Source organism: Haliotis rubra, unplaced genomic scaffold (genome assembly GCF_003918875.1).
Source record: "Haliotis rubra isolate DU_JTF1 unplaced genomic scaffold, ASM391887v1 Scf653, whole genome shotgun sequence".
Taxonomy (NCBI): domain Eukaryota; kingdom Metazoa; phylum Mollusca; class Gastropoda; order Lepetellida; family Haliotidae; genus Haliotis; species Haliotis rubra.
The window spans coordinates 427,354-496,882 of NW_025767361.1; the positions used below are offsets into that span (position 1 = coordinate 427,354).

The 69,529-nt window shown below is 39.8% G+C and overlaps 1 protein-coding gene across 1 annotated transcript; it reads left to right on the forward strand.

The window, feature by feature from the left end:
• The first annotated feature begins 8,750 nt into the window (after nucleotides 1-8,750).
• LOC124257242 (LIM/homeobox protein Lhx3-like) lies at nucleotides 8,751-43,994 on the forward strand. The gene is made up of 5 exons (XM_046691255.1): nucleotides 8,751-9,114; nucleotides 27,411-27,585; nucleotides 40,457-40,668; nucleotides 41,148-41,471; nucleotides 41,874-43,994. Exons 1-5 carry the CDS (start codon nucleotides 9,000-9,002, stop codon nucleotides 42,218-42,220), a joined length of 1,173 nt encoding a protein of 390 aa, XP_046547211.1. The 5' UTR covers nucleotides 8,751-8,999; the 3' UTR covers nucleotides 42,221-43,994.
• Nucleotides 43,995-69,529: the final 25,535 nt, after the last annotated feature.

Consider the following 69,529-nt stretch of genomic DNA (forward strand, 5'->3'; position numbering starts at 1 on the left):
TACTACTAATACTCCACTGCTACTGCTACTGCTACTGCTATTGCTACCCACTACTGCTACTACTACTATCACTACTCACTACTACTCCTGCTGCTCGCTACTACTACTACTACCACCAATTACTACTACTACTACTACTTAACTACTACATTGCTATTACTACTAATACTACTACTACTACATACTACTGCCACTACTCACTACTACTACTACTACCGCCACTGCAATACTGCTACCACTGCTCACTGCTTCTACTACTTATTACTCACCACTACTACTAAGCTTCCACTACTACTACTCACCCTGCTACTCTCACTACTACTACTACCACTGCTACTACTCTACTACTACTACACTACCACTACACTACCACCACCATACTACTACTACCTACTACTACTACTGGCTACTACCACTACTACTCACTACTGCCCACTACCACTACTACTATCAGCATTGCACTGCCACTGCTGCTACTGCACTACTACTACTACTACTACCACCACTACACCTATTACTTCTACTACTGCTTCACTACTACCACTAGCTACTGGCTGCTACTACACCACTACTACTACCACCACTACTTACTACTACTCACTGCTACTGCTACTTCACTACCACTGCCACTACTACTACTAGCTTCTACCACTACTACTCACTACTACTGCTACTGCTACTGGCTACTACTACTCACACTACTTTCCACTACCACTACTCACTGACCACCACCACTATCACTACTCACCACACCATACCACTACTCCACCACTCACCACCACTACTACACTCACCACTCACTGGCACACCACCACTCACTCACTACTTCACTACTACCACCACTACTACAACCACCACCACTTCTACTCCTGCCACCACCACCACCACACACTACTACACCACCACTGCACCACCACCACCACCACTACTACTACTACTCACCACTGCCCCACCACCACCACCACCACTACCACCACTGCTGCACTGCTACCACTACCACTTACCACCACCACTACTTCACACTACTACTACTCACCACTACACACCACCACCACTCACCACTGCCACCACCACTGCCACTACACCACCACCACCTACTCACCACCACTACCACTGCCACCACCACTCTACACCACCACTGCCACCACCACACTTACTACCACCACCACTACTGCTACCACCACCACCACTTACTCACCACCACCACCACCACTCACACTCACCACTCACCATTGCTACCACCACTCTACTCACCACCACCACTACCACTCACTCCCACTCACCACTACCACCACCACTCCACCACTACTACTCCCACCACTGCTACCACCACCACCACCACCACTCACCACTCACTACCTACTACCACCACCACTTCTACTACCACCACCACTTCTACTTCACTACTCACTGCCACTCACCACTACTACCACTCACCACTACTACTACTACCACCACTACCACCACCACCACTACCACTACTTTACTACTACCACCACACTACCACCACCACTACTCACTGCATCACTACCACTACCTCACCACTACCACTACCACCACCACCACCACCACTACTACTATTACCACCACCACTACTACCACCACCGCCACCACCACTCACCACCCACTGCTACCACACCACTTCACTACCACCACTCACTCACCACCACTTCACCACTACACCACCACCACCACTACCACTACCACCACCACCACTACCACCTACCACCACCACTTACCACCACCACCACCACCACACCACTACTTACTACTACTTCTACTACTACTTCTACCACTACCACCACTCACTGCCACTACTACCACCACCACCACTACTACCACCACTACCACTACTACTACTACTACTACCACTACTACTACTACTACTACCACTACTACTACTCACTACCACTACTACTACTACTACTACTACTACTACTACTACTACTACTACCACTACTACTACTGCTGCTACTGCTATTATATTATTGCCATTACAACAACTACCACCACTATTACAACCACGTCAACTACCGCCACATCAACCACGGTCAGCATCAGATGGTGTCACAATACAATTGCATCTATATGGGAACAATCACCAAGATGTAATCACCAGTAACGATAGAGAACACCAGCAATCAAAACCTTCCATCAACCCGATTATTCCTTCACGTCAGAGGAAAGACTACACCAGCTTTAGCCGCCGAAGAGGTTGGCTCAGCATTCGGAAACGATCGACACGAAAACGCCCTCGCAGCACATCCGAATGCTCCGTAATACCCCATCTCGCCCGGACCGTCGAAGACTCGCCGATCCATACTGCAATGGAAAGCCCAAACCATTTTTACCTCCCGACTGTCATCCTGGAAGATTTATCTCATTGATTTTCTCCCGACTCTAAGACTTCGGACAGGACTGTATGTAAACGCGCGACCTACACTCGGCGGATAATGTTGTTTACTTCGTCGAAGATGAAACCGACAACATGTTCGGCGGCCATTTTGAAATCGACAAGGTTTAATATCGTAAATTTTCTCCGTTGATAAAGTTGTAAGTTCAGCGTTAGCTTGGAATGGGCCTTGCCCTGCAACGTGACCTCTCCTCTTGGACGAATAGGAATTAAGTGAATGTAAGGTGATCACCGAGGCTGTTAAACATAGAAAGTAAATCGATGGTTGGGTGGGTCCGATGGGACGTGAAGTAAGTGTAATATAGTAATCGATTGTTGGCAAGGAGAGTTTTTCTTCTAGCCGCACAGTGCAATATAATTATTGCCATTCAACTTCATATAAAAATGGTCGCCTAGCAATTGCAGTGCAGATAACGGTTCACGGCAATGTTCTGGCATCATTACTATCGGGACACCTAGATTCTGATTGACATAATTTACTCGTCCCGGAATCGAACCAGGGCTTGACGAGATGAATAAACTCTACCTCTACCCTACTGGAAAGGGGTGGTCCTTGAACTTGAAGTTAAACATGTGAAGATCCGGGTTGGAATTGGTCTTCAGTAACCCATGCTTGTCGTAAGAGGCGACTAACGGGATCGGGTGGTCAGGCTCGCTGACTTGGTTGACACATATCGTCGTATCCCAATTGTGTAGATCGATGTCCATGCTGTTGATGACTGAATTGTCTGGTCCAGACTCGAATACTTACAGACTGCCGCCATATAGCTGGAATATTGCTGAGTGCGGCGTTAAACAACAACCAACCAACTGAAGTTGATTTCATGCCTGCCCCAAGGAAGAAGGTTACTTATCTTACTCTACTTACTCATTGTTTTACGCTGGTCTTAATGTTTTGGAAAGGAACGTGGTCATCTGGTCATCAAGGCAAACACTCTACCCGTAAGACTAGCCTACATTTCGATCTAATTATACCTAAATCCTCCAGAAGTGCTGTATTCCTAACCATTTACACTTAATGCTTATATTGAAATACTAGACCATGTTAATTAAAGGCGGACTCAGTTCCTGTCAGTCGGCAGTCCCAGACAATTCCATTTGGCTACTTTAAAACCACATTGTACCTGATTAAGTTTGCATATTATTGTCTATGCAATTGTAGCCGTATTGCATATTATAATGTCACAGGCACAAAATTTCAGTTTTAAATGGCACCAGTTACTCTTAATACAAAACCCAGAACATGTGGATGATAAATTTGTTTGTCATCCAACTGAACAATATTCCAGATATATAACGAAAATAACAGAATAAATATAAATAATAAATAAATAATTTCTGAAAATAACAGTATGTGGACAAGAATATACCAAGTCGGCGAGCCTGACCTCCCGATCCCGTCATAAGTCAAACACGGTTTGCTCAAGACCAATTGCAGTCGGAACCTTCTCGAGACGGAGAATCAGTTATGAATATAATGTTAGGAGCGCGCTCCACTATCGGTGTTAGTGGTGGGGTTTACCAATGCTCTATCATAGTATGTCGCAGTGCCAAGATGGCTCTGTTGAACGGAGCCCAGATCGAGGAACTGTTCAGTTCTGTGCCACACAAACCACAGGTCGGGCGAGCAATCTATTTTCGTTTTGATGATGTGATGGCGTATGTTTACATGGACCTAATATAAAGCGGACGTGGGTCTGAGATCACTTGTACAGTCATGGTCCAGGTTCAACTGAAATGATATTTTGGAATTTCCCCTTTATTTCAATCATTTTTCTTCAAGAACCTTTTTCATATTTGTAGATAGAATATGGCGCCATTACCCTTATCGATATTCTATCTGGGTACAATGCGTGAGGCTCATTTCTGGTTTCCCCCGCAGTGATAGTGCTGGATTATTGCTAAATGGGGCGTAAAACCGCACTCACTCACTCTAGTTTATTAAACACTTTAAAAGGATTAATAACATTTTAATGTTTTGTATCAGATGGCTTGTGGTTATGTCCAGCGCCATCTTTAATACTATATTTTAAATGTAAATTTATATAATATTCAATTTTGTTTTTTAAACCACTTTTTAAGCAAGGACTCCACAAGGGTTTAGGTGTGGAGAAGTGTCCTGAAATGTGCCGTTATTTTGCGAGAAGGGTAATGTGTTATCATTTGTTATTTAGGGTATTTCCTTCACTTCTATCCTCTTAGAGGGCGGTGGGGTAGCCTAGCGGTTAAAGCGTTGGCTCGTCACGCCGAAAACCCGGGTTCGATTCCCCACATGGGCACAATGTGTGAAGCCCATTTCTGGTATCCCCCGCCGTGATGTTGCTGGAATATTGCTAAAAGCGGCGTAAAACTAAACTCTGTCAGTCAGTCTTACAGTAGATAGTTGGATCACTGATGACTACGGTTATTTAGCAGCCGTCGCCATAGTTTTCAGTTAGATGTCCCGAATATACAGACGCTTTCCTCCATCTTGCCCGCTCCTATCCCAACCTATTTACACCCAATCCTAACACACACATAAAACACACACATGCACGCACGCACACACACATATGAACGCACGCACACACAGACACACATATACACACCAAAACAATGCACACACACACACATAAAAACACATACACCCCCACCCCCCAAAACAATCCCCCAAAACATAAAAAAACAAATGCAAAAACAAACAAAACACAAACAAACACACTCATAGACACACACACTCACAAACGCAAACGGATACGCACACGTGCACAAACGTATACTCACTCAAACAAACACACATACGATTACACAATGCCATTTAGAAAGTCGTCAAATGTAACATATGTTATATTTGGGATAACACTTTCTTAGTAATTACAGATTCTTGTACACACCCTCAAAGTCAGGCACCTAATCGCCAGCACACATACATAAACACACAAAGACACGCTCACACTAACACAAACAAACACACAAACACAAGCCACATTGTCACTCTGTTAATGCCAGGGGCGGTGGTGTACTCCAGCACTTAAAGCACTCGTTTGTTACACCCTGCATCTATTTCCCTCATGGGTACATCGTATAAATACCTCTTCGGTGCCCTCAACCCTGATACTGCCAACAAGCGGCATAAAACCATTTTCACTCCCTCGAACTGCTTACCCTGTTGTTGGCCAATATACATGTCTCCAGATTTGGAATAGATAATAAGAAAACTATTCAAAATACAACAGAATCCAAAACCTTGAAAAAACGCAAATAGAAAACAAGACACCCCTCCCCAAAAACCTCCAGATGGAAACCAAAACAAACTTCCAAAGAAAGAAAACATAAAAAACAAAACAAAAACAAAACAAACACAGCACAAACAAAATACACGTAACTCAAAATAACCCAGCAACTGAACAAAAGTTGTCACATGAATTCTATGTTTTCTTGTACGTGTAGTATGTTGGTTCCTATTCACAGTGCGCAACTGTAACCACGGTTTGTGTATGTGGATTATATTTCTCATAGTAATCATTATAAAAGTCGTTCATAGACGATATATCCAAATGAAACGGCCGTGTCATTTAATCAGCGATGTTCGGATGGACATGTGAGATGATATACGCAGCTTCAGCATCAGGGGAATCCTGCTAGGACGTGATGGCTGCTAGGGTGGGGTGGGGGTAGGGGTGATGGCTGCTAGGCTGTTCTTTGTTATTGTTGTTAGCAAAATGCACGAGATCTCATGACAACCAAGTGGTTGATACCATGAGCAGCTGTCCAGGCCATCGGGGTGTGATGACTGACAATGTAGAAAGTCAGTGAGCTTGACCCTCCGATCCTTTCACTCGTGGATCACTCACGCATGGCTTATGTAAACAAACAAACAACTCATTGCCTTGGACGCCTTGCGTGTGTTAATGTATCTCTTTTATTCATTATCAGTGGAGCGACTAACGGTAAATCAGTTTATATTCAGGCAATTTAGTTTTTAATGGAAATAATGTATTTGTCGATAAAGATATAGATCTGCAATACATGGCCGCGCTGAGGACAATATTCTTTTTTATATAATCTTTATATGATTTAGAGCTACATTGCTAAAATAATGCATTTGATATGGGTTTTTTTTATAAAATGCTACAGAATGCAATATTTCCAATGTTTAGGGACAACTTGCAAACAGTCGAGTCTGGACCAAACAAACCGGTGATTGATATTATGACCAAGGTCTCACACCGTAAGGGTACGATGACGTGCAGTCAACCAAGTCATGGAGACTAAACAATTGTTCCATTTAGTGACTCCCGACAAAATAGTTCACGGCGGACCTGTGATAATCCTTAATCCTTTTGGGGCGTATCATAATCCTAAATCCCACGATACACCTGCAGTCTGATCAATTTAGTCGCCTAATTCAGCAAACGTAGGCTACTCGGGACCTGTTCTTTACGCTGAAACATTACGGGGATATTTGGTACCAGTGTAATAGCAAAATGGCTATAGTAATGATCGTCACTCATTGTCGCTCTTGCTATCAACCATTCGTTTTCTTACAGACCCGAAATTTTACAGGTCGCTGCATTCAGTCGACCAGTGCAACACCCATCACCGCTCACACAAAAGTTTGTAGCTGTTTATGATAAAAAATAATCTTTTCCAAAACTAATGTAATCTCGTTTTGTCAAACGTCATTTGATATATTGCGTGAGACAGCGTGTCCCAGTTTTAGAAATATAATGCTTATGAAGGCTTTGTTTTTATCAGTAGTCCGCTTGTAACGAACTACGAATTACTCGATAGATACATTCTGAAACAGAAACAGAAATTATAAATTCGTGGTAAGCCTCTCTGTACACCATTAGTTGAATATATGTATAACGCATAATATTATGCTATTAAAACAAATATTGTTATTATATTAAGTAGGATCTGAAAATTATAATTGCATGATATATATTTCGAAAACGTCTGTTACTGCACATAGAATTACAAGCAATTTTAAAGGAAATCCAAAATGAAAAATGCACCACTTAATCATTTCGATTTGATATTTATAGGTTGATTATCCAACACAGTATAGAGGGACACAGACTGTCCCTGTGAACACAAACTTCCGAAATACTCCTATTAAACATTGCCTAAAAGAAGTGGTGATCGTGAAAATAGCGAATATAACATCAACAATAACAATAATATGCTCGAAAATAATATTCATAACAACATCGACGACGACGATGATGATGATTATGATGATGATGATGATGATGATGATGATCCTCAAACAAATATTTTTCAGCTCACACTTTCAATGTGCAGTCTAATGTATACTCATGCCAATAATGGTTGTCACCCCCTTCACTTTTTTTATTGGAGAGGGGTGTGGGTGTGTGGGGTTGGGGTGGGGAGGGTTTTGACAACCATTATTGGCATGAGTATATATCACCGAAGTGTAATTAAATATCTGCTAAATTCCATTTATCGACGTTATCAAACAAGGCCTTTTGTCTTATGCAAATTTATGATAAAATCGTCACATTTAATAGCTGAAACTAGTAATGTTCTCCCCACCACCCAACATATGGCATAGAAATCCGTCCCCTTTAAACTGTTTTAGAGCTGTTTTGCTACTTCTTTGTTGTTTATGTCGGGTTTCTCTCGTAAAAATCCGACCGCTGCTAATACAAAAGTCGATTTCTGACATAACGGTTTATATCATTTACTTCTGGAAACAAAGGCAGCCTGTTATGTCCTCAGAACATATAGTCGTGGATCGCTGCTCAAAATCTGTCCTAAATCTGTCCAAACGTATCCGCAGCACGCGAGTACTTTATGAAACAGCTATTGGGAACGAAGGGTCGGTGAAGCGCGTCGGATAAAATGATAGCGATTTGAGTTGTTTGGTTTCACATGAGTAGCTCTTCCCTGCACGGTTTGTTTACACTCAAATCCCGTACCTGGGAGGTTTAGAAGTGAAGAGATTCTGTCGCTGGATGTGTCCGCGAATGTTGACCATCAAACAGCCTCGCGATCAAGGGTAATTAAAGGACATTTGTATGCTGGTGCAACCCTGTTGACGCATCGAATACACCCAGGCGCATCACTCTTACTTTCTTTGATAGTCGCTGAAAATATTTGTGTAGCAAACACGCTATCAAATTTAGACAACTTCCGACAAAACTGTTCGTTGACAATGTACACAGACACTTCTGCGGTGTCGTCTGCTGGAAACCCGGGTAGTGTCGTCTGCTCGAGAACACGACCGGTTCTGACGTCTGCCGGGCACGTGCGCGGCTCGCGAATTGCGCGCAAGGAGGGGCCTCAGCTTGCATTGAAATAGCTTTGACGGACTGGTGACATTAGCAGTTGAATGTTTTCCCCGCAAGGAGGTGTGTTTAGGGGAAGCAAAGCTATTGTTAGCCGGCGAAGATCGATCGCAGGGTCATGAATATTAATTAATTGGGTCACGTGACACGCCAGAGCAAGATATCCCAACCGGTTGGATGAAGCGAGTATGACATAGGCTATTAAGAATTGAGTTAGCTTCCAAATACCAAAATTCTTGACTACCGACCTCGAAAAGTCGACCATCGTGGAGAATTCAGTGTTCACAGAAATGGCACATACGGATCTAAGTCCACAGCATACTCGAATTCATTCGTGCAGCCCATCTTTGAGTCCTCCACCATCGACACTCGCGGACATGATCAGTCGAAACAAGTTTCTAGAAGGTAAACTTTTAGTCTTTAGCTCATACATGTCACAAACAGTTATACACTATTATGAAAATTTGCATTACAGAACGAGAGCTAAATTAATTGATTCTGAGAGCGCAGTTCGTTTTTGGCTGTGTGCTAGCGTCGGGCTATTAGCTTGATTGTTCCGATGTAATTACTTTGGAGTGCAAACAGTCGAATAATATTTTGTATTAAAAGTTCATGAGCCAGGAAGATTTGATTTGCGCATTCCCCGACCTCATTTATTTTACTGATTTGATCTAGGGACCGAAATTCAATATTACGCTCGGCCATGTCGCAAATAACAGGATCGCCCCTCAATCTAGTTCCATAAATTTGAAGATAACTTCGATTGTGTTTGATTATTTTGGTCGTTGCCAAATTAATAGGAGGACTTTAAGTATATGTAAGCAGACTAATAGTCACCGGGGATGCTTGTTTCAATTCGGGGAATGTCCCAATTCCATCAGTCGTTATTTTGAAACTGGGGAGAACAGTTTGGATCGGGAGGACATTCCACATTTGGAGTACCTAACCTGGCGCGAACTTTAGTAAGTTCTTAACTTTCAACACTTGTCATCATGTTTACATGCTTCAGACCTCGTTCAACCTCGTTTCTGGTGATAATATTTTCGTCCTTTCACTGTCAGTTATAATTATTTGAGAGTTCATTTTTGTTTTCAATCATTCTCACTTAGTGTTGGGAACTGAAATATTCATTCATATTGAATGAGAACTATACGAGATTGTTCTATCTTGGATACTTAGTTAATAGGACTGTATTAGATCCGTGCATACTGTGCGACTTAATGGTGTCTAGTTTATAATGCGTTGTGTATATACATATATAGGCCATATTCTCGTATTGTCTAAAACTGTATGAATTTCACATACGAAATGACGATACAGCTCTGTAGTGATAATAGTTGAACTACGGAGTCAACATTTTTGTTTCACCGTAGTATACTTATATAATGACGACATTTCTTTTGACTTGATATCTCGTTCCAGAATTAATCGTAGCTCTGTAAACAGTCATAAAACAGCCCATTAACTCTTTAATTTGACCCTGAAGGACATGACGATGTCTCTAATAGTTGCGGAGAAGTCGCCTTAAATTAATCTGATATGAAAACAACTCGATGATACGACGAAACGTACTTTTATTTGATAGGTTATTAAAAAAGTGATATTGAACATAAAATTACAACCCATTTTAAACGACGAAAGATTCTGATGGTATGCCCGAAGGGCGTTCTAGATCACATCAAAGGGAATCCGTTTAACTTTGGTATTTAACTTAAGAACCATTACATTCCGTAAAATCTCATAAATTGGTTCTGTAAAAGTTACAATTAATATTTCCTCATACCGTTCTAAGATTGAATTGAACACATGTTTTCATTTGTCATATATATGATGATTTAAAAGTATTTTTTCACAAGCTTTATTGTGTGTGCCCTGTAGTATATGAATAAAATATCATAATAACTAAATAAAAATATGTGTTTTAGTTTCTTGTAAAGATCTTTATAGTGAGCTTACTATTAAGGCAATTTATGAATATACTTCGCGTAAAATAGATATGAAATGTTTGTCTTGATATTTATTATTAATGTAACTATTGCAGTTTGATATGAATCATAATTGCATTGAATAACGTGGATTAGGTAGTTAAACACTACGAGAATACATGTTGAACATTTCCAAAGGATCCGCTACATATTTTTCTGAAATACGATGGCGTTAAAGACTCCCTCCGATAATACGAATACTATAATTTACATTCTCTTCAAAGTTTATCATAACAATTTATCTGTTATCTTTTTCATCCGCTATGAGACAATTAGAAGTTAAATACTCGTCTGAAATTGTTTTACTTTTCGCAATACATTTTAATATTTGACACAACACATAAATTCTTATTTACATTTTCTTATGTAATATAGCCGATTGAAAGTAAAGTAATTCCTGATAAAAATAATTAGGTGTTTGAGTTAGCTGTGATGATTGAATACGGGAAAATATTTTCCATTGAAATCCGTCATTACGTACCTTTCCTGCTCGTTCAGCATCTATACAGCGGAAATAACCTCTATTTCATTGATATATTTCACACACTTCATTGCCACTAAATCAAACTTAACTGAGCATCATAGAATATAATGATACATGTCATATTCATCAGATATTCAGGTGTAAATAGTTGGTTTCTGAAAAATGTTTGGATTCTGTTCAAGGTGAGATCTGAGATCAAAATACAAAAACGGCGTAATTCCATTTGAAACTTACACGGAGTTCGTTTCGTATCTCAACAATAAATATATAGTTTGTAGAAATACAACAATACAATTTAACTACATATTGGATATAAAAGCACACAAAGTGTTCAAGTTTTAGATTTTACATGTAAGAATATTCACTTTAATATGACCTCCGTGATCACGAAATGGCGAAATTGACGCGTAATGAACTCTAAAATCGACTTGCACTCTAGACTGACAGGGACAATGGTCTGGCACCACCTGCGAAATATACACATGTATATTACACCAACCTGCGCTTAAACTAAGAAGAATAACAGGGATTTGTTAACGGTATATTTCAAAGGCAGTCGTATCACTTTCCCTATGGGCTGTAATTTCGTTTCATAATCGGATAAGGTCGAGCCGCGCAGTACGGTTAACATAACAGGTGTACGGGCGTGTTGTCAGTCGGACGATATGGGATATTGTTTCTTTTGAAGATACCGCCAGGTAGACGCTTCCCCGTGCTCGCTCCCCCTCCCAAACAAACCCCTACCCTAGCTACACCTGCTGTGTCCAGCGAGGCGTGCGACGCCCCAGGTTCAGCACGTGCCACATGTTCTCTGTAGCTTTCGTTTTATTGGAACAGTTACGTAAATTACATTTATGGCTATCTTGTTGCCTATTCTTCTTTTATGGGTTTGAAATTTTATGGTTTTGACATACGTCAATTTCAGCAAGGACATGTTTACTGTAATTGTTTTCCTTTATCACGGCTTGGTTTGTGGAGTAGATAACATTTTGGCAATTAATCGGTATCAATTCGAAGAACGAATCCTTTCGAGTTAATTAAGATAGGAAATTGATGAGGTTTTGAAATATTTTTGCAAGATGGCTCTAACCCGCGTTTATAGGCTCTATAAAATATTTTCACCATTTTAGTGAGATATCTGTTTACTACTTACATTGGGAAAAGTGTACTATAAAAGTAGAAATATAAACCAGAGTGGAGCGGGTTCCAACTGGTGAAAGATAACAGTAAATGAAATTTAGCATTTTTAATTGTGCACTTTACAGATATTTACTGTTAGAATTATTTATTTTGTTGTAGTTATACGATTTGTTTGTTTGTTGTTTCACGGCGTAGGCAGCAATATTCCAGCTGTATGGTAGTTGAAGAAATCTTCCCGTGTCATGATACTGCCAGACACGCCTTGATAGGAACTGTTAGACATCTCTTTCTCCAAGAGAAGACTACGGTGCTGGTAAATGTAATATTTTTAGAAATATGGTGAAAGACGGGAGACAGCTATGAGGACTTTTCCGAAATCGGATCTGTAAAGAATTGTTATGAAGAACGGATCAGCAAAAACAACACTACGGTTGCCATGGAAACAAACCTTAAAAGCTCAGCAGAGTAAAGAAACCGTACAAAAATCGGAACTGGTAGGGAAACGAAAGCCAGAGCGACTGCTTGCCTATTGTCTTTAACCGACGTTTAGCCGTAGAATCCTATAAGAGGATTCCGACCAGCGATTAGCCCACAATATTAGCGGATTTTAACTGCTCGAATCTTCCTCAAATCGCTTGATGACTTCTAAGTGAAGTAATAGGATTTGAGGGAGAGGGGTTTTGACAGGCTACGTCAGTCTATCGTTTCTAATTTCGCCCTAAATCGTATCAATGCCACAGTGAAAAAGCTACGATACAGACGAATGAGAGTTGGACATGAGGACGAATCGATGCGCTGTTGAATTGGCCTGGAGGGTTGGTTTTAAAGGCATTGCCACCTAGAGAAATATTACAATAAATGTTTTGAAAAGAGTTCTGCGTAGAAGGGTTTTAGAGGTTTTAAATTGAGGATGTCGCGTTTTGGGCGAAATAGTGGTGTTTCTTTACAAAAGCCTTTTTGAAAGCTCGTTTTAGAATATTCTTTTTCTGATTGTGTGTTCTCGGTCGGTCGCGAAAATTGCTTTATGCTATGTGTTGAAATAAGATTTACAGTGAATAAACACTTATGCAACGTATATATGAGACTAGACATTTGTTTGTAGAAAATCAGATCGCTCTACTTGTTACCGGTAATAGTTCCTGAAAAATCAGATCGATCTGCTGGGTACCGATAAATATAATGTTTCATTTTCATTATGAATATCAAATTGTCAATAATAATGGCTCTTTGCAAGTCGTGTCAATATTGTCTGATTTGATCATCTTGAACACTCCTGAAATACAAGGTTTCAAGAGAGGCATTTCTGTTGGGTTTTAGAATAATGTAACATATTTGGTTGAAACCCACAGATGGCGATCACGTGTTTCTATGAATATGAAGAAAATTTTTATTTTCCCCATTCATTAATCGTCCCTATTTCTCGTCTTTCCGACACCCTTTAACCTCTACAGCACGGAATTCACGCAATGAAGACACACGTAAAGCACGTGCCGCACGTGCAACTAGCAATCCATTTGATCATTGTGAATGGAAAAGCTATTTCTCAAGCCGCGGCTTTGGGGAGAAGCACGCGGCTGGGAATATCTCCTGGTCCATTCCAATGTTCGATTTGACTTTTGTAGTTCCTGGAAATGTATGAGTTTAAGGTCGGGGACGACAACTTTACAATGGCAGGTGTCACGTGATATATGCGCGTGCGTCGTCGGCGCGTGCCGGATGCACGGACTCGCTCGAGCGATTCCAGCGCATCTGTCGTCCGATATATTGCTGGGAGGGCTACACGCAATATTTCTATCTATATTTTCGACCACCTGGCTTGTTTTTCACCTGGTGTGGATTTCATTATGTCAGGAAGCTGTCAATCATAAGGGCATAGTTCACTGTCGCAGGATGTACGAAGCATTAACTGCCACACCGTGTTGTAAATTCTCGGAAATGCAAAACTTCAACACCGTTTTGTATGATAATTGCTTTCGGAAAACTTGATAGCAAATTGCTAATGGATTTGTTGAAGAAAACCGCAGTCAACCATTATAATTAACGAGTCATCGTCGCATACCTCAGAATATATTTACATATTTATCACCTTGCGAAAACTCACTTTTCATAGAAAACCGATCGTGCTCTGATGATAATATTCCGTGTGTAAACTTGATGTCTATCTCAACTGCAATGTAGTGATATTTCAATTAATTTCCATGACAAAGAAGAAGGTGCGTCACCTCAAAACAACCACACAAAACAACACCTGTACAATTTACAATACTGAAATCGATACTATCTTGAAATTGACACAGTGCCAATAGCAGTGTCAATCAATTGAAGATGGGAATTGAAAGAAAATTACCAAATAAATTTAGGATAAAGACCAAGTGGCAGAATTTCTGCAAATGCAATTTTTGCGAGGCGAAGCTCTGACAAATAGAATGCAAAAGAAACCCGTTTCATGTAGTATGTGATACCTTGAAACGTTTCTGATACCGCACAAACACCAACTTTATAAAGAGCGGGTGTATAAACTTTTATTTGGTCCTTTAAAATCCAGATTGGTATTTATCCAACACGTTTTTACACTGTTGTTTTTTCAGAACAATTCAAAGGGTCATCTTTGATAACCTGCTGACAACATTTATCACACGAAGGCTACATGCAGTGTTAAAGTTTTGAACAGGTGTTTCTCACACTTGATTGGATCGCGACACGTATTTGCAGTTGCTGCTTGTATATTGCACCCGATAGCATCAGTGTCAATATCAACGTGTTACAGACCTAAGTGTTAATTGCATGTTTGTATCAAGGTTAACGTTCCCGTGCCGTTATAGCTTAGACACGACCCGTCAAAATGCTAAGATATTTTCATAGGTCCATACATCCATTATTCTTTTCGGGGAGATAAATTATTCATAAATGATATTTAGAAAATGATAAACATTCTTCATTTCATCACCTTGTTTATTTCACTTATATGCCGCGCTTGTAATGTCGTTTTCATCAACAATATTCTTTATTGATAATACTGATAAGACTATAGGCTTGTAGTACATGATCGTCGGTGTGTTACGAACAAATTCGTTACATTATTACATTTCTTAATTCAATGCGTGGAATATCTACATAGATAAAAAAAACATTTATGAAAACATTAAAACCTACTCAATGTAAACAGAATGGTTTTGATGTACGAACCTTTCTTTTAATAAGTATGATCGATGTTGCAATACTTAAATGCAATATTTAAGGGTCTGTTCAGCACTATATTTAAATAAGAAATGATAAATGGAGATACTACATTCAAGACATTATCGATACAATTTAATCGCTTACGTGGCATGTCTCTTATCAGTTCACTCAAGGATAGCTGTATATGATAGTTGACGTTTCTCAGATCTACATTTAATAAAACACGGTTTATATACGTTATAGCGTCACAATCAAATGGGCGCTCTTACAGGAAACGACACGCGTGACAGTGTGACACAGTGTGATGTATTCAAGCATGTTTTAAGGGAACATATCCCAGTTCCTGCGATTGTATTACATTCGGTAAAAAGACAAATTCTTCAACTCGACAAAGTACTAATTTAACAGATTATAATTTTCCTACATATTCCCAACTTAGAGAAAAAGGGTCAGAAGCAAGACGAAATTACATTTCAATGATTTTGAAAATTCCCTTTCTAAGTAGAATGATTTCTCCAAGGGACATGACGAAAACAGCGCGTACATTTGTAATAAGATTGCGACAAAAACCATTGCTGTGATTTGGAATATATTTCATTACCGGTGATTAGGTAATAAAGTACCTCCTAACAAGCAGTACCAGGGGACCAATTTTCTCCCGCGAGTTGTGTCCATATTGTTAATCTGACCAAATAAACTAACCGTATTAGAAGGATTTGGCGACTGTAGGGTGATCGTCGGCTAGATCGGTCTGAATGACGGTGGAATATTATGCTTAGTGTGTTTGTCAGTGGTTTTCGTTTCTGATATTCATAATCTTTTGCAGAAATATACGTTGCCCGTATTTAATTAATATAATGTTACATGAATACAATTAATTTTGGAATGGAAACATCATATTAATCTCTTGATTATTCCACCGGAATACACAGATTTGTATGATTTCTCCTACTTAAATCAAACTTGGTTAATATATGTGTATATTATGTTCTTTCAAATTTTGCATAATGATCTATATTTTTGTGAGTTAAATTTGTAAAGATGAAATCTCTGCTTAGAATCAGCTGCCATAAACAATGGTGTGACGTCATCACAAGTTTCTCATTAATAAGAACATTGAATTCAATGAGACCTCATTAATCCGGACAGTACAGAAAACGAAGTCTGGACAAGCAAGGTTACAATGTTCATATTCCTGTTCTTCAGTCTTAACTGTATAGCTGCATCTATGAGGATATATTGTTTTTTGAGATTATTGGTTGTGGACGTTCATCATAATGTTTTCATAACAATAATAATTATGTTGATTGCAACGATTAAGGTGATATTGACAACATATTATTTGCAATGCAGATCATTATTACAACACTGTACATTAAACAAGGGGAGTGTGTTTGTTTGTTGTTTAACACCTAACTCGACAATAGTCCAGCTTAAGGAGGATGGCTGCAAGTAGTCTAACCTGAACCAAACAATCCAGTGATTAACATCATGAACGTCGATCAACCAAGACAACAAACCAGACAACCCGATCCCGTTAGACGCCTCTTTGACAATCATGTTGCGGAAACTGTTCTGATCAGATCTGCGTATGGAAGACAATGACAGTGCCACCAGCATATGTCTGCAGTTTGTCTGCGATGCGACCAAATGGATCGAGTGGTCTCGCGGGTTCACCCGTTTCATTGTCTGGACGTTGGTCATAATATCAACCTCTAGTCTGTGGGGACCGTGCTCCCAAAGCGACCTTAGCACTAAGACAGTCATATGATCATCTTAACGATCAGATCACTTTATGGAACTCCAGACTGAATTAGCTATGACCCCTTTCACATCTTGAATATTGTTTGACGTTGGGGTAGCCTCGTGGTTAAAGCGTTCGCTCGTGACGCTGAAGACCCGGGTTCGATTCCCTACATGGGTACAATGAGTGAAACCCATTTCTGGTGTCCCCCGCTGTGATACTGCTGGAATATGCTAAAAGAGGCGTAAAACTAAACTCACTCACTCACTCTTGACTATTGTAGGTAAACAACAACCGGGGGTTGCATATTCCGATATGATAATGATGATGATAAACATGTTAAGTGAATAATTTTTTTAATCGTCATATTAAGTGATATTAAAACATAGATAAGAATGCGATGAGATATAAACAAGTTTGGGACATAACAAACAACCCATGGCTTCACAAACAAATACGGTTTCTGCTGTAGAAATGTTGTCGATTGCAGTCCAACTCGGAACTGTGCCATCCGAAATGTACACTATGTTATGTTTATCAGTAAACACTGGTGTTGATGGATAGGTGACGTCCGACTTTTGTCATTCTCGTTCGATGAGTCAGTCAGTTTTTGTTTACAACGTCATTGATATTAATATTTAAAATCCAATTCCACTGATAGAGTCTACCTTGAGTTGCAGGCACTGTGAGGAGCTTGTTAATAGACACAGGCGAAAGTGACTGAGAGAGCTGTTTATTAGATTAATTAAAATTACTAGTTCACTGCCAATTGCACCCTTGCTTGCAAATGTGACGTACTTAATTTGATATGATAATTACTTTCTCAACTTGTTCAAGTTTTCATTTAGAACATCCCCGATCAGTGAATTTGAGGTGTGTGTCCTTGAGAATGAGGGGGATTATATTTAAATTTGTCGACAAATTTTCCACTTCACAACTTGAGTTCATTCGTCAATCTGAGTTTAATGAAATATGTTAATAATTTATACCAGTTCGGGTGAAAAAACGAGGCACAGGGAATGGTAAAAGCGATTCCTATTTCAGGAACAGTTTCAACTTTCTAATGACTTTAGCTGGTGGGAAGTTGGGTTGTGAGTTCTTGCGACCACGGGATCTACAACATATGAACAACGGTCAAAATGTCTGGTAAACATGTATAATGAATTCTTAACAATATCAGGCCGAAGACCCGGGTTCGAATCCCTACATGGGTACAATGAGTGATGCCCATTTCTGGTGTCCCCCGCCGTGATATTGCTGGAATATTGCTAAAAGCGGCGTAAAACCAAACTCAGTCAGTCAGTCAGTCTTAACAATAACATTTAAACTTATTTACAACAATGATTTTAAGTGGTGAAATGTGTCAAAAGGTTTTCAGTTCTTCTTTACCCGTAAAGTTGATACCTACAGACACAGTGGTTACTATGCTTCGTGACCCGCAACCCGCACCCCCACCCCTCCACCCCCACCCCACCTCACCCCTACACACACAAATGCATCGCTTCTACCCCCTGTATAAAAAAAATCACAAATGTGTATTAGTATTCGATTGATCTATCCTCTAAACTTGAAGTTGAATTACTGAGGCGTATCGACGTGACGATCATGTAATTATAACATTTCGAATATTTGGAGGCGTGGTCTAAAGAATCGTTATAAAGGAAAACGGGAAGCAAGATTTATTGAAAAAAATATTTTCTATGGCACCTGATTTAGAAAATACATGGATTATACGGGACTAGCGGGAACTGTTTAAACTGAGTTGATTAAAGGAGTTCGTTGTTTAGACTCCTATAATCACTCTTTAATTCTAACACCATACTGATCCAGGATATTGAGCATATGGGCGGGTAATACAGGTGTTTGAGTCCTTGTCGTTGTCAATTGCATGTCCCGTTAGTAATTAAATATTCTACAATATCTCATTAGGTCAGATCAAAGGGGAAAGGGAAGCGCCGCATCTCTCCTCCGATTTCAATGAAGCGAGACAGTTGCCACGGCCCTTCAAACAAAGATGGCCCCTTTCCTGGTCCACGTGACCTAACCTGACCAATTGCAACACCCATTTAGGCTAACTTCGCCGACAGATGGCGCTAAACTGGTTCGGCGTAATGGAGGACGTGGTATCTTCGTATCAGCTTTAATTGATAATACTTTCCCCAGCGCAACAGAAAGAGCACTCCGCGGGGGTCATATATGAAATGCAAGGGAACACTGGGTGGACGGGTTACGCTCCGGAGGGATGAAAATAGCACAGAAGTTTTCATCTCGAGCGCAGCGATGCGTACGCACGCGGAGACCCCAACCGAGCATGCACGAAAGAGACACACCTGGTTCAGGTACAGCAAATTGACTGGGGTAGTATAATTTGTAAAACCACGCAGGGGGTCAGGTGTCAATTTGGACTGGGATAAACGGATGGGCTTTGCCCACGGGGTGTAGCCAAGCGTTGCCTGTTTGAATATTGATGCTGATAATTGATGTAGATATCATTATGCATTATAGATTTCCAGTTTTCTGATAATGTTTTCGTTACCTATTGGCGGTGCCTTTGATGGCGTGATTAAACATCTGTTCTTCCACCTGAGATGGACATTGGGCTGATAACGGTAAATTCGAAGGCAATTAAACACGTGTTCCCAGATTTTATCACCACGAATTCTCGGTTCGCTGTGCTGTAGTGTTGATTAAGTATCAATTTCGACCTTCGAGCACTACAATTTGATATGTAAGGGTAACAAAAATATTGTTATATGTATATTTATTATATTTATACCACTCAACGGATGATATGAATACTATCAGCAGTTCTTTCGTGAGCGTTGTCAGATTCACTGGTCGTATAGCAATAGACGTTATAGTGTGGTAGTTGTTGTTGCCTGGCCTGGTCCTCGGCGTTAAGAGGATGGAACAAGGACTGGCCGGCTCGTAGTCAGTATACCTTGAGCAACGATGTGAGAGATCTAGGGATATACAACTTCTTTAATATTTATTAAAGAAGGATATTGTATATCCATCTAACTCTCCTCGTTGTCCATCACACCAACTTCTAAATGCCACTCAAAGAAGTCAATATGCCTTGTCTGTGTGAGGTATCTATGTTTATCTGGTATCTCAGTAGATTAGCGATTAGCGCTACAGGATAAACACACGCGCACGCGCGCGCACGCACACACACACACACACACACGCGACATGCACTCTCTGTAACTGTACATTAAAGAACGGTTATACCGAACTGTTCACTGGCACTGATCCAAGCCACTTGCAGGTATATCAGTCGAGAGTCATGACGAAGAAAAATTACTGGTCCCTTTGATTTCGTTACAGCCATTGTTTACTGGATTCTGTATTTTTTGTTACAGCGCTGTAACTATTGTTTTTAATGCTTAATCCAGGTGGTACAAACGAACTCAACAAATCAATGCGAGTCCTCCTCAAGTAACACATTTATCATGGTCAGAACAGCGCTGTAACATTTAAAACGGACACAAAATATACATTTCCGACGTAAAACACCACACACGTTATCTTTCAAACTACGAGCCGTCGACCCGGAGCCTTATCCACTCACTGTTAGTCCTGCAAAACAAATGCTGTTATTTAATCCTCCAAAAAGTTATCTCATAGAAATAATTAAAAACTTGTAATAATGATCATGTTTCGTTAATGCAGCCAATGTTGGATCGTATGTCACCATAAAATCCGATCCATAGTTTTCTCGATGACGCAATTTTCTTCAGAAAACGTTTTTCGTCCGTTCTTTTTCGTCGATAAAGTTTATAACACATCATATGAAATCGGCTGTCTTGTTTGACAAAGGCTCCCTGTTTGTGAATAATTGTCTTTTGACAATCAACCTATGCGTGATTTATAGGTATTTATGGGATAAAATGATTTACACCAAATGCAACTTGCACCGTTAAAATAGATGTTGTTGTCGATGTGTGCTAAATAATATCGATAAAACATTTCCATTTTCACATGAAATCTCTGCAAAGAGCCAACAGCGCGATTCCGAGGATTATATAAGCATGGGTTTATGACTTACTGTTTAATAGTGATGATACCGGGTGTTCACGACAATGTGACAGTACCCCGTCCCATCGGTGGTACCCGTCACAAATGCATGCAAAGGCAAATCAATAAGTAACCTAACAAAACACGCACATTAGGTATGCGTAAGTGAATACAGATAAGTTCCCCGTCGTGATATTGCTGGAATATTGTTACAAGCGGCGTAAAATAAAACTCTAATATCGAGAATTGCATTAGACAGAATGTTTGTCATCGTTGCTTTTTTGCAAATTAGTAAACTTGTTTCAAAATAAGTCTTGCAAGATATACGATACTTACGTTTTGAAATTCATTGCACGTGTTTGAAATTCGTTTAAACATCACCCAGCAAATCTCAACCAGGAAGGTTCTGTTTTAATTAGCATAAATCACAAATATCTCGTTTCACATTACGCTCAACAGATGGCGCCCGACTGTCATCTTGTGCGCATGCTCGTCAGTGGCGTTATGACGTTCGCGCGTATAGCTTCAAGCTACGTTTCGTTATTGGAGGGTAGCAATTTGAATAGCCATATGTATACAGTTGAGCGATTTGTTTCTTTTAGACGCAACGTATTGTGCTGTTCTATATTGCCCCCGGTTGTAATTAGCATGTAGTTATCAATCAATCAATGGTTATTGCGTGTAAGTAGCACTTTGGCGACCGCTGCGATATCGAATGCATTTCACAATCTGGTGACGAAACGAGGACAATTGTTCAAGCTATGTTCCATGTGTGGTTTAATTTGTGTTTGGTACAATAACACGAGCACATGAGACCTTTGAATACAATATCTTTCTTCCTCTGTTGAATATTTTAAAGCAAGTTCTTGAAATTACAACAGTGTTTGTTTTTGTTAAGCTTTTGAAAAAATATTATGTTTTTACATTGTTTTCGTGTTATGTTAGCAATTCTGATTTTATAACCGACAAGGTTAAGATGCACTTTTATCTGCTGTTATAATACGTGCCGCATCATCTCTGCTATATAATGGCTTCAACAAAAGCGTCATGTCTACATGAGCACTACAATAGTAACAGATGGGACAACTGTACCTCATTTACTGTTAAATAACCTATCGTGATTCTTTAGGAATTAGAGAAAAACGAACTTGCCGGATAAAAAATATGAAAATATATTTGATCTGTATTTAAGTATTTGATACCTTTTAACGTTAATACTGGTGTGTGCCGCTATAAAACTATTAAAAATGTTGAAAGCAGCTTCACCAATGCACGAACAAAGACAATGCGGCAATCTGCGCCTATAACACCACAACGAGAGGGATAAAGACGAGCCCCAAATCAGCCCCTTTTAACTAGTCAGTGTGAAGACAATTCGACAGTTTTATCACGCCCACATCCGACCCCGACATTTTCTGTTTAATGTAACGGTTTCTCTGATCCCCGAAGGAACCCTGTGTGATCCCAGCCCCTCAAATGCGAAACTTGTCCCTTTTCAACAGTAGTTCCGTGTAACAGTTCGCGGAGGCTCCGGGGACCTGGTTACAGATCGTGTTACACCAACGCCGACCCCCTTTCGGGGCCCCCGGCTCTCCGTGTTAACAAAGTGGGGTATCAGTTTCAAGTCTACTCGATTCCTTCCTTGATAATCACAGAGCAAACGAGAATTTTTTTGGAAAAAGATTATAGCTGACGGTAATTACGCCCTCTCCCCACCTGACGAAACAATTTCTCACCATATGTCGGGCTACAAAAATGGCTGAAATTTGCGTTTACGGAGCTAGTGATGTTGCCAAGCCAGAGTCTTTAAACGGAAGTCTCGGGTTTTGTTGATTTTAGCTTAAACGGCTTAAACAGAACAAGGATCAAAACTCATATCGTATGCGCTCTTTCTGCAAAATATCTATAATATACGTCGCAACGCAGTCAGTTGCCGATGAAATAACTCTATGAATTGTTAAAGCATTTTTTAACATCCTCCAGGACGCAATCAGTGGGACTTCGTTTATCTATAGTCTGATTGCAGTGAAAACGTACCGATGAATTTCACCTTAAACACAAAAGTAAATCAAATTATGTGAAATTAAGATTGCGAATCCTCATAATTTTACCTTGCCAAATGAACATTTCAATCTCAGAATTTTATTCAACTTAGGATAAAAGTTGTTTAACAAACGATCATAGATTCAAATTGCTATTATTTGTATTACAAGGGGGTAAGCGCAGTAGATGAAACACCATTTCGCTTTAATCGATTTACTTTTTATTTAGAGTGAAATTCATCGGTACGTTTTCACTGCAAACAGACTATAACTTTGGTTTCATAGGCAATCGGATTTCAGAGTTTCCATCTGGGGAACCTGGAGCCCGTTTCAAAGAGATCGTAGCGCTAACCTGATCGTAACTCCCATACTTTAGCATAGACTTACGACAGTCGTAGCGCTACGATCGCTTTGTGAAACGGGACCCTGGAATTTAAACAGATGTTATTTTTGTTCAACTGGGTAGCACCAAATCCTCGACGTCTTTGGATGCGACTTCAACTACTTCTCGGATTTCGGATTAACGCCTTGAAACACACCTTGAAACACATTAACATTTTTTTTCTGTAAATTTTCCTGTTCCAGTTTTTTTGTAACACGGTTCAGATATTGTAAAATTGAGGTAGCTAATTGTTTAGCGAAGCCCAAGACGAACCTCACCTCCAGAAAACTTATGATATTTGTTTTCCGTCAGTTAGATCAATGCGGGCAAGTTGAGAGTTATTTTAGAAGAATTTATTGCCAAGTAAACCGTTATGTCGGTACATGTCAGCCTATTTAACCCTATCATTCGAATGGTTATTGGTATAGGCAAGTTTAAGCTCATGAAGTACCAATGAAAAACAGTTATAAATGATGTTATATACTTCCGTGTGTACGTGGATATGTTAATCCAATAACAATTCCAATTATTGTTCGTGGGTAATGGTCCACTTGGAAAACCCATGTACATAGATCACTTTAATGGTTGGAATTCGAGAGTTTGATCGACATAACCGATGCAAAAGCTATGAATGTAGAGGGTTCGAGAAGATCTTCTCATATGTTAGCTGTCGTTGCATTGTTTAAACATGTTTCGATGTTGGGAATTTAGAACACCAAGACATGGATTTCTATTACCAACGGGCCGCTGTTGTCTCGTTAGCGGGTTGTTTGACTCGGTTTCTTCTGCAAATATGAGACGCGTATAACAATTGATTTTCTTTACACGTTGTTAAGAATCGTTGAGATGTATTTTATTGTTTAAAGAACAACTTTATGAGGTATCTAACCGCCGATTTTGAAACAATGACACTTTTTGATCACTTTACAAAGCGCCATTTTTGAGACCGTTTGAATAACAAAGGGAGACAATTCTTTTGTATCCACGAAACGTCAAATGTTAGTCGTAGTTTCAGAAGGAATATAAGCTTTCATTGATTTATAATGACTTTGATAAGAAATGTATTGCTGAGCCTCACATTAGGTATTACAGCTTATAAACGTAAAAATGTAGTTTTGACTTATGTATATATATATTACGCTATCGCATTTCATATATCATCAACACAAAGAGCCCTCCTCCATCAAGGTTATTGGCTTGCAAATAGCCTTTAGGTCTAACGAGATTCAGGGAAATCAGACATTAAAAGTGCGTCAAAGAAATCTATAGTCTTTATTTCACTCTCTTCTAAATCACGTCCTGCTTTCTAGTCCTGCTTTTTGGATGTCCCAACAAGAGTACATGGTAAATCTAAGCTTGAAATATCGCCAGACTAAAAACGCCAATATTTATTTATGAGATTTCAGTCTATCCTTGAGAACAAGAGCGCCGGCAATTCCCTAATTACATAGATAGTGAATATACTGCCGGGTGAAGTCACTTCTTCGTCGCTGTTTAGAGTACAGCCCAAACTACTGCACAGTCTGTTCCTGGGAGATACAGCTGGACCGGCCCACGTCTGATCCGGGATAGGATCTTCCAGTAAAACCCGGATCCAGGGAATGAAATTCTAGAATCCCTCTCTTGTTTGGTTTCTTGGCCCAGAGACGTCGGGGAGACGACTGGCTTGAGTTTGGCCGCTTGTGGCACTTCTGGGTCTCCCCCAAAACCCACAGCTCTCTCTTGTATTGACAGTTACAACCCAAACGTGGGGCTGGGATCCATGCTAAGGCACGTAGCTTGAAAACTGGCTCTTGCGCTGGTTTCATGGGCACGTCTGCCGCACTACCCCGCGCACGTTTAGCACGGGAACACCGCACGCGTTCGAGACGGAGTATTACCTTAATTGGCTTCACCGCATTTGGTTGAGGCGCTAATTAAATTTATTTTGATGCAGGGATGTTGTGCCAGTCTCTCGGCACCATCTCACCCCAAAGCCTAATTAAATTAGTCCCCAAATCTCCAGTTTAATTCATTTAATGCCGAACGGCAGCCGATCGCTCTACTGTCGTCTGCTACCATGCCTGTCCGCCATTTTGCCGCTTGGGTTGCTTTCCAGCACCACCCAAGGAGCTTCGAGCAGAAGTTGACTCGCTTTATTTGATTTTGGCCTTCAGAAGTGATTTCTCGGCGGATGAAGGGTACTAAAATGTTTTGAGGTGCTTTTGTTTTGAAGGTTATGGTCAGCCATGCGTTTATTAGGACTGCACGAGAATAAAGGAAACAATATCTGTCGGTCTGGTCTCGAGTGCTTTTGACAAAGATTGAAGAGGATTTCCTTTTCTTGCAGCATCTGTGAATGTTTTGTTTCAGATCCCAACTTCTATATCTGACACACGCACGCACGCACGCACGCACGCACGCACACACACACACATGCAATACTAGTTGCTGATCGGAAATACGTTTAGATAAGTTGGTTATGTTCAGTGCTGCTTTGAATAGTATTTCAGTCAGGTAACATGCGGTTAATTCACTGGATCGGGAGAGTTTCTGGAACAACCTGTGAAGTCATTTAGGTTGGCACACAGCTTTCCTTTGAAATTGCACTTACAAAATAAATATGGTCAGCTTCATTGTTTTCATTCATATTACATGTAAGTTCAATCAGACGTCTCCGAACGAAAGGTTAACGGAACTATTGAGACTACACGCTATACAGTTGACTCGGGGTCTTGCTCGTGATGATGTACAAAACTGTGTTCATTTGACCTTGTTTAAGGCTACAGCTGTAGTATGGCAGCATGCTGAGTTTGGGCCAGACAATCTCGTGACTGACGCCCAAGTCAGTCAACACATCTGGGATATGATGACGTAACTAAACCAAGTCAGCAACTGTGACCACCAGATCCCGTTAGTCGCATCTTGCGACATGCAGGGTTTTCGCAAAATCTATTGTTATCCTGATTTCTACGGGTGTATACAGAATGTTATGTTCTGCCGTCATATAGATGGAAGCTAACAGGACCATATTGCTCTTCTTCTGTAACTAATAACAAATGAAGATCAATGAAGTACATTTCTGAGGCTCTTGTCTGGACCGGTGTGTCATAAAGTGAAGTCCCAAAGAGACCCACATTTGGCACGTGACATATCATATATTTGAACTGACCATGTGTGTTAATGCTTCATTACAAAGCATTGGCACCACACTAGAAAATACTCCCAGACACTATTAATGGTTATATTTATTGTGGTCCATTTTAAAACGATATCAATTTCATACACATTCATTGGCTCCCCATAAATGTCAGTTTCGAGACGATATTATAATGGCATAGCATGAAATGGTCGCCAGAGACGTACTGTAATTCGTTGTCCGTATACCTCAGCCGTTATGTACATTTCAAATATAGCAATGTACATTTCAATATAGCGACGTTCATTTCAAATATAGTGATGTTCATTTCAAATATAGTGATGTACATTTCAAATATAGTGATGTACATTTCAAATATAGTGATGTTCATTTCAGATGTAAAGGTTGTATGTTAACGTGTCATATTTCACCTTCTACAGCATTGTATTTTCATCTTTTTATTGTCAATTTCATACAGGACGTGTGTTTTTTGCTTAAACTGGCAACGTTTCATGTTGTAACTCGTCTATGAATGAAATATTTCGTATAATAGTGTATATTTCACAAATGGCGATGTCTATTTCAAGTGTCCCTTCTCTATTTCAGCTGCTATTCCCAAGTGTGCCGGGTGTGGAGAGCAGATACTGGACAGGTTTATACTCAAAGTGCTCGACCGATCCTGGCATTCAAAGTGTCTAAAATGTGCAGATTGCCAGGCACAACTATCCGATAAATGTTTTTCAAAAGGAGATAAAGTGTACTGCAAAGACGATTTTTTCAAGTAAGTATACAAACATTATATCCATACTCCCAGAGCAGCGAGTAATGATGGTCACTGACGAAGGCATGTTTTAAGTTATATATACAATCAGCAAACACCTCACAGAAGCGATAACAATGATTAGACTGAATACGTCTAAAATCTTGCACACATTTCACAGACAAGACACAATCGAGCAGATCAAGACTGTTCCCGTCTGTATCTTGAACATCACGTTCAGGGCATTAAAATGATTTCATAGAATTCCCAGTTCTCCCCTGAGTTTTAGCCAAACTCCCATCGACATCTGCACCGCATGAAACTGTTTTTAAAATACAATCTCCTCACGTACCCTCTCTCCTGCAATCCCCCTGCAACTGATATTGGCACGCTCTGCAAACATGGACCTACAACTGAGGATAGCCAAATTTGAATTTCACGGAATCGGACTCGGTTCTTGAATTGGAACCATCTGTGCAGGAAAATGTGCAGGAAACGTTCGATGGAAACTGTATACAGAAAGTGACAGGCTTACTTAAACTTTGAAACGGTGATCGGTTTTTATGCTCCAAAATGAAGAAGTATGAATCTTTCGTAAGGAATGTATACCAGAATGTGGTATGTTTGTAAATTAAATTTTATGTAAACAAACAAAATAATTTACGTCACATCAAACTACGTCAACGCTGCACGCTTACTGATGTTTATTTATTTATAGTTCATCTATTTATATTTCTTGCTGTAAGGACCCTGAAACGGATTAATTTGACAACTAATAATTCCCAAATTGTTATGCGTTGTCTTTAATAAATATGGTAAATATGTGAAACATACTACATATTCCGTAGTAGTGAAATTATATTTGTCTATGACTGTTATTAAGTGGCAGCACATTGTATCATTGAAATTGACAATGAATTGTACGAGTAATAAAGTAATTACTGTGTTTCAGGTAGCAAGCTTTTAACGTTATGAGCGAACTCGATTGTAAGGATAAACTTTAAAGGCTCTACGTTATTTATTTATGTTCTTCTGTTTACAATCCACCTGCAGTTGACAAGTATTTCCTGCAGTTCGCTGAACAATGGATGATAGCTATTAACTATATCACTGACAAAAACATCTCCAACGATTAAAAAAAGTAAATTGCTTTACAATCTAACGACAATGGCCGACTGAATTATTCAACGGACGGGGATACGTTCTTAGCAGTTGGTCGGGGCTTAAAAACTGCACGTTATAGTCGAGTGATTTTCTAGTTTGGCACTGTGTTAGTATAGTTATATTTGAAGAGGACAATGCTATGGGCTCAAAACACCTGCAGTATGATGGACACATGAAATGTATTTGTTAATTATTAATGTTTTTCTGTCCCTACACGCTAAAAAGCTGATTGTCTTTTTTCACAAGAGGCGCACTTCCTTAGACAATAATCACCGACATACTAAAGGTAAAAAATAACGTTTTGAATCATTAATGTTTTAAGTGCTTCGTCGTTGATTACAGTTTGTTGAAAATCTGAAGTAGGGTGCTAAGAATAAGAGAATTGATTTCAAAAGAAGCAAAGTGGAGGATCTGTTTACTTGTTAAAAATTGATATGTGTTGAGAATATGAGACTAAATCGTTGAAAAGTGTTTGATGGGGTTGAGTGTGGTTGGATGAGAACAAGGTCGGCCCACTTGGTGAGGGGTGGTCAAGTGGTGCTTAAAACATATGATCCACAGCCAGTGATTTCGAAATCATGATTATAATTACAGGAATATCATTATTGTTATTCTGTTTTTGAGCGATTTGTGTTATAAAGACACATGGATTCAGTTCAGTTCTAAGCAAGTCGAGGTCGTAGTGAGTGAGTGTGTTTAGTTTTACGCCGCACTCAGCAATATTGCAGCTATACGGCGGCGGTCTGTAAATAATTGGGCCAGACAATCCAGTGATAAACAGCATGGGCATCGATCTGCGTAATTGGGAACCGATGACATGTGTCAATTAAGTCAGCGATCCTGACCACCCGATCCCGTTAGTCGTCTCTTACGACAAGCATGGGTTACTGAAGGTTCATTCTAACCCGGGCCTTCATGGGTAGTCGAGGTCGTAAGTCGATGTCGTAGTATGAAAGTTACGATCTTCTTAGCGTGCGAACAAGAAGCTGTAAAACAATGAAGCAACTCTCACTTGCTAGTTCCTCAGTGAGTGAGTGAGCGAGTGAGTATAATTTTACGCCGCTTTTAGCAATATTCCAGCAATATCACGGCGGGGGACACCAGAAATGGGCTTCACACATTGTACCCTTGTGATGAATCGAACCGGGGTCGTGGGCGTGACGAGCGGACGCTTTAACCATTAGGCTACCCCACTGCTGCTGAGCGTAAATGGTAAAATAGCGGTGAAAATTATAAGAATAGATCACTGGTGGTCAGTGCTGACACCAGGTGCTCATGGAAGGGTTAAACATAAGTTTTTGTTGCCTAACGTTGAACACCAACGCCCCAACACACGATAGCCGTGCCTCCATCAGATTATCCGGTGACAGCCAGTTTCTTACCTGCCAGTCACGTGACAGAGAGTCTGGACCAGACGATCCAGTGACACAATAGCTCAAAACGATTTGTTAACTGATGAATTACGTTTCCAACTCACTAAGTAAGTTTATCTAACTGGCTCATATTGTTTTCTGACTAACACACTTGGGGCCTTGTTGCATATTTCAAACACGTGAACGTCTAAGACCATAATCGGATAAACGAGAAAAGGACGCATGTTTATTTCAGTCCACACCTTGTCAATTTCACCTCCATAATTGATAAAACACATGTACACTGCTGACTATTTAAGTATGTGGCTGTCGGGTGTGTATCAGCCTATCACGTACTCTGAAGGGATCTTGTCTCGCGAAACCCTGTCGGCCTGTTTCAGTTACCCTCAATTTACATGCGTTTTATTCATTGTCCCATATGCAATAACTTGAGACGATGACCATAGGTATAATCAGGGAGACTATATGTTGTAGATTATCCCTGGTATAATCAATAAAAGACAGAACTCTAAAGGACGGTGGTCATTTAGCATTTGCTGCAGTTCGTAGACGTAGGTTTAACTCTGTAATCATATCATCGTCTTACTATTTCAGGAATCAATTACGGAAACATTATTGCAGCGATAGAATTAGCGTTAATATGAGTCTGCTATTTATATCATACCCGGTGCAGAAAACACATTCCGGGACGTATTCGGAATAAATGGAACCAAAAAATATACACCCAAGTTTAAAGCAGCTGAAATGAAAGAAATAAAAGAATATTCGATGGTGATTGATTTATTTGGGTATCCTAATCGATGGTGATTGATTTATTTGGGTATCCTAATCGATGGTGATTGATTTATTTGGGTATCCTGATCGATAATACACGTACACCAGACACTAGTGAGTGAGTTTAGTTTTCCAAGCAATATCACGGCGGGGACACCAGAAATGGGCTTCACACATTGTACCCGTGTGGGGAATCGAACCCGGGGCTTCGGCGTGACGAGCCAACGCTTTAACCGCTAGGCTACCCAACCCCCTAACCAGAGAGTAACTCTGAGGAGTGATGTGAACATGATGATACTGTTTTACAGTACTTAGTACTATACGGAGTGAAGTGTGTATTTGTATATTGTATCCTGGCAGCATACTTGACTTGAACCGTGAAACGAAATATCATGAAACAGTCGCTTGACTTGATGAAAGAACAAAGTATCATAGACCCCAATTGCTTAGATCGATGCTCATGCTGTTGATCACTGGATGGTCTGATCCAGACTCGATTATTTACAGACCGCGCCATATAGCTGTAGTATTGCTAACGGCAGCGTTAAACAACAACAACAACAATAACAACAACCCCAAAACATAACAAAACAAGTATCTTAGGCATTGAATGCGTAACGGTTCTGTCTGGTACTGCGTTCTGGTACTCGTGTCCAGTTTAGAATCGATCTTTCAAATCGCCACAATAATTATGTCTCTTTTGCATGGTCAGTTTGTATGGAGAAAGGCACCACACCTCAGCTCCTATAGCCTCCACGACATGTGTATATAAATAGTCTATATCGATAACGCTGGTTATCAAACGCCAAAAAATCCAGTAATCCCGCTTTTGTGACGTCACGACTGTCTCCATCTCACCCTAAAGAGGCTTTCATATCTTAGTGGGGAATTATCTTCCGACAGTCAGGCCCGTCTAATGTCAACGTCACCGTCAGTAAGGTCAGCCTCACGTCAACCAGGTCGTGTCTGTGAAATTGACATCGTAATAAACAAACGTATTTCGATTCCCAGATATCAATTTCGAAAGAGAAACGAAATAGTCTTATTACAGCCTGTAGCTACTTGGAAAGGTTTTCTGACGAAAGAGGTACCAAATTATTCTTTTAACTATCTTTGGATTTATTTGTATTTTCAGGTATATGTCTGCATATGTACTCACCAAGTGTATCGTACTTCTGGGGACATTACAGTATGAGTGATCCTTCAATATATATATACAAATTTAGCAGATCAAATGTCAAATATTTGATGAGTTCGTCATATGTCTCAATAACTACAAGGGACAAACCAATGATGAAAATTCTAATATCTAAATATTAAAACTACAAAACACACAATGATCTTGATGTAATATTGAATTTAGTACGCTATGCAACATATAGAATTGTTTTTCGTCTGACAAAAATAAAATATATTTGTAAATATTAATAAACAAATAAGTTTATAGTTATAAATTAATATAGGAAACGGCATTGAAAACCCAAACTAACACAGCGTTACGTTGACAACAGCTCCCCTCAAAACATAAAAACACACACACCAAATTCTGCTCCTGCTTGTAACATAAACCTAATGGACGGTTCCTGTTCCAGTGTTTTTCATTCGGCTAAATCAATTTTGGCGTGTCGCATGACCCCTTTCAAATACAGACGAGAAGAATTCTCTCCGGGTTTCCATAATTTGTTATAAACTGATTTCCCCGAATGATGCCATTACCGTCAAACTGATAACAGTTTAACATAAACTGTTTGACTGAGAACGATGTGAGGATAACGCGCGTACATGCGAAAGAAATGTTAATAATTTTACAATGCATTTTTTAAAAACAACGAATCTCAAATTACCTAGAGTCAAGAGCTAGATTTCAGTTTTAATGGTGTTTTGTTTTGTCATTTCAAATGTTTTGATAATTAGAAATTAAGAATCAGCATAATTATTACAGCTAAATACGTTTGTTTAGATTTTAACATAGCTGGCCACCCGGTAGTGAAATAATTAGATTTATTACTGAAAATGTCAAAATTATCTCCGCGAAAATAGCCATGCATTTAACACTAATGAAAACGAAAACCATTCGATATCTGGATAAATGAATATAGGGATAAATTATGATGGTGATTGTAAGCAAAATAAGAAGAAAGTGGCGAAAATATCAAGTTCTTAACAGTGATTTTAGGGAAAAGGCACTTCCTAAAATGTCAGTAACTTTCACGTTGTCAGGTTTTAACCATAAAAGTTGATTTATCGAGTCATATTTGTGTTACTAACGTCCTGAGAATCATTAGAGGGGTCATAAATTTTAAATAACAGGGTAATTTTGGAAGAAGAGATAGGAAGAGTTGTCGAAATGATGTAAATTGCACGTTGCAGTCTTGTCTATTTCACAGCTAGTTGAACTCATTCACGTCGCCACGTCGCACGTGCATCCTTCAGGGGTGTTTCAAAGTCTTCCTAACTGATACGATCCGATTTCAAAGGCACTGAATTCTCGTGATATTTACAAGGTATGTCGCGTGCGGCACGTGCAGGTTGTCTCGTGTCTCAGGGACCAGTCTGATCGCATGGCCCTGGCCAGATATTCCATGCGAATATAGACTTTTTGATCGCGAAGGTTGGCCTCAGTTGAAATGAGCCCTTGTCACGCAATTCGCTCGGTGTCAAATAGTCCCGTTAATCAAGACACTATGAAATCAAAATATTAAATATTGAAAGATTATTTTCAAACCACGTCGACTGTATTGAGGTTCACGCAAGACGACCTGTTACTGGGGACTCTCGATGAATTATTTACAGTATGAAATGCACTGATGTCAATTTTAGATGAAATATATTACGTTTGCGCTGGGCATATGACACAATCGTTCCGCTTGGCCACTCTCCATCCCTGTGTGAGTCAAGTCGCTGGCATCCCTTATGAGATTTTTGTACGATAACAATGCTAGCAAACAACTAGAGATTGAAAAACACATGAATGTTTACTGAATATTTAATCAGCTTGATTTATCACGAGTTAGAGAACAGGAACGAATCGATGCGCTATTCTCACCTGGTTTTCCTGTACTGCGGTGTACAGCGGCGCACCTTTGATGTTCGTAAGAGGACAGGTGTAATGGCGATATATGCCAGCTACTCTGCGCCCATCCAACCTCCCTGCTGAGTTATTAAGTAGCAGACATGCGAACTGTGAAATCAACCAGCGGTTGATATAGCGCGTTATAGGTACTCAGCCCTGTGTCTCTGAAATTAACACGGCCTCCGGTGATATCGACACCGCTCCACGTGAAATGGCATCGCTCTGTGATCATGAACCTGAAAGCCATGTGAAACGGACAGCATTTGGTACGGCAACATCGTAACCCGGCGTTGAAATGTATATGATATCAACCGCAAACATAAAGCAAGGCAAAAACTACAGCAATCGAATCACTTTTGAATGGCTAAATCGCATCAAACTGGGAAAGACGTTTGAAACGACAGCAAATATGATTTATTGCTTAATTTAAAATATAAAAATACGATACGAATATTTCTGTTTTATATGAGATTTGGCAGCCAGGGGGACAAGAAACATTTTATTGCATTCAGATATTTAAAACTCAGATGGAGTATTGCATGTGTGAAACGTGGTGTTCTCGACCATCATGGTGGCAAACAGGACCTGCCTTCACAATAATGCCTTTGTGCTTCTTTCAAAACACGATTAAACAGTGTACTTATTTCACAAGCATATACATTAATTATACATTCACGGATAACATAATATTCGCAAAACGACCAAGACACGCTTGCAATTATCTCCCCCCTTATTTTTTTCGGAAAGGGATGATGATAATAATTAATTTTTAAAATTAAAAATCGTGCATATACAGTACATTAACATGAATGAATTTTTTGATTGCACCAACGGCCAACATAACATGCATTGAATCCATTCTTTGTTTGCTTGGAAAGGGATGCTGATAATGAATAGAATTTTAATTTACCAAAAGATAATTTATATATTGTTCATCCACATGGGGGTGGGGTGGGGATTTTGTGGAATACAATTCAGACAATCGCACTAGTGGTGAGAATAACAGTACATATAACCCGTTTCATATTTGTTTGGGGAGAGATATCCAAATTTGATTAAAACGTTGAGGAAAGTTTGAAAGTTTAATTGGTTTTGTTTTTCCCCCAATCGTCCGCGTCCTGTTGGTGAACATCTATCGTGTTTCCTTCATGCCATGTTCGATATTTCCAATTCATCACGACCCTTCCCCGAGGGAGTCTTATTGACAAGGAATCATGAACGCACCCAAATCAACCTTCACTTCGCGATTGGTGAAACGGCAACTTCCAGATAGGCAATATACCTGCGCGCGCAGAACAAAGAAATCACGCGAGATCACGAGATTTTATCTCGTTCGTGAATGACAGATTCGACATGGTCGAGAAAACGAATTTCTCTGCAAACATAAAGTCCCATATGGACCTTCTCTTCTCGGAGATTTTTTAATTTGAGGTGATTTGTAAAAATCTGTTCACTCCTGTGCTTAGTTTCAACATCAAAGAAATACGCCTCGGATAATTTGTTGAATATAACTCAGAAAGGAAAAAACAACCAATCACATCTGACGTTTGTAAGGGACGGTAAAATAAATTCATTTAGAATTTATTATATACTCATGCCAATAATGGTTGCCCCCCCCTCCCCACCCCAACCCCGCACACACACACACACACACACACACACCACACCCCCTCTCCAATAAAAAAAATTGAATGGGGTGACAACCATTATTGACATGAGTATATTTATTCGTGTGCAGTTTTAAGAAAACTATATGTTACCACACGTGTATTTCGAAAACGATTTTGTTCATTGTCATTCCAAGTAAATGCATTTAAGTAAATTATTGTCTAAAATGTATTAATACTTCATTATGCATTTGGTTATCACGCTTAAACAATGAGATCACGAGACCCACGAGTCTTCAGCAACCCATGCTTGAAAGATGCCATTGAAGGGATCGGGTGGTAAGGCTCGCTGACATTTTGGCGCAAATCATCGTATCAGTTGCGTAGGTAGATGCGCATGACATCAGTCACTGGATTGTCTGGTCCAGACTCGATTAATTTCAAACCGTCGTCATACAACTTTAATACTGAGTGAACGGTCAACACAGAACAAACGAATAAACACATAGCGATGAAACAATGATATCAGTCGTATGTTGTATCTAATAAACGTCTAAATTGACCCATGTTGACGTCACGTCTCGGTTAGGTCAGTAGTCGTTTTGAACAAGAAGTTAATATCAATACAAAATCCTCTATTGTCTTGTAGTACTTAGGACTGACTGACTGAGTTTGGTTTTACGTCGCTTGTAGCAATATTCCAGCAACATCACGGCGGGGACACCAGAAATGGGCTTCACACATTGTACCCATGTGGGGATTCGAACCCGGGTCTTTGGCGTGCCGACCGAACGCTTTAACCACTAGGCTACCCCACCGCCCCAGTACTTAGGATACGCAATGCACATCCTCTGTGGAGGCCCACGTCCTTGTCCTAATATAGCCGGTGATATGTACTCGACTGGAAGTAGTTTGGGCCTCTAATCAATATACCAATCAATATTTTCTCGTACTAATTAGTTTAGGACACGGTTGGAAGCACCGGGGGAGGCTTTGTCTACGGCTACATTGCCTCGCCGATGAAACAAAAAAGAAACGAAAATAAGTTTAAGTGGCTGCGAGTATAGAACGTTCACTTGGGAATTCGTCTTTCATTTTCAAATTGTAAGACTTCAAAGTAACTTCAATATATAGGACGAACATATTGCTACGAAATATTCTGTTTATCAGATTTCCTGTCACTAGTATTGCAGCACATATATACTGATTTTAAATTTTAATTCACACAAACATATTTTCTTGTATCCATTACTTTTGAATTTAAAATAGGACGGGTCAAATTTTCGAATTTCACAATTCGATCCCATATTCTCAATTGTATTAAATGAAAGGTTTCAACACTCGCCGTCTCTGTGAGTTGCTCATCAACAGAGAAACTAGCCATATCAAGTCAGGAAGTCGTAATCGATATGAATTTGATCGGTGAAGAAAAATACTACTACTGTGTGGCCCTCCCTTAAAAATATTAATTCCAACACGATTACCTTATGATGAAATTATCATATGCATGTTACAAGAAACGTATAAATTAGTCAAACTGAAACTTATTTGATATGTACAGTATGATATTAACACATTGGAGCGAAGCTTGAGTGGCGGTGTACATTTCAAAATGAAATGTACACTCACATCATCATTTTGCCATTTCAAGCACGTGCTTTCCGCATGTGGCTATACGTAAAGATTAGCTACTCAAGCGGAAAAAGTAAATTCTAACCACAGAATCAGAATAACTCATATATCGTGTCCAAATCAGATTTCTAAACAGATATACACTAACGGCATTGAAGACTAAAATTCTGATCATGACGTTATTCTAAAAGAATGGAAAACTTTAAAGAAAAATATTCTGCTTTATTTCATGACAGCCACACGAACTGCCAGGCAAAATGTAATATGTACACATTTTATAATTAGATTTATAATTATAAAGTTTATCGAAACTACTACAAATAGTCATCACAACACTGCAAACGTAAGTTCCAAGATTAAGATGGTTCCCGAATGAAATACATCACCGTTGAACAATTGCTTTTTTCTTTCAATTTTCACCTTCAACAAATGTGTGTGTCTGAATCTTTTTGCTGTGAAGTTAATACACGTGATAAATATTCCAAAATGACATGTTATCAAACCCGGTTAGCTTGGACACTTGTTCTGTGATCATGTTAACTTCCCTGTTCAACCGCATGTGTGAGTGGCCCTGTCCAAGTTAAGGGATGGGTAAAACCAGGAAACTAAGCCGTAAATAGGATTTGTGTAACGAGAGAAGGAAGGTCGCCCTCATCTTTAAAGCTTATTACTCGATTTAAGAGATTACTGGGGAAAAAAGTGTAAAAGCCGTATCGATCGTCCCCTCGAGGAGCCCAGTGTGAAATACACTAGATTCTATAATGAAGCAGATGATGGATGAGAAAGGGGCGGGGCAATGGTCAGTTGTGGTCAATAGGTTCGGTCATTATTGTTGATATCGATGTTTCTTGCAGCATAATAATTCCCTGTGGTTAACAGGGACACGTTATACAACATCTCAACTTGCACTGAACTAGTACGAATCTGGCACCCACTGTATATCTTATTTTAATGTATCACAATAGCCTTTCTATATTATGCAAATTTCGAGAAATATTTGTTTTTGTTTATGGAGCGTCGTACTCCTATAAAAACATAAATCGAAATAGACCATCTAATGATATGATTGTTTACGTTGTATTTTTAAAAAACAGAAATAATCCTTGTAAATAGTAATAATTGCCGGACTAAAGAAAGTATACATTTGAAAAATTGGATTTGGTCAAAGATTTCCCCACCCAGCTCCCAAAGATAAATAAATAAATGATATCAGTATCAAATATGAAATGCATCATTCTTAATTACCAGTTTTGTTTCATTTGTATCCACAATAATGAAAATAGTTATATGATTTCTTTTGCCCGCCAGCGATGTCGAGACATAATGCAGTTACATCTTAAATTGGTACCACACATTTTTGTATGCTCGGTTGGCGATATAAAAAGACAACATTCTTGTTTGTTGTTCCAGTAGGTATCCCAAGTATTTTAGATATGAATCAACACAAGTTCAGTGTCATTTGGAACTAGGTCTACGTCCATCATACATTGGACGTTCTGAAAAAAGTAAAAATCGTAGCGGGTAGTGCTTAACTTTGTACTAAGCGTGTACTTCCTGAATTAACATTACATATATCCACGATCTCTCTTTGTAGTACTGTATTCCAAACCTCTTACCGCCTGTCTTAAGATCAAAACTAACGGGATTATTTTTGGATTAAATGTAAGACAAATTACGTTTGGCTATGGAATATTGACATCAAGGGGGACTTAAGAAATGAGCTTCACACGTTGCCTTCACGTGGGGATTCGGGGTTTTGGGGTAAGCGGCAAACGGTTGGCCCAGAAGGATTCCAAACCTCCCGACAAGGATATGGGAATGGCAAGGCGTTTGTAAGAGGTGTTTTAACTATGGCGACTGTGAACAATTTTATTGAAATTTCTGAATATGCAACAAACACTTTATCACGCCAATGGTACCAATACCATAGAAATACAGAAAATCATGAGATACAATTTATCACAGCAAACAGAAACATCAAGGGAAGATGACGCTCATTCAAACACATTTTCTACCCTCTTCTCTCTTCACTTTATGTTAAAAGGACTTAAATTCAGATATATTTATTCAACGAATTAAAACGATGTAGTGATTTCATATTCCTCTCATAAACAATTCAGATTTGTTAGAATCATGAAAACTTTTCAAATTCTCATTTGTGAACATTAAACATTTGGAGTCGGTGTAACAGGCAGTGTGTCTATGTTCGTGTAGTCATCGACCCCGCTCCGTTCTCAAACAGCACCAGCGAATGCCGGCATTGTTCGATGGGGATCGTTTGGCTAAAGCGATAAAAACCATGCCATCCTCTTGTTTTTGTATTGGATTCAGTTCTAAGAGCACGCGTCATGGGATTCAGATGCTGGAAAGGCTCATTTGTCAAATTTTGACAGTTATTGTATTCCATACTTCGCCGATTAGCTTCAACTTAATAACCGAACGTGTCATCGCCCCACAACGAAACTTAGGTCAATGCTGCAGACTGAGCCTCGACTTCTCGGCGCTGGGTGCTGGCAAAACCCAACATAACATGAAACATTTTATAGCATTTAGGGACGTTTTTGTCAAATATTATGCTTCCTCGCTGGCGAGTTTTTTTGCGTTGGAAGAAAATCGCATTTGTCAGGAGGATATTAAAATGCAAAAATGCCTGTGATTGCAATATTTGAAAAGCTGCAAATATGTCCATTTTTTCGTATATTTTGTGTGATGAACAGTTTTGGAAACAGAATTCAATAGATGCTGAGTCGAGGAATTTGTTGGGTTTTTTTTTTGAGATCAGTTGGGCAAAAGGATGTAGGTTGTAGTTGTTCTTGTACCGTTATTTGATGGAGTGTAATTCATTTTCATTAAAAAAAACCCGAACACACATAAAAAATAATAAAAAAAACAACGTATGCGCGTGATAGTGATTTAGGTTCGCAAGAGTGATAGCACGCATTTCTTAGTTAAATATTTTGAAACGGACTTTTGAAGTGCTTGTAACAGCAACATGTAAAAACGTCTTATAAAAAAACATGAAGAGTAGACAGGTTCTCAATGTTATTTGTGATTGATACATATTGTCTCTTGGCCGTAGCTGCCTTGAACAGAATTCCTATTATACTGAAGGACAAAAGAAAGTATACACTGAAAATTGGAAATGATCCAAAATTACAAACGTTATCAAACGTCCCTAAACTGCAAACAGTCGCTTACATTTATTTATTTATGTAGATGAGTACATCTAGTCAAATTTATTTATTAATGTATTTATTTATTTATTTCAGACTGTTTGGGACAAAGTGTGCTGGGTGTGAGAAGGGTATCCCACCGACAGAGGTGGTCCGCCGTGCCCAGGAGAACGTCTATCACCTGGACTGTTTCGCCTGTCTCATGTGCTCCCGGCAACTCAACACAGGAGACGAGTTCTACCTCATGGAAGACAAGAAACTAGTGTGCAAGACCGACTACGAGGCTGCAAAAGCTCGAGGAACTACAGGTGTGTACATTTTCCTCATAAGTTGACCTCATTTGCATGTTATGACTTCGTTCGTGACGTATATAAGATGGTGGCGTGCCCTATGCAAGCTGCTCATTTGATACTTCTATGGTTGCTTTAATTTGTGGGATAATCGCGATTGTTCCGGAGACATGCCATTTGTCTGTAAAATGGATTAGCCAATTGCTAAACTTAGGTACTGGTCTCTATTTTAATAATTTCTTTTGCGGATACATTTCAACAAATGGTCGAAATGGAATTAAAAACGTTATTAAAAAAGACATATTTTATATTATGTAACCAATAAAGAAACAGGTGTCAAGTGACAAAATAAGACGGATTTTAATGAAACTAAAGGGTAATATTTTTTGGTTTTACAAGCAATTATTAAAATTTGTAAATATATATTTTTGAAATAACTTTCAGCATGCGAGAGGTGAGACATGATATATTGATATAATAATATTAATAATTTTCAGATTTCGAAATGGATCCCTCAAATAAACGCCCGCGCACAACTATCACAGCCAAGCAGTTAGAGGCGTTGAAACGTGCATACAATGAAAGTCCCAAACCCGCGCGTCACGTCAGGGAGCAACTGAGTACCGAAACCGGTTTGGACATGCGTGTGGTGCAAGTGTGGTTCCAGAATCGGAGGGCCAAAGAAAAACGGTTGAAGAAAGACGCGGGGAGGCAAAGATGGAACCCTTATTTCCGTCAGATCAAGCGGGAAGGCGACCATGACAGTTCTCTTAGCGCCGACGATAGATCCGATGATGGACTTACAGACAGTTCATTTCAGGGTAGGTCCAGACTTCAACTGTTTTGTTTGTTTGTTTGTTTTGTTGTTCAAAGCCGCACTTAGCAGTATTCCAGTTACGTGACGGCGCCTCGTAAATAATCGGCAGACCAAACTAATGATTGATATTATGAGCAACGGATTACACTGTCGGGGTATGATGGAAATACTCAGCCAATTGAGTCACTAATAGAGTTAGCACCCTTTCAGCAATAACCTAACAATATCATGGTGGCGAACACCTGAAATATTTGCTTGACAAATTGTACTCAAGAATCGAACCAAGGGCATCGATTACGGGCCAACGCTTTAACCACAAGCCTGCCCAACCACCATTTAAGAAGGATGAAACAATTGTGTTAAATGTGAGCTCAGTGATTTTAAAGTCTTGTTTTTGTTCTTCCAGGCAGTTTGGATGACCTAGAAGGCCCCGTCCACTCGGGTCGTTTATCCGGGGACCTTTACGGCTCGGGCCCTGTGGACCATGAATCACTGGGGATGCCAGGGGGGCCTCCAAGCACGCCCCCTATGGATGCGTGGGGTCACTTCAACGGTCTCCCCGGGGCTCAGTTTATCGGCCGCCATTCACCAAACATTCCATCAAGCCACCCTCAAATGTTGCCAATGGATTCACTTCCGCTAGGTGGCGCGCAAAACATGGTTCGAATGATGCAGCCCGATGTAAACGACACCCCTTCTGGCTTTGTAGATTACCCGCCAGTCACCTCACAGAATCACGTGGAAGTGTATTAGTCATGTGACAGATTGTGCTGTTCTTATTGGACAAAATGAAACAGAGCCATGCGGAGAAACGTTCGTAGCCGCATACCGTATACAGATTCAAATGAATATATTTTTGTGACTTGCCGGATACTAGTCGTTCTGTGTAGAGGCACTGTAAAGACAAATGACAATCTTTGACGAAAAGACTTCGTCCGTGTCAAGTAAAAACACTCGAGGGCTGTTGCATTGTCCATTTGATGCTGAGGGACAGATCTTTCGTTCATTCGATGTGCGATTTATATTGTTCCAAGTTCGTGAAGTCTGTATCGATTCAACGTAGCGTTGGCCGTTATAGTAGAGCGGACAGACTCCTTGCATGGGTTGGTGCTCCAGAATGCTTCGTTATGATCAATATTTATCTGTATTATTTGGAATCAAGCTGTTAGCTCTGAAGATGTCGCTACATATCAACTATCATTATTTCCAAGAACCGACAAGCTTTTTTATTATTCCTCGATCTCAGCCATGTTGTATTTACGAAATATATTTATTGTCTTTTTATTTCATGAAACTGATGAAAGCTTTATGATATTCTTTTTATTTATTCTACTCTAAAAACGTTACGGACCACCCGTTTGTTTCAGAAACTGAGGGACAAAAGAAACTATACCGAGTAGTGTCATTGAAAATTGAAAGAAATCTTGTTGAGTTAGATCATGTGTCTATTCAACATCACTCATTTGCAGAAAGTCATTCGTGGCTGTGTAATGTTGTGTAAAAATTGATTGGTTTAGCGAATAATGAGGTCATGAATTAATTTGCAGTGAAATGTAAATTTGTGCATAAAACAAGCACATTTATTGGTTTTCAAAGATTTTTTCAGCATTATATTTCTGGAAATTTTTAAAGTTTTAAAATTATATTTAAAAAGCTGCAGAACCAAGTCCTCACGCCCTAGTAACGTTCTTATATATAACATCGTTGAGTTCATTTTATATCTAATAACGATATGAAATCAACTCAGAGGTAAAGTTTCTTTTGTGCATCAGTTTATACCTACAGTCAATCTGTGGAGTTGTCCTTGGATTCTTTGAGTAGTATATGATAGTTTATACAGAATTACACTGGAAGTGATTACATAGAATTGTATATACATTATTAACAAACTGGTTTATTGACATATCACAGATTTTATTGAACAAACGCTACTTATGGCATAGACGGGCCAGTTTGTGTCGCATATCAGCCCTGAACGTGGATAATTTGGTCACATTTCACCGGTATGAGAGTTTTCTCTAGTCAGTCATAACCGGGTCGATTCCTCTGCTTGTACATACACGGTAAATATATCAACGTTTAACAATCTAATTACAACATTTTGCCCAATTCTCACCAATTTTACAGTTGATATTTGATTGTACATGACATCATGACCCATGTTTTACATTGTTTTCGTTCTTTAAACCTTATTTAATGCCTTTACAATGTTAATTATTACAGAGTTATCTCCCATTGGTGTGTGCATAATAATGTCTTATAAAAATGGCAAAGTTTTATATTTCAAGGGGAGATAACTCGTTTTGAGGGGAGGTAATCCATTTCGGGCGACGTGCAATGTCTCGGTTATCATTTCAATACTCACATATTATTGAAGTCAATCATGCCTTTTATGATAAGTTATCTTTATTTATTATGTTGTTGTGATTTTAAACGTTATCCTAATTTATCCGAGGTTTTGTTCCGAGTAATTGTCCCATGTGCAATATTCATGTGCATTGTTCAATAAAACATCCAGTTTTATCGATATACGGTTTATTGATTTTTCTAGTTTTAAAATTAATGCCCAAAATGCCAATAATGTTCTTGGCATACAAATATTATGGGTCACCGTTGTCCCAGATGTCCCAGATTCGGGGCGGTGCAGTAGCCTAATGGTTAAAGCGTTCGTCTCGTCACGCTGAAGATCCGGGTTCGATTCCCCACATGGGTACGACGTGTGAAGCCCATTTCTGGTGTCCCCCGCCGTGATTTTGCTGGAATATTGTTAAAAGAGGCATAAAACTTAACTCACTCACTCACTCACTCACTCCAAGGTTCTGTATGCTTGTATCCTTGATTTCCTAGTACCTGTGATGTGTTCCGGGTGAGTGACAAAACGCGTGGGTAGCGTTTTCATCCTTAATCAACTCCTTCCTCCAAATCCCGACGTGAGTGTTTTAGGCGAGTTGATGTAGGGGTTCGTCGTCACGTCACGTGCATGGCAGCTGCACTTGGCAACATTCAATCGTGCGAGTGTGTGTGTGTGTGTGTGTGCGTGCGTGCGTGCGTGTATGCTTGTACTACCTGGGGCCAATACCGGTTTTATAGTGCTAGCCTACTGAGAACCCACACTGCAAGTTTCTATGAATGCCCCATCAGACAGATTATTCCCTCTCTGCCGAGTGTCAGGCAGGTCACAAGATAAACAATCCGTTTCCTTATTTGGGTATTTTACTGTTACTCCACATCAATAGTTTGTATGTGAAATGGTAACAACGGACAACAACAATATGAAACGACAACAGCAATATGAAATGACAACAGCAACATGAACCTACAACAGCAATATGAAACAACAGCAACATGAAACGACAACAGCAACATGAAACAACAGCAACATGAAATGACAACAGCAGCAATATGAAACGACAACAACAATATGAAACGAAAACAGCAATATGAAACGACACCAGCAATATGAAACGACAACAGCAATATGAAATGACAACAGCAACATGAACCGACAACAGCAATATGAAACGACAACAGCAACATGAAACGACAACAGCAACATGAAACAACAGCAATATGAAACAACAACAGCAACATGAAATGACAACAGCAGCAATATGAAACGACAACAATATGAAACGAAAACAGCAATATGAAACGACAACAGCAATATGAAACAACAGCAACATGAAACAACAGCAATATGAAAGGACAACAGCAATATGAAACGACAACAGCAATATGAAACGACAACAGCAATATGAAACAACAGCAATATGAAGCGACAACACCAAAATGAAACAACAGCAATATGAAAGGACTACAGCAACATGAAACTACAGCAATATGAAACGGCCATTATTGACAACCATTATTGGCATGAGTATAGTTTCGGAATACCCGAAAGGTTTGGCTCTTAAGTACACCATTTTCTTATCGAAACTGAATAGTTGAAGGTTTCAAACTAGGCACTGAATAAATATTAACGTGAAAAATGACAATAACAGAAATAGTAACAATTATTATAATGATCATAATATAAACAACAACATCAACAACAATAACAGGTACCAGAAGTCGGTGATCTTGAGTTACAACAAAGTGGTAAACGTTCTGTTTTTGTCAAGATAGTCATCGACCGTCCACCCAAAGCGCGGCTATTTTCCTAAACAAAGATACTAGATCCTTAAGTGGCATTTAGAAGCTAGTACGATGAAGAGGAACACTTTTTATGGATAGACAACTTCTTTACTGCAGTGGATGCGACGTTTCGGTGTAGATCCTAACAAACCAACAATAGCGATGTGAAACTAGGATCGTTTGTTAAACAGCTTTTATCCTAAGTTGAATAAAATTCTGAGATTTAAGTGTTCAATTGGTAAGGTAAAATTATGAGGATTTGCAATCTTAATTTCACTTTATTTGTTTTACCTTTTGGTTTAAAGTGAAATTCATCTGTACGTTTTCGTTGCAAACAGACTACAAGTAACCCATTCTTGTCGTAAGAGGCCACTAATGGGATCGGGTGGTTAGGCTCGCTGACTTGGTTGGCACATGTCATCGTATCCCAATTGCGTAAATCGATGCTCATAATGATGTTAATCACTGGATTGTCTGGTCCAGACTCGATTATTTTACAGACCGCCGCCCTATGGCTGGAATATTGCTGAGTGCGGCGTTAAACTCACTCACTCAAGGAAGACTAATTACACTTTTTTAAAAACCCAACATGTTTGGTTATTTCAGCACCTGTCATGAATAAATATATACGGCCACATATCATGATACAGCTCATTTGATAAGCTATAAATTAAATATAACATTTTTTCATTCTCAAACAAATTGAAAATAACAATACCAAGTACATAACCTTATGCAGAGCGTGCTGCTTGCAATATTGTATTTTATAATTCGTTTACAAGAAACTAAGGAAACTACACTTTATCAAAATAGGCTAGTTTATTACATATACATTTTTTCTTTGTCATGAATACTAAAGTGTATAACGTTGAGGCAGATCGTTCACAAATCGAAATTTCCCTGTGAAGTTCAACATTTTAACTTGCCTCTTTTCCATATTGGCTACAATGCGTCATCGTTTGTAGCGACATGATGGATGGGAACGACCTTTTACGACATGCGGAAAATCGAGTTGACGACTTGCCGATTTCCGGCAACAAAGAAAACATGTTCCGCCATTTGGCGGCAGCGAAAACTTCCCGACCCGGCGCAGGAGGACCCTCAAGTTTGACTTTTTAAAACTGGCGATCCATCGATCTTCTTCGTCTAAACCGTTAAACAAAGTCAGTCCCCCGACGCTAGGCCACAGGGTGCTCGGTAACTGTTTTAACTCAATTGAAAGGAATCTGTTAAACATGAAATACTATCTCTCGCTCAGGGTGTCCATATGGTAGGGAACTTTTTAACGACGCGCATCATTACGCCTGAACAAGTGGCCCATTAACCGCCCGATTGCGCTGTGGAAACGAGTTCTGCAGACCAAGTAAGGAACCAGATGTTAGAATGAGGAAATTACATAAATTTATTGATGTACATTGCATTATATATTGTATTGGGTAATTAGTCAATCTAAATATGGTAAAAGGTTGACATAGAGGCATTGTCTTTGTGTTGTATTTCAACAAGGAAACCGATATTTCTGTAGATAATTTATCAATCATTCAGGGCTTCCGACTGAATGCCTCTCTACGTGCTCAGGTTTGGGAGTATGCAAATTGGTTTTAAATTCAGTTGGACAGAATTCAATTAATTGACACGGGTTATCTAATTTACTTATGTTGAATATTCGGAACATTTGTGATTTGTGTGTCTGATCATATCTGTCGATGACCGAAAATCGATGACTATGATGATAAGTCGATAGAGCTATATAGACTGACCAGTGTCGTTTTAATAAGACAGCCCACACTTGTATGTCTTTATGCCATTGTTGTAGGGTTGCAGCAAGTCAGACCCTATTATACCTGTTCAGAATGATTCATACACCTTGAAATATATCAAAGAACAGTCTAATATTTACATTAAACCCGTGTTTAGAAATCGTAACCTGTATGAAATTGCTCAAGAAATACATTGGTTATAACATCAGAGAATTGATCGAGATTAACATAAGCAGAAATTCTGCCAGAACTATACAAACACAAAACCTTGGAAGTGTTTGAATTCTCGAATTCATGTAAGTTCTAATTTTGAAATTGTGAAAAAAATGAACCTGTCAATTAAGGCAATATCAAAAGTTAATGTTTAAATACTATAATAATTCTTCAGAACCAAGAAAATGAGGGTAAAACACAAGTACCTCCTAAAAGTATGTTTGAATATAATGGTGATTTTTAGGTCGACTCGAGTCATATCACTAAGATAACTTTCAAATGCTATACTATAGCTCCAATATGACAAACATGAATATTAATATTTTGGAGTATGTGTAATGGAGGGAGAGGTGATGTAACGTTTGTTCATATATTTGCATACTAAATACAATGACAGCTTGAATACACGTACTGAAGAACAAAAGCGTCTGAGTTCGTTTGTTTGGATGGATTAACTTTGTAGCCTAATTACACCACAAACAATTCTTCCGCGCCTGCAAAGTGTAGATTGGCGGATTGATTTCCAAGATAAGATGAATACGCTTGTGTTCTCGTTCAAGCCGACTACCTCGCTTGCTGGACTGTAATCAGGCGATGGCTTAGCGTTTTACTGAGGGACTATTAATTAACAAAACCCATTTATTTTTTGTTTGTTGTAAATATAGATCAATTGGCAGTATAGTGCACATGTCGTGTTATTAGCTTCACACATTAGTGCTGTTTTAGATGTCAGAGCTAGCCATACAATCGAAAGATCGATCTATCAATAAAAACCGTTTCATTTTGGGGATAGTCGTATTATAAAAGACCTGAGGTTTCTCAAACAAGTAAATAAACGACTAAAACGTTCGGCGTTTGAACTAATGTAAAGGTGAGCCAATATGTTGGTGTATATTGACTGTTAAGGGTGAACTGGTAAGAGTATGGTTGGCAATAAATGATCAAAGCGAAATAAATTACATAGATATTATATGGTTCAAGTAAGTGCATTAAACAAACTGTGCAAAGCTACTACTTTGAAAGCTATAAGGTGCCTTAGGCTGGAAGAGGAAGTTCTCGTCAAGCTTCGGCGCGTTTTTTAAATAATGTTTTATTGCCAATAATAGGTGTTTTTTATTTCTGCTTCATGTGATGCCCATGACACAAAATGCTTGACAACTGATATTGCATTAAAGTGCTAAATATGTGCCGTGTTGTCTTTGTGAGTGAGTGACTTACATTTCACGGCGCACTCCGAAATATTCCAGCTTTATGGCGGCGGTCTGTAAATAATCGAGTCTGGAAAAGACAATCTAGTTATCAACAGCATCAGTATCGATGTGCGCAACTGGGATACGATGACATGTGTCAACCAAGTCAGCGAGCCTGACCACCCGACCCTGTTAGTCGCCTCTTACGACAAGCATGGGTTACTGGAGATCAATTCTAACCTGGATCTTCACGGGTTGTTGTCTTTGTCAGTACCCTTGGTGGGAAAAATAGAAAGCATTGCTCAGCATAATGTTTTATTTATAAAATATTAAAAAAATCATAGCCCTACCCCCATTTCCACATTTGACAAAAATTTGTACGACGAACCATTGAGTAATCCATTTTTCGAGGCGTGGGTTCGACATAACAAGGATTCTGTTCAAAAGGAAGCATTGTCAAGGTAACGTTTTCTGTATTGCAAACAAACGGCCGACGTGAATCTCAAGTGATCAGTGAATTTTTGTAAAGGATAAGCTTATACCCTCTATTTGATAAATTTCGTCATTTTCTGCCCATTGCAATACACACTTAAACCTTCAGTTCCTTTAAAACAACAAAATATCTTCATAGGTACAAGTCTAAATTTCAACCCCACCGTCGGACAGGTAAATTTGAGAATCTGGCAGTCCGTGTTGAAAATAACCTGTCCCGGGCGGTGGGGCAGGCAGGTATTTCTTACGCTGGTGTAAATAGGTATACGTTTTTGTTTAAAGTGCTACGTATAGGGCGAGGGAAGCTGTATCGTTTTCTTTAATATCAAGATAGTTATGCATGTGAACTATTAACATATATACATAAGTGCGGTTTGCTGATTACATGGCAAGTGTATTACCCTGGCTCAATGTATGAGTGAGTGAGTTCGGTTTTACGCCGCTTTTAGCAATATTCCAGCAATATCACGGAAATGGGCTTCACACATTGTACCCATGTGGGGAATCGAACCCGGGTCTTAGACGTGACGAACGAACGCTTTAACCCACTAGGCTACCCCACCACCCCCTCAATATAAGACTACCCACCGCCCCCTCAATATAAGATACATGTACATTGAGACATGACATGAGCTAAGGTGTTGTAGAATGCGGTTTAATGTCGCCCTTAATTCACTTAAACATGTGCGTGTGCGTGCGTGCGAGCATGCGTTGTGCTAGTCTGCCGGTTTTAAGGTCCATTGAGGTGCCATACCCCATATAAACATCACTTGATATTTCTGAGGATCATACTAACTTGATTATAATAAATCCAACACGGAGCACAGAGTCGGTGTGATGACATGGTTAAGACCGATAATAGCTGTGGCACTGATATGCCCAGCCAACTGCTCAGGAATGAGTGAGTGAGTTTGGCTTTACGCCGCTTTTAGCAATATTCCAGTAATATCATGGCTGGGGGTACCAGAAATGGGTTTCACACATTGTATCCATGTGGGGAATGAAACCCAGGTCTTCGGCGTGACGAGCGAACGCTTTAACCACGAGGCTTCCCATCGGCCCCAACTGCTCAGGAAGGCAGTTGGTTCATGCTTGAACCGACCATACACGAAGGTGAACTCCGGTATAGGTGTGTTATGAGAATATTCGCTTATTTAAAACACACACGATGTGAAAACAGTGGCTCTGATTTAGTTATAGCCGTATATACTAAGCAGCAAAAGAAACGTCAGTTTGGAATTTTCCTTCGCAGAAACGGATAACTGTAAACTCATTTAATGTTTTGATTGTATATTTTTGACAAGATCTCCAACTTTACCCGAGCAAAGTCATTCTTTCCCAAACTCAGAATGGAACCCAGGAAATGGTCTCAAAAACGCAACCTGTTTTCGGAGATGGTACGGTGTTCTCCATGTTTTTCATGCAACTCATGCTGCACGTGCTGTTCACAAGGACCAGCCCTAAAAATTGCGCCCCAAACCTGGTTGAAACATTCACATTACAATGTCAGCAGGATGCCGCGACTCACGACAGCTCAGAGGAACCAGGCGCTAGGAAGACTTGAAGCTGGCCACACTGCACAAGCCGTTGCCAATCACTTCCAGGTCAACGTTGGAACCATCTACAGGCTGCAGAACGTTTCCGGGCCACCATCACCACAAATGATCGCCCCCGCACTGGCAGACCAAGAGTGACCACAAGACAAGACCGCCATGTTGTGCGACAGCATGTACAGAATCCCTTCATGCAGGCATCCGAAACAGCACGCCAGACAGTGGGAACACACGGAAGACCAATCAGTTCTCATACAGTACGCCGACGTACAGTGGGAACCTCCATTGCCGTAGACCTTACCGTGGACCTATCACCACCCCTTGTCATCGGCGTGAACGTCTACAGTTTGCCCTACAACACCAAAACTGGCGATACAGGCAATGGAAAACTGCTCTGTTCACAGATGAGTCTGTACTGCGTATCAACTGCAGATGGCAGAACAAGAATATGGCGACGACGTTACTCAGACTAATGTGTTATGGAAAGAGACTCATGGGGAGGTGCAAACATCATGGTATGGGGTGGATTGGCCTGAACCAGAGAGTGGGTCCTGTGGTGTTCCAGAACCTTGGTCCAGGGAGAGGAGGCGGCATCACAGCGGTGCGCTACATCGACCAAGCTCTCAGACCCCACGTCATACTACATTTCACACGTCACTGTAACAACAATTTCCAGCATGATAACGCCCTAGCCCATACTGCCAGAGCTACACGGGACTTCCTACAGCAGAACGGTGTCAACATTATGCACTGGCCAGCCCTTAGTCCTGATTTAAACCCAACTGAACATCTTTGGGATGAAATTCAGAGGAAACTGAATAATGTCATACCAAGGCCGAACACAGCCGATTTATTGCGCCAGGCCTTTCTCAGAGTGTGGTTCCAGGTGCCAGTGGCCTTCATCAATCGATTGGTGCACTCCATGCATAGACGCTGTGCTGCAGTTATTGCCGCTCGTGGTGGTCACACTAGATACTGAAGTCAAGAGTCTGAATGGACAGCAAACGTTAATATATATATTACAGTGCCTATCTAATTTTGAATTCGTACTGACGGGTTTGTTTTGCTGCAGAGTATATATATATATATATGATATTCCAGCTTTAAAAGGATCACTGACAACAGTGATATTACACTGGATGGTAAAATATATTCTGGGTGTAATAGGATCACTGACAACAGTGATATTACACTGGATGGTAAAATATATTCTGGGTGTAATAGGATCACTGACAACAGTGATATTACACTGGATGGTAAAATATATTCTGGGTGTAATAGGATCACTGACAACAGTGATATTACACTGGGTGTAATAGGATCACTGACAACAGTGATATTACACTGGATAGTAAAATATATTCTGGGTGTAATAGGATCACTGACAACAGTGATATTACACTGGATGGTAAAATATATTCTGGGTGTAATAGGATCACCGACAAAAGTGACAGTGAGTGGAAACATTGTTTATCTCGTGACCTTCCCGACACTCGGCATTAAGTGAGTGAGTGAGTATGGTTTTACGCCGCCTTTAGCAATATTCGAGCAAAAACACCGGGAGGACCAGAAATGGGCTTCACTTATTGTACCCATGTAGGAATGGGACCCGGGTTATCGGCATGACGAGCTGACACATTAACCATCAGGCTATCCCCCGAAAGTATATTCAACGATAACACATATACCTTGAATTAACCCGATCATTGGCAGGCAACACTGAGAGTATATAATATGACAGACATCTTAAATTGACAGTAGCATTGACAATAGTGTCAGTGCCTTCAATAATATCACATATATCCAGATTTAATGATCATTATCAAAGGTTTCAATAATAACATGTATCTAGATTTAACACGATAATTTAATAACATATATAAGGTGTATACATTAAACATAAACATTTACAGTGGCGATGTATTCAGTGATAACAAACACATCCATCATTAAACTGCATTTCGTCTTTACATTTTTGACACCTTGAACTGAGGGAAGACAACAGGTAAAGTAAATTCGACCAAACGCTTACAGAACGGAAACTGAGTTCCGACTTAGCTATTTTTAGATCCGATCGGACATGCGCCAAGCCATACAAGTCCGAACTTTATAGGTTGCCGTGATCTAAAGAGACCATCTGAAGAAATCTCAAAGATGTTTGGCTAGATACAAGCAACGGAACAGTTTGGGAGACGTCGTTGTGACATTGCTACCCGACAGTGAAGCCATTTAAGACAAGATCGATGGCGATATCGTACACGTTATTATTGGTGGTAGTGGACATTTTAAAGGAGCTCTTTGACTCGTTCGCCCTTTCTCGAAAGGCCTTTATGCTCGTAAACCAAATGTTAAACTGTCATTCCCAAGAGTTGGAATCGATGTCTTTGGGTGTACGCTTGATAATGGAGTATAAGTCGACCGTGCGTCTCTCGGACGGAAAGGCCTTCGGGGGAGTGTATAGTGCACAGAGCTTTCTTTCTTCTTTGTGAGAGCATGGGTTTAAGGTTGTGAGGAACATTTGGATTTGCACTGTGAACTTTGTGAACTTTCAATGCTTCACTTGTATGACATCGTAAAGAGCATTCAGGGCGTATTGGCAGTTTCAATGCGCTGTGCTTCAGACAATTGCTGTCTTCTCTTGAATGGTGGTAGATTTACAAAAAGTACAGTAAAGTTGGAAGTCATGGTATTTTTCGGAAGAGAAATTTCTTTGATTTTAAAAAGAAATTAACTTTGATTTAAAGTGGTTAGTGTTGGTAAGACTGGCACACGGAAACGCAACCATATCACATCAACCCTGAAGATCTTGCACTGGTTGCCATTTCACGCGAGTCAGTACAAGATCTTGATGTACGTGTATAAGACCATGCATAACACTGCTCCAACATATCTCAGGGAGCTCGTCATTCCTCATCAGCCAGCGCGATGTCTTCGATCACAATCTGCATCTGTGATCACTGTGCCCAAAACATGAACTGTAATGTATGGTGACAGATGCTTCAACAAGATGGCAGCAACATTGTGGAATGATCTACCATCTACCCTGAGAAAGTCAACATCTTATTACATTTTATGGAAGTTAACACCCATTTCTTTACTGCTATGAGATCAAGGTTATCAAATCTCTCACGGCTGTACCTGGATCTCACAAGGTGGTCTGGTCCCAGTTATGATAACACCGCATGTGAGAGTAACGTTTTCTATTTCTGCTCGTAGCCAATGGCGTAACCAGTACAAGGATTCTGAACCTATTATATCGGTTATCCTGCTGACAGAGGTAACCTATGCAAGGATTTTTAACTTGGTGTTATATGTGTATTTCTGTTAACATAGGTATCCGATGCAAGGATTCTAAACCTGGTGTTGTATGGGCTATCCTGCTTACAAATGTAACCGGTGCAAGGATTGTAGAAGTGCTTTTAGGTTTGTGTTCCAGCTGATATAGGTAAGGAGTCCAAGGACTCTGGTGACATAAGAGTAATCTTGAGATAACACATGTGGAATGTTTCTGATATGTCTGTGACGATCGTAACACGTTCTGGAGAAGTTTCTCACATGACTGGCCGTGCCTAGGTGTAACTCAATATTCTTAAGGTCGAATCTGAATCTCCAGTTAGAAATATGATCTTGTCTTAAAACTTCTTCCAACAACCATTGTCTCTGGTTTATCATCTTTCCGATAATTCTTTTTAACCTTACCGATGTTTCGATCATCCTCGATAAATCTCCACTAGTACCCTGGATGCATCGGCCCGATAATTGTATTACCACCCTTTGCTGGCTCATCCTTCTCACAGTAGCCAATGAGATAAGCAGTTACAACCGCGCTTGCCAGTGTCAACAAAGATGGCGACCGCAGCTTCGAAGGTTTGCCCGCTGTGAGACTCAGATTTAGGGAACAAATCATTGAGACAAATCGACTGGTCTGAAACCTTAAAAATAAATGCAAGAACTCCTTCTATCTCTTTCAGGGTACCTCTGCAACAAGTGAGTTATAATAAAGGCTTTGTGATGGGGTACTAGTGGAGATTGATTGGAACGTATACCCTGGAGATTATCGAGGATGTGTTTCGATGTTCATGGCTAGGAAAAAACCGTTGGTGCATTTGCTACTTTGAACCTCTTTAGAAGCAGAGTGGTCGTCTGAAAAGCACTGCTAGCCAACATCCAGCTCATCCATGGAATATTCATTGGGACTCTGTGTACAGTGTGAACAGCACTGGCCCAAGCATGGCTCTCTGTGGAACACCCGCAGACAAACACCGTCTGCTGTGATGGTGCATCTGAGATCTGTAAAGTCAGTCTTCTTCATGGTAGTTATGACTTATACTGTTTGGCACATCTTTGGTAGGAATGTCTTAATGTGTCTGGTATCTTACTAGTAGTTGTTACCTACACTATCTGGCATCTCTCTGGTAGGTCAAACAAACTGTCTGGCACCTCTCTAGTAGTTATGACCTAAAATGTCTGGTATCTGAACGGTAGGTATGACTTCAACTGTGTGTCGTCACTCTGGTAGATATGGCTTAAACTGACTGTCGTGTCTCTGGTAGTTGTGGCCTAAACTGTCTGGTACCTCTCTCGTAGGTATGGCTTAATGTTTCTGGCATCTTTATAGTAGGTATAACAAACTGTTTGGTGTCTCTTTGTAGGTATAACTTAAACTGTCTGGCATTCCCCAGGCAGGAATGAATTAAAACTGTCTGGCATCCCCCTGGCAGGCATGACTTAAACTGTCCGGCATCCCCCTGGCAGGAATGAATTAAACTGTCTGGCATCCCCCTGGCAGGTATGACTTAAACTGTCTGGCATCCCCCTGGCAGGAATGAATTAAACTGTTTGGCATCCCCCTGGCAGGTATGACTTAAACTGTCTGACATCTCCCTGTCAGGTATAACTTAAACTGTCCGGCATCCCCCTGGCAGGTATAACTTAAACTGTCCGGCATCCCCCTGGCAGGAATGAATTAAACTGTCTGGCATCCCCCTGGCAGGAATGACTTAAACTGTTTGGCATCCCCCTGGTAGGTATAACTTAAACTGTCTGGCATCCCCCTGGCAGGAATGAATTAAACTGTCCGGCATCCCCTGGCAGGTATGACTTAAACTGTCTTTCACCCACCTGGTAGGTGTAACTTAAAAAGTCTGGCATCCCCTGGCACATATAACTTAAAAAGTCTGGCACCCCCTGGCAGGCATAACTTAAACTGTCTGGCATCTCCTGGCAGGTATAACTTAAACTGTCTGGCATCCCCCTGGTACGTATGACTCCAATGTGTCCTCCGTATTGAGGTAAGGGGCATTCGTCATTTGTTTTCTTGACCTTCCCGCAAGGACGCAGCTAACGGCAGTACACACTACATGTATTTGCATAACTTTCAATATCTCCATACAGTAGAATGCCTTTAAATCGATTATGTATGCTGGATGTTCAGGCTTGTGAACGACTTTTATGATATCATCGCGCGTATTATATATCCAATATAATTTGTATATGATCATATAATCACAGACCCTGTAGCAAGCATAGCCCTAGGTAGTAATATGACATCCTCATCTGTCTTTTCATAATTTGCCACCCAAACTCTAGTTCATAAAGGTAAACTGATTGTTTTGCGTCGTGTCATTTGAATCAAACACGATGATATCGTAATTTGTTCCGCTTTTCGTAGCTTGATACTATGAAAAGGCTTTTAGGGTTCTACAATTTGTTATTGTCCTGAATATGCCAGACACTTGGTTGGAAATTTAAGAAACTAAGCTGTAATTTCAAATTGCTTCTTTGACAATTCATGTTATTAAGTACAAACAGCTTTGATATCTACCCTTTGCTATTTTGAAAGTCCAAGTTATAGAAAAATCGAAGCTTATTATCTTGAAAGTTTTTAGGTTGAAAAATCGAGACATCTCTAAATATTCCAGATGAAATTAATTCGGCAAATGAATTTACCAGTTCTCCACTTTCTGCCTTGAGGTCGCTGTTTCCAGATGAGAATGTGATTTTCTTATTCAACTGCGAATTTTCAACAAAAAATGAAGGAAAAGAATTTCAATTTGAATAACAAGATCTTGATCTTTCAACATAAGAATTTCCGTTTTCAAGATAATTTTGTGGACCTCATAGACGCACCTAGGATACCTTTCAAAACATTTCCACTAAAAAAACAAAAACAAGGCGAGACCTGGCTTCTTCTTCGTTGGTATATTCTATAACATATATACACTAAATGCCAAAAGAAACGTTACCCTCCTACCTTTATGAATTACTGAAAAACTATCAAAGACATGTTTGAAGGTATTAGTTTACAAGAATGCTTAACAACACAGCTTTATGCAAATCACGAAAAATAATTATCAAATGCATACATATTTAGGTGAAAAGCATCCTTTTCAGAAGAGTTAAATTGTCCTATATTCGTCCATGCCGAAATAAACCATTAACAGTGATTTTGATGTCCAAAAGGAAATGTTGAAATAAAATTCTGCTTTGGGACAATAATATACCATTTAAAGTCACCATTTTTCAACTATTAAACAAGAAACAACTGTTGTAGAGTGTGTAAAATTGTAAAATAATCATTCCTATGATTTAAAACATTTTCTGCTGATTTGCATTAGTGAAAACAAGCAAAACGTGTCTTTGATATTGAGAAATTTTTTTATTAACATCTAAAATTATCTTTGTTAACGGTTTTGCTTGCAAAGTAACATTTTTCCATTATCTGTTTAAACATAGCAATATCAATCGCCAAAACGCAGCAATATGCAAGCAGTATTTGCATCCATTTCACGTGTAGAATGATTCTATAGGGTATGAAGAGAGCCTAGAATGCATGATATGATACACAAGTACGAGAAATATGCCATGCTTAACAGCTGAAGACAGAGACAAAAGCCAATGGGGTGGTGCAGATGGGGTCGACATACAATGCATTGGCGGATCCAAGGAGGAGGGGAAGGGGGGATTTCCGGGTGTTCGAACCCCCCCTTTTGAAAATGACTTAAGAACACATTGAAGATTTTTTTTTTTTGGCGAAGCCAATGGGGGTTTCAGGGGGTTCGATGCCACCGTATCACGCTTATAAGACTTATTCAGGGTTTCAGACAGACAGGTCACCATAGACAGACCAAGAAGTGGACGTCCACGCATCACAACTCCAACTGAAGATAGGTACCTCCGTCTTTAAGGAATGACGGTAACGTTTCTTTTGGCGTTTAGTGTATTTATCCTGCGAGCATGCTTATGGCCGATATGTGTGTGTTGAGTGTGTCTATTCCTCGTCACCTCATGCAATGGTATTATTCCTATTCAAACGAGACACTTTATCCGATGTGATTTGAACTTTGAGGCGTTAATGGGGCGGTGGGGTAGCCTAATGGTTAAAGCACAATGTGTGAAGCCCATTTCTGGTGTCCCCCGTCGTGATATTGCTGGAATATTGCTAAAAGCGACGTAAAACCCAACTCACTCACTCACTCTGAGGCGTTAAACCCAATTCACACGTTGTAAACTAGGGATGGAGTCCTTCATACTCACAACGCGAGGGACACCAGCGAGAGTTTGGCGTTTGACGCCGCCCTCAGCAATATACCTGCTTTATGACGTCGGTCTGTAGTTAATCGAGTCCGGGCCAGACAATCCAGTGAGGGTATCCTGCAACACCGGCGGTATAGGTCGCATTTGTCTGCTTGGTTGTTGTTTAATGCCGCACTCAGCAATAATCCAGCTGTATAATCAATTCTGAACCAGACAATCCAGTGATCAACAGCATGAGCATCAAACCACCCAATTTTGATACGATACCATGCATCAATTAGGCCAATGCACCTTGACCACCTGATCCTTTTAGTTGCTTTTTACGACAATGGTTCCTGATTATGAAATTCTAGCCCCGAAAACCAAAGACCATCGTTCTTGCATTTGAATGAGTCGTTCCTTCTTGCTGTCAGGAATCACTGATCCTTGTCGGAATTCTCTTTTGACCCATGATCCTCAAAATGATACCAGTGCTTAACGTCAATGACGTCAACAACCCGCTTTCCTCTAAATTACGACGTCATGAACTACAGTTAAAAACATCATAGTATTATTCTGCAACTTACAATGGATCGTTATATCTGTAACAAGAGCCACTAACAAACTATCAGAAGAACCTAAACGACAATATTGAAAATGTCATTCTACAAGACACCTGCATGAGGGCAGGTAATGGGATAACACGAATGTCCAGCATCTCACCAGAGCAATTAAACATCTATCAACTAAGCCATCGTGTTTAGGAACAAGACGTTTTAAAGGCTTGGCATTTTTCTTTTCTTAGATTTGGTTTTTAACGTACAAATTCTGAGCCTTCAATTTCATCCAAAATGTATTTGATACATGAGACTTTGGAGGAAGCAAGTCTGCAACCCACGGGCATATGCAACCGTAACATTTAGCCAAGTCTTAAAGAGACTTTTTCTGCTGGTTTCAGTTGCTTATGGGCAGACTGTGAACATATTCGCTTCTTAGGTTACGACTTGAATGCATTTTGAAACGAGGATATAATGGGGAGCTGTCTCGTTTCAAAGGTGATTTACAATCAACGCCCTCGGACATGAAGACACAGTGAAGCAGTTCAAACTCGAACCACAATAGCACAATTCGGGTCTTCCCATTGAACAAGGAACCATTTGAATTTCAGGGCTGGTTGGGGATTTTTCATTAAGCATAATCAAGCTTATGTTTTATTAAAAATACATATGGTAAAAGTGTAGGGAAATAATAATCCATTTATTTCAAAGGGTTCCAAAACATAGTTTGTTATTTGTGTTTGTTAGATTTATTATTGTTTGTTTATTGTTTAACGCCGTATTTAGCAATATGGAGGCGGTCTGTAAATATTCGAGTATGGACAAGACAATCCAGTGATTGACATCATGAGCATCGATGCACGCAGTTAAGATACGATGACATGTGTCAACCAAGTCAGCCAGCCTGACCCAAACTCGAACCCGTTAGTCACCTCTTACGACAAGCATTGGTTGCTCAAGACCAATTCTAATCCATGTTCATGCTGTTGATCACTGGATTGTCTGGTCCAGACGTGGTTATTTACACACCGACGTCATATAGATGGAATAATGGTGACTGCAATCAACCAAACAAAACAAATCTTTCAAACAATGAATCCCCCCTGCCCTTTTTGATCTACGAAACAGATTTTTTGAGTGATTAGCATTCGTGTGTTATATCAAAATTTCAAATCTTACAACTGTAAAGGAACGTAAAATGACTTCTCTTTTTGTTTGTTCATAGCAGGCTATTATTTTGATTGACATATGAGGATTAAAACATCGATTATCGAAAAGGTTCACTTATAACTCTTATAACATGTAATTCAGTGTGAAAAAAATATACTCATGGAAACGAATAAGGGAACACATGAAAGTACAAGCGTTCCTTTATTTATTTCCAACATTTCACCCACAGTGCAAAACATACCTTGTGAAGAAACCTGGAAAAGAATAAAGGAACACTTGTGCTTTCATGTATTTCCTTATTTGTTTCCATGAGTATATTTTAAAAAACCGTAATGTTTTTCGGCGAATGTGGTATATTTCTCGTATTCATATACTCACGCCTGAGCGTTTTAAAGTACAGGCTTAAAACTCCTGGATATGAATTCTTCGAGATAGTCAAAGAGATGTTACAATATGATCATGTTACAAAATACAAAAGAACAAAAATGTGAAAGAATTGGAAATGTTTGAACAATTTATTATCTGAAAGTCTACGGACCCGTGAAGATCCGGGGTAGAATAGGTCTTCAGCAAGCCATGCTTACGACAAAAGGCGACTATGCCTGTCGTAAGAAGCGACTAACGGGATCGGGTTGTTAGGCTCGCTGACTTGGTTGACACATGTCATCGGTTCCCTATTGCGTAGATCGATGCTCAAGCTTTTGATCACTGGGCAGAATATTGCTGAGTGCGGCGTAAAACTAAACTCACTCACTCACTCTGAAAGTGTACACCTTTATCAATTCAGTTATGAAAAGCCTAAACGATGTTTATCTGCAGTCGTTTTTCGTCAACATTATCAAAATATGTGTTTATTGTTATATAACACATGCTTTTGAATATTAATATAAATATATGATTCATAAATGCCCTGAAGCCACAATACCAAAGATGCTGTCATTAGTTTCCATGACAACCAAATTAGCTAGGTTTACAAAATGCTCAAACAAAGCAAAGTTTACTTGATGAATATCCACTCCAGTCAGATATATCATGGAACCGATATTCAAATTGAGTTGAATGCCACATTTTCGTTAAGAAGAACGTATATATGTCACCGATATTTTAATCCAATTTGTTTAACAATTGGCAATATTTCGATGTTATACAACGAAAATGGGCAATATACAGTAATTGTTTCAAAATAAGAATAGTTATGTGTGATATTTACGCCATTGAGCTTAAAAGGCACTTCTCACTTATATGTCCAATTTACTCAACTCAATGTTCGTACATAGTTCATGAGTTATGTAACCAAATTTGTATACGACAGTGAGTGAGTGAGTTTAGTTTAACGCCTCTTTTAGCATTATTCCAGCAATATCACGGCGGGAAACGCCAGATATTGGCTTCACACATGTGGGGAATCGAACCCGGGTTTTCGGCGTGACTAGCAAACGCTTTAACCATCAGGCCATGTTAACGATAATAACAATTGTGAGCGCCTCCTGTGCGGTTCGAACAAAAGACACGTGGCGTCTTATTTGAATACATATTGCTTGAAGCCGTGAAGATCCGGGTTAGAATTGGTCTTGAGCAACCCATGCTTATACGTGAGCGACTAACGGGATCGGGTGGTCAGGCTCGCTGATTTGGTTGACACATGTCATCGTATCCCAGTTGCGTAGATCGATGCTCATGCTGTTGATCACTGGATTGTCTGACATAGACTCGATTATTTACAGACCGCCGCCATATAGCTGGAATGTTGCTGAGTGCGGAGTAAAACTCAACTCACTCACTACTAAGTTTAACTCCCTTACTCGTTGACTATACAAAGGTATAGTTAAGTTCATTTGCATAAACAGTGAACTCAAAACTGACACGTCTGAGCTAGTAGTCGATAGCGCAGTTGCCTCCCTTAGTCGTGTGAGGACCTGCTGATTTCCCTCAGAGAACACGTTTCATGTCTGTACCAGACCTCTGCTCGTTGATTTCACCGAAGCGGTGGGTATCTCTAAGACGCACCGTGACATTACTGAAATAATATTTAAGTTTCGTTAAACCTACTCACGTATGAGAATAAATACATGGGTGATTATTTGGAGGGACATTCTATGGTTTGAGCATAAATTTTCGCAGCATCACAAATAGCATGTAAATAAATTGTCTAACCTATCTCACAAATCAAAGCAAATCATTCTCAAATACACTTGAATAAAATAGCTCAGTTCTGACACCCATCGAACAAGCTCAAATTCCTTATCTAAATCTTTGCTGCTCGGCGAACACTTCAGTGAGTGGCGCATTGTTGGAAGTTAAAAGATCGTAAAGAGTCCCTGCTTTAAATAGTTCACAATAAATTAATGTCTTTCACAGGGCGAAACAGTCTGTAAAATCGATTGCTGCATGGACATTTCATATTCATTCTCTTGTCGAGTCTTTGTAAAGTCAGCCCTACAGAGTCTGTTGATCAGGTTCTCTTGGAATAGCACATTACTGGTGTTCTTCGCCGTGATATTGCTGGAATATTGCTAAAAATGGCGTAAAACCCAACTAACTCACTCACTCTCGTGGAATATCGTAGATGAGAGGATAATGTTTTGTGCCGTAGTGTTCGGTCCCAAAAAACCCTATGAATTTACTTTACTAATTACTGTTGAAAACATTTCATAATCAGTATAAAAAAAGAAATATTTATTTTTGATGTAACAAAATTAACTGGTTTCGCACAGAAGAAAAAACCTTATCTAGTCTCCACTTTAAAATACCAACTTCCCGCTCCAACATCTCAAAATATCAAGGGAGAAACTCCACTCCTGGTCCCGAAGACGTTTTCTCATTAAACGTGGTGCCATAGATAAATACATCTCTATCTCCATTACAGATCGTGAAAAAATGAAATCATATTAATGTTTTCTGAGTGAGTGAGTGAGTGAGTGAGTGAATGAGCTGTGGGGATCTATGTGGGGAATCGAACACGGGCCTTCGCGTGATGAGCGAACGCTTTAGCCACTAGGCTTAACCGCCTCAAACAATATTTGAAAGGCTGGGCTTTCTCAAACTGTATCTTCTATAACTCCAGCAAGGTAAACATTCACTAATCTCTTGATTTTTACGGGGGTGGGTGGGGGTGGGGTGGGTATTGTGTCACCCATTTTGTTCTGGGGAGGTGGGGGGATCAGCAATTTTGCACTCATGTAGGGGGTGGTGGTGTCAGCAATTTGTACGTGGAAATATTTAAACATTATGCTTAAAAATTATGGGAAGGAGAAGGGGGGGGAGTTGGGCATTGATTTTGTACATGACATGCAGGGGTGGTCAATTACTTTGTACATACATTTTAGGGGGGAGGGGGGGTCATTCACATTGTACATGCTTCTCCATAGAAATCATCATCAACCCCCCTAGCCATAAATTATGAACGGTCCCGAAGAGGCGACTAATAATAACGGGATCGGATGGTCAGGATCGCTGACTTGGTTGACACATGTCATCGTATCCCAGTTGCGTAGATGGACGATCATGCTGTTGATCACTGGATTGTCTGGGTCAGACCTGATTATTTACAGACCGCAGCCATGTAGCTGGAATATAGCTGAGTGCGGCGTTAAACATCCACTCAGTCAACTGTATCTTCCGAATCCTTTTGCATCGATCTAAATATCAAACAAATCCGTGGTCACTCTTATTTCAAATTCATTTGGCCAAATCAGTTATTTGATCATCACAAACGGTCCCATATCACCGTTGATCTGAAGCTTGACCACCTGAATTTTTTTACTAAAGTCCCTGTTTTGAATCTCCCAATTCCTGGCGAAATATCGATTATTATACAACAGGGGCTCCCTTCACGAAGCAACCTTTACTACGGTTAAATATCGATTATTATACAACAGGGGCTCCCTTCACGTAGCAGACTTTACTACGGTTAACAATATCGATTATTATACAACAGGGGCTCCCTTCACGTAGCAGACTTTACTACGGTTAACAATATCGATTATTATACAACAGGGGCTCCCTTCACGTAGCAGACTTTACTACGGTTAACAATATCGATTATTATACAACAGGGGCTCCCTTCACGTAGCAGACTTTACTACGGTTAACAATATCGATTATTATACAACAGGGGCTCCCTTCAACAATATCGTTATTATACAGGGGCTCTTTACTACGGTTAACAATATTATTACACGGGTCTCCCTTCACGTATTACTATTAACAATATCGATTATTATACAACAGGGGCTCCCTTCACGTAGCAGACTTTACTACGGTTAACAATATCGATTATTACACAACAGGGTCTCCCTTCACGTAGCAGACTTTACTACGGTTAACAATATCGATTATTATACAACAGGGGCTCCCTTCACGTAGCAGACTTTACTACGGTTAACAATATCGATTATTATACAACAGGGCTCCTTCACGTAGCAGACTTTACTACGGTTAACAATATCGATTATTATACAACAGGGCTCCCTTCACGTAGCAGACTTTACTACGGTTAACAATATCGAGCAGACTTTACTACGGTTAACAATATCGATTATTATACAACAGGGTAGCAGACTTTACCTTAACAATATCGATTATCAGGGGCTCCCTTCACGAAGTAGCCTTTACTACGGTTAACAATATCGATTATTATGTAGCAGCCTTTACTATCGGTTAACAATATCGATTATTATACAACAGGGGTCTCCCTTCACGTAGCAGACTTTACTACGGTTAACAATATCGATTATTATACAACAGGGGCTCCCTTCACGTAGCAGACTTTACTACGGTTAACAATATCGATTATTATACAACAGGGGCTCCCTTCACGTAGCAGACTTTACTACGGTTAACAATATCGATTATTATACAACAGGGGCTCCTTTCACGAAGTAGCCTTTACTAAGGTTAACCTTAACTCCCATTCTTTAACACTGCACTAAGGTTAACCTTAACTCCCATTCTTTAACATTGCACTAAGGTTACCTTAGTGACTTACGATCACCTTAGTGCTTCGTGAAAGAAAACCCTAAACGACGGCAAGGAAGAACAATTGATTCCAGCCTAAATGTCCCAAGATTTCCTAAAGATGAGGAATTTCACCTGACACTGGGCGCCACAGGGATGGAATCCCCTTTTCACAAATCACAAAACATCTAGTAAAGTTACTCAAAAAAGAAAATATTAGATAAAAAACACGTGTACTTTTTTAGAAATAGAAACTCAGAATAGAATAGACTTTGTACCTCGTGAGAATTTGAAAAGTATTTAACTGGCCGCGGATACAGTACAAAATGACCTCATGGTATTATATCTTTTTAGAATTTCTTAGAATCATATTCTCATATCCGCAAAAACATATATCCATATTTACCTTCATCAAATTTTATGTTCTTTGAATTATTGGTAATATTATTCAAGTGGAAATAATATTGCTAAAAACCCAACTATATTACAAAGCTGGAGAAACTAGCTTATGAAACTGAAAACCTCTCTAAATATCAATGATAAAATATTTGTTTATTTTTCTCTACTGATCATGTATTTGGAATGACATTTGAAATAAATTTAAAAAAATAAATGTGAAGTGGGTAAGGGTTGAACTGGATGAAATCTCTCTTTCTCTCACTCCCTTTTTCTCACAGTCTATAAGTCACACAGTTGGATGATGAAATATCCCATTTGCTTAAAACACCCCTCCCAGGAACTGCTGATAGGAACAACTGTTAGTCACGTGACATGAAATCCACATCACCGATCTGTCAGCTCCGTTGTGGAATTCCAATTTCGGAAAAGTCCGTGCAACGGTTGTTTTGATTTACCTGTCAAATTTCGCGTTGATGAAAATTGAAAAGTATAACAGTGCTACACGGAGCGAGAGAAATTGCACAAAGCAACGATTTGTTGGCAGGATTTGTAGACTCCGTGGGGAGGTCCCGCAGTCGATGCGAAGATGTACATGTCGCTGTTTGATTGGCAGCTGGTAGAAATCCCCGCCAAAGGTTCTTATGTTGAGACAGGAGTAGTGGAATTGCATGGCGCCTGTCACTGGTCCAGCGCTACTTCCACAAATTGAAAACAATTGGACGAAACTTGTTCCAGCCTTTCGTTCTGATTGCAATTCAAGTTTTCGATGTAACCTGTCACCTACGATCGCGAGCCATTATACGGACTGTTTGATTTCATTGGCAGGCACAGGACTACTTGTGCCAGACAGTTTTCGCGTCATATCATTCATCGTGAGATTTGTTGAAAGATGGATTTGTCAAGTGCGATGCAATAGCAGCTCGGTGGTGCAATCGCTTGCTCGAACTTTTAATTTGTATATTTCTAGGGCTTCAGTTCATCATGTTTGTTTGAAGTTAGTGGATTTGTTTTTAACCTTTTTTGCAATATTTATATAATATTACATCGGAGGACACCAGAATTAACCTGCACTCATTGACCCATATTGGGAATCGAACCGTTTACTGTCGAACGGTTACTGTTTGTGACAAGTGAACGCTTAACCTCTGAGCTATCCCATAGTGTGGAACTAGTGGATAATTTAATCTGCCAGGCAATATATATTCAAAGGGACAATACTCTGTAAAAACTATTCTGGACCTGGAGGTTGAAGCGTTTTCCTGTTACACCTAAAATCGAGGTTCGAATCCCATTCTAGTTCGCTTGGAATGAACGGATTGGTTCGGGTTTGGAATAATTTGAGAGAGAGGGAGAGAGAGAGAGAGAGAGAGAGAGAGAGAGAGAGAGAGAGAGAGAGAGAGAGAGAGAGAGAGAGAGAGAGAGAGAGAGAGAGAGAGAGAGAGAGAGAGAGAGAGAGAGAGAGAGAGAGAGAGAGAGAGAGGCACACACACGCACGCACACGCACACACACCAAACGAAAAGAATTGTCTTCAAGCATTTTACACATTGTGGAAAATCGAGCCCATGTTTATAGCACCGAGCGCGAACGCCTATAAGCTGCCACATCGCCCCTAACTAGCACACGTAGGTATTTGTTCATTCAGTATTCTAGTAACTGAAACAGCAGCAGGAGTATCATCATCATCATCATCATCATCAGCACCAGCAGCAGCAGCAGTAAGAGTAGCAGAAAATGAAATAAAGCTGTAGATGTAATAAATGCAGAAAATATATTTGCGGCACAGATGTAGCTGACGTCATACGGTAGCTGTTAATATCCCTGCCATCTGCTGTTTCATCTGTAAAATTGAGGTTACAGAATACCATTTTGGATGTCAATGGGGGAAGAACATAGCTTCAAACATCAAAGATAAAAAAAATACTTCCAACCCAAACTTCACAGGGCCATTTAAACAGGTATTACAATATTTTCAATATTTCGAGAAAAAAAACACACAACAGGTTTGGTCAATTAAAGCACTATTTTTAAAGTGTATATTTCGCCTCAAGGGCCGTATGATGTTACCCCGACAAGATCTGCTGATATTCTGCGGTACGATGAACGCCTTTACACAGAACCCGTCTCCCAGTTTCTTTCGGGAAGTGTGACTTTCATTAATAGAAACACACACAGGCAGCATTGAAAAATAACACACACCTGTCCTGATTTTACAAATGGATAGACGCTGTACAACGGACCCTCACTATCGAGAGACAAGCGGTATTAAACAATAGACCCCCAAAAACATTGTCACCACGTATAAATGGCTCTTAGATGTTATTTTAATACTGAAAAAAGCCGTTGATAACAGGTTTCGTCGAATTAAAACCCCACCCTCACTTTTGAGCACCGTGGAGAGGTCCATTGTCTTCATCTTATCGTATCCCCATTGTCACTACAGCGTTCGAGAGTTTACACGCATTTGCCAATTGATGAGTCTTTGATCTTTCGATTTCAATGCCTGTTCCTCGTTGACGAATTTATGCGTTTTCACAGCGAGAGAAAATTCAAGGGAGATAACACCTGATCCACGCCTTCGGCAAAAGTCGGATTAACCCGGTTAGACGTTGTACGGGTTTTGCTAAATGTTGAAATGAGCTGGAAGGTTTTCAATACAATAATAGTTACCGAGAACCACTGCCGCGTTTCTTTCATCTCTGCGAATGATTGAATGCTTTTAAGGAATTGTATTTCTTTGTTATGGAACCATCATATCGACATTTTGTAAGGTTTGTGGATGTATTTAGGTCGGTGTAATTACTCAACAGTATTTGAATGTCTTGTGGTATCTTTATAAAATAAATACTGCGAAACCTTGATAATACAGATGTATCGTTCTTGAAATCTGAAATGATCCAGATTAGTAGATGTTTCAACAGCAACAGTGGTGCTGGTAGCAGGAGTAGCAGTAGTAGCTGTGATAGTGTACATAGTAGTAGTAGTAGTAATGTACATGTACGTAGTAGTAGTAGGAGTAGCAGGAGTAGCTGTCATAGTGTACGTAGTAGTAGTAGTAATAGTGATAGTGTAAGTAGTAGTAGTAGTGATAGTGTACGTAGTAGTAGTAGTAGTAGTAGTAGTAGTAGTAGTGATAGTGTACGTAGTAGTAGTAGTGATAGTGTACGTAGTAGTAGTAGCTGTGATAGTGTACATAGTAGTAGTAGTAGTAGTAATGTACATGTACGTAGGAGTAGCAGGAGTAGCTGTCATAGTGTACGTAGTAGTAGTAGTGATAGTGTACGTAGTAGTAGTAGTAGTAGTGATAGTGTACGTAGTAGTAGTAGTAGTAGTGAAAGTGTACGTAGTAGTAGTAGTAGTGATAGTGTACGTAGTAGTAGTAGTAGTGATAGTTTACGTAGTAGTAGTAGTAGTAGTAGTGATAGTGTACGTAGTAGTAGTAGTAGTGATAGTGTACGTAGTAGTTGTGATAGTGTACATAGTAGTAGTAGTAGTAGTAGTAGTGATAGTGTACGTAGTAGTAGTAGTAGTGATAGTGTACGTAGTAGTTGTGATAGTGTACGTAGTAGTAGTAGTAGTGATAGTGTACGTAGTAGTAGTAGTAGTAGTAGTAGTAGTAGCAGCAAAATTAGTAGTAGTAGCAGCTTTGCTATTATTAGAAAAGTACAGGACATTGTTTCTGGTTACTCTTCGTACATTTGTCTTTTGTTGTTGATGTCGTCTCCGTGTTGTCTGAGGGGCGGTGGGGTAGCCTAGTGGTTAAAGCGTTGGCTCATCACGCCGAAAACCCGGGTTCGATTCCCCACATTGGTATAATGCGTGAAGCCCATTTCTGGTGTCCCCCGCCCTGATTTTGCTGGGATATTGCTAAAAGCGGCGTAAAACCATACTCACTCACTCAGTCTGTGTTGTCTGACATTATTTAACACATCTGTGACGGAATTATGTTGTTCGTAAGCTCCATTTCAGGAATGGAGAAGACTGAGTTCCTTCTCATCGGCTCCAAACATCAGCTTATAAAGTTGAAGACTGCTTTGCCATTACCTTCACTTCGTATTGGTGACACAGACATCCTACCATCAGAAAGTGACCGGAATCTTGGTGTCATCCTTGATTCCAACATGT

Coding starts and splice junctions, on each gene's coding strand:
- LOC124257242 (XM_046691255.1), top strand. CDS start 9,000: ATGGCACATACGGATCTAAGTCCACAGCATACTCGAATTCATTCGTGC. Junction 27,586..40,456: donor TGCAAAGACGATTTTTTCAA/GTAAGTATACAA, acceptor TATTTATTTCAG/ACTGTTTGGGACAAAGTGTG. Junction 41,472..41,873: donor TACAGACAGTTCATTTCAGG/GTAGGTCCAGAC, acceptor TTGTTCTTCCAG/GCAGTTTGGATGACCTAGAA.